Here is a 72,089-nt window from a genome sequence, read left to right as displayed (position 1 = left end):
CAGAATCCTGACATAATGCAGGGGATCGCATGGCAAGAGACAGGGAACACACCTGTGTGTCTGCATGTCTTCTCTCTCTCCTCATAGATCCCATTAGGGCTCCACACTATCTTCACCTCCAAGAGGCTTCAATTCTGAACACTATGGTCACTTCTGAACTCTGTGGGTTACTCTCTTAACTAAATTTTATCACATGAAGCCTTGGGAGACACCCTTGTTGTAGGGCCTGATCTTGGACCCTCGTGGAGGAATGCTTATGTTGCTTATTGTACAGCAGGGAAGTACTAACATAGAAAGCTATGTTTTGGGACAGAGTGCTGTCAGAACACTGGCAAGCACCATTTCCTTGCTCCTTTGACAGGAAGTTATTCCCCTGTTGGTACAAGGCTGTTCAACGTGGCAGTTTCTGAAATCTTGGTGTCCAGACTTCTGTAAGATGATGTTATATATCATCTCTGGCCTATCATGACAGTTATATGTAAATTGGCACATACCTGCTATAAAAGCTAATTTTTCTCTGCAATAAAGCAGATGCTGTTCTTTGAAACCGTCTCCTGAGGGGTTTCTCTGTACCCTCAAGCTCTGCACAGTCAATGCTGGAAGGGCAGGCCCCTGGGCACACTCTGAAACCATATCTGAACCATAGTATCTTTTTTTTTTTTGCTTGAATATCAATCTGATAGTTTATTAAATTTAAAATAGTATAGTTACCATGAATAATTTTTTTTTAATTTTTTATTGTTGGTTGTTCAAAACATTACAAATTTCTTGACATATCATATTGCACAATTTGATTCAAGTGGGTTATGAACTCCCACCTTCACCCCATACACAGATTGCAGAATCACATCTGTTACACATCCATTGATTTACATATTGCCATACTAGTGTCTTCAGGTCCTTGGCCCATTTGTTGATTGGGTTGTTTGATATCTTATTGTCTAATTTTTTGAGTTCTTTGTATACTCTGGATATTAGGGCTCTATCTGAAGTGTGAGGAGTAAAGATTTGTTCCCAGGGTGTAGGCTCCCTATTTACCTCTCTTATTGTTTCTTTTGATGAGAAAAAACTTTTTAGTTTGAGTAAATCCCATTTGTTGATTCTAGTTATTAACTTTTGTGCTATGGGTGTCCTGTTGAGGAATTTGGAGCCCGACCCCACCGAATGTAGATCGTAGCCAACTTTTTCTTCTATCAGACGGCATGTCTCTGATTTGATATCAAGCTCCTTGATCCATTTTGAATTCACTTTTGTGCATGGCGAGAGAAAGGGATTCAGATTCATTTTGTTGCATATGGATTTCCAGTTTTCCCAGCACCATTTGTTGAAGATGATATCCTTCCTCCATTGCATGCTTTTAGTCCCTTTATCAAATATAAGGTAGTTGTAGTTTTGTGGATTGGTTTCTGTGTCCTCTATTCTGTACCATTGGTCCACCCGCCTGTTTTGGTACCAGTACCATGCTGTTTTTGTTACTATTGCTCTGTAGTATAGTTTGAAGTCTGGTATCGCTATACCGCCTGATTCACACTTCCTGCTTAGCATTGTTTTTGCTATTCTGGGTCTTTTATTTTTCCATATGAATTTCATGATTGCTTTCTCTATTTCTACAAGAAATGCCGTTGGGATTTTGATTGGCATTGCATTAAACCTATAGAGAACTTTTGGTAATATCGCCATTTTGATGATGTTAGTTCTGCCTATCCATGAACAGGGTATATTTTTCCATCTTCTAAGATCTTCTTCTATTTCTCTCTTTAGGGTTCTGTAGTTTTCATTGTATAAGTCTTTCACCTCTTTTGTTAGGTTGATTCCCAAGTATTTTATTTCATTTTTTGAAGATATTGTGAATGGAGTGGTTGTCCTCATTTCCATTTCAGAGGATTTGTCGCTGATATACAGGAATGCCTTTGATTTATGCGTGTTGATTTTATATCCTGCCACTTTGCTGAATTCATTTATTAGCTCTAATAGTTTCTTTGTAGACCCTTTTGGGTCTGCTAGGTATAGAATCATATCATCTGCAAATAGTGATAATTTAAGTTCTTCTTTTCCTATTTTTATGCCTTTAATTTCTTTCGTCTGTCTAATTGCTCTGGCCAGTGTTTCGAGAACTATGTTGAACAGAAGTGGAGAGAGAGGGCCTCCCTGTCTTGTTCCAGATTTTAGAGGGAATGCCTTCAGTTTTTCTCCATTCAGAATGATGCTAGCCTGAGGCTTAGCATAGATTGCTTTTACAATATTGAGGTATGTTCCTGTTATCCCTAGTTTTTCTAGAGTTTTGAACATAAAGGGATCCTGTACTTTGTCGAATGCTTTTTCCACATCTATCGAGATGATCATATGGTTCTTATTTTTAAGTCTATTGATGTGGTGAATAACATTTATTGATTTCCGTATATTGAACCAGCCTTGCATCCCAGGGATGAATCCTACTTGATCATAGTGCACAATTTCTTTGATATGTTTTTGTATCCGATTCGCCAGAATTTTATTGAGGATTTTTGCATCTAGGTTCATTAGAGATATTGGTCTGTAGTTTTCTTTCTTTGAAGTGTCTTTGTCTGGTTTAGGTATCAGGGTGATGTTGGCCTCGTAGAATGAATTTGGAAGTTCTCCCTCTTTTTCTATTTCCTGAAGTAGCTTGAAAAGTATTGGTATTAGTTCCTCTTTAAAGGTTTTGTAAAACTCTGCTGTATACCCATCCGGTCCTGGGCTTTTCTTAGTTGGTAGTCTTTTTATGGTTTCTTCTATTTCCTCAATTGATATTGGTCTGTTTAGGTTGTCTATATCCTCCTGACTCAATCTGGGCAGATCATATGACTTAAGAAATTTATCAATGCCTTCACTATCTTCTAATTTATTGGAGTATAAGGATTCAAAATAGTTTTTGATTATCTTCTGTATTTCTGAAGTGTCTGTTGTGATATTGCCTTTTTCATCCCGTATGCTAGTAATTTGAGTTCTCTCTCTTCTTCTCTTCGCTAGCATGGCTAAGGGTCTGTCGATTTTGTTTATTTTTTCAAAGAACCAACTTTTAGTTTTGTCAATTTTTTCAATTGTTTCTTTTGTTTCGATTTCATTAATTTCAGCTCTGATTTTAATTATTTCTTGCCTTCTACTTCTTTTGCTGTTGTTTTGCTCTTCTTTTTCAAGGATTTTGAGATGAAGTATGAGATCATTTATTTGTTGTTTTTTTCTTTTTTTAAGGAATGAACTCCAAGCAATGAATTTTCCTCTTAGAACTGCTTTCAGTGTGTCCCATAGATTCTGATATGTTGTGTCTGTGTTTTCATTTATCTCTAAGAATTTTTTAATTTCCTCCTTGATGTCTTCTGTAACCCATTGATCATTCAGTAACCTATTGTTCATTCTCCAAGTGATGTATGCTTTTTCCTTCCTTCTTTTATCGTTGATTTTCAGTTTCATTCCATTATGATAAGATAAGATGCATGGTATTATCTCTACTCCTTTATATTGTCTAAGAGTTGCCCTGTGACATAATATATGATCTATTTTTGAGAAGGATCCATGTGCTGCTGAGAAAAAAGTGTAACTGCTTGATGTTGGGTGGTATATTCTATATATGACAATTAAGTCTAGGTTATTAATTGTGTTATTGAGTTCTATAGTTTCCTTATTCAACTGTTGTTTGGAAGATCTGTCCAGTGGCGAGAGAGGTGTGTTGAAGTCTCCCATGATTATTGTATGGTGGTCTATTAGACTCTTGAACTTGAGAAGAGTTTGTTTGACGAACATAGCTGCACCATTGTTTGGGGCATAAATATTTATGATTGTTATGTCTTGTTGGTGTATGGTTCCCTTAAGCAGTATGTAGTGTCCCTCTTTATCCCTTTTGATTAACTTTGGCTTGAAATCTATTTTATTTGATATGAGTATGGACACTCCTGCTTGTTTCCGAAGTCCATATGAGTGATATGATTTTTCCCAACCTTTCACCTTCAGCCTATGTATGTCCTTTCCTATCAAATGCGTCTCCTGTAGGCAGCATATTGTTGTGTCTTGTTTTGTGATCCATTCTACTAGCCTGTGTCTCTTAATTGGTGAGTTTAAGCCATTAACATTTAGGGTTATTATTGAGATATGGGTTGTTCTTCCAGCCATATTTGTTTATTTCTGTTACTAAACATGGTTTGTTTTCCTCTTTGATTATTTTCCCCCCCTTTACTGTCCTACCTCCCACTGTTGGTTTTCATTCTTATTTTCCATTTCCTCTTCCTGTAATGTTTTGCCAAGGATGTTTTGAAGAGATGGTTTTCTAACTGCAAATTCTTTAAACTTTTGTTTATCGTGGAAGGTTTTAATTTCATCTTCCATCCTGAAGCTTAATTTCGCTGGATACACAATTCTTGGTTGGAACCCATTTTCTTTCAGTGTTTGAAATATGTTATTCCAGGATCTTCTAGCTTTCAGAGTCTGTGTTGAAAGATCAGCTGTTATCCTGATTGGCTTACCCCTAAATGTAATCTGCTTCCTTTCTCTTGTAGCTTTTAAAATTCTCTCCTTATTCTGTATGTTGGGCATCTTCATTATAATGTGTCTAGGTGTGGATCTCTTATGATTTTGCACATTCGGCGTCCTGTAGGCGTCTAGGATTTGGGATTCTGTCTCATTCTTCAAGTCTGGGAAGTTTTCTCGTATTATTTCATTGAATAGACTGCTCATTCCTTTGGTTTGGAGCTCTGTACCTTCCTGTATCCCAGTGACTCTTAAGTTTGGTCTCTTAATGTTATCCCATATTTCTTGGATGTTCTGCTCATGGTTTCTTAACAGTCTTGCTGAGCTGTCTATGTTCTTTTCCAGTTGAAATACTTTGTCTTCATTGTCTGATGTTCTATCTTCTAAGTGTTCTACTCTGCTGGTAGTATTCTCCATTGAGTTTTTAAGTTGGTTTATTGCTTCCTGCGTTTCTAGGATTTCTGTTTGTTTGTTTTTTATAACCTCTATCTCCCTGTATAGTTGATCTTTTGCTTCCTGGATTTGTTTGCATAATTCATTGTTGAAGTGATCTTTCATTGTCTGATTTTGCTGTCTAATGTCTTCCTTGATACTCCAGATCATCTGAAGCATGTATATCCTGAATTCTTTATCTGACATTCCATCTGCTGCAGCTGTTACCTCTTCTAAAGTTGCGTTGACCTGCATTGCTTGTGGTCCTTTCTTTCCTTGTCTTTTCATACTGTTGCGTATCTTTCCTGCAGGCGCGGGCGGCGGCTCTGCTCTCTCCTTATTCCAATTGGGGTGTCGTGACTACCACGCCGGCAGGTCACTGGGCCTGTTCTGGGCGCTGGCGGCGGCTCTGTTCTGCCCCTACTCCAATTGGGGTGACGAGTGTACCACGCCGGCAGGCCACCGGGCCTGATCCGCCGGTCGGTTGCAGGTTTGCCTACCCTGCAGGCGCGGGCTGCGGCTCTACTCTGCCCCTACTCCAAATGGGGTGATGTGTCTGTCGTACCGGCAGGCCACTGGGCCTGTCCCGCTGGTCGGTCGCAGATCTGCCCACCTTTCGGGCACGGGTGGTGGCTCTGCTCTGCCCCTATTCCAATTGGGGTGTCATGACTACCCCGCCTGCAGGTCGCTGGGCCTGTTCCTGGCATGGGTGGTGACTCTGCTGTGCCCCTACTCCAATTAGGGTGGTGTGTGTACCACGCCGGCAGACTCCTGGGCCTGATCCGCCGGTCTGTCGCAGGTCTGCCTACCTTGCAGGCGCGGGCGGCGGATCTGCCCTGCCCCTCCTACCACGCCTGCGGACCGCTGGGCCTGATCTGCAGGTTGGTCACAGGTCTGCTCACCCTGCGGGCACGGGTGGCGGTTCCGCTCCACCCCCACTCCAATTGGGGTCACGTGACCACCACACTGGCAGGGCCTCATCCGGGCGTGGGCGAAGGATCTGCTCTGCCCCTACTCCAGGTGGGGTGACGTGTGTACCACGCTGGCAGGCCACTGGGCCTGACCCGCCAGTCTGTCACAGGTCTGCTTACCTTGCAAGCGCGGGTGGCGGCTCCGCTCCGCCCCCTCTCCAATTGAGGTCACGCGGTCACCACGCTGGCGAGCCGCTGGGCCTGCTCCGGGCGCTGGCGGCAGCCCGGCTCCTCCCCTCTGGCTCAACGACAAATCGAGGAGACTCGGGTGTCTGTGCCTCACCCCCCCACCAGGAAACCATCTGTTTCTGTTGCCGCTGGTATTGATGAAGTTCTCTCCTCTGCCGCTTTCTGATGACATCAGATCTCTGCCATGTTGGTATCCTATGCGAATGGCAGCATTTCGTTCCCCTTGCCGGGCAACCAAAGCAACGGGTGAGTCCTGACCGGCCCTCAGCAGGACCCGGACCGAGAAGCAGTTTCTGCGGGCTCCTAGCCCTGGGCCAGGGCAGTTCCGGGAGCCGGAACTCGGCCGCTCCGTGCTCGGTGTATGCTCCGATAAGAGTAGGCTCCAAGAAGCAGCCCCCGCGGGCTCAGTTCCGGGAGCCGGAACTCGGCCGCTTAGTGCTCGGTGTATGCTCTGATAAGAGCAGGGTCCAAGAAGCAGCCTCCGCAGGCTCCCCAGCCCTGGGCCAGGGCGGTTCCGGGAGCCAGAACTCGGCCGCCCCGCGCTCGGTGCTCGCTCCGATAAGAGCAGGTTCTAAGAAGCACCCAGGCACTGAGCCCGATCATTCTGTCTGCAAGCCGCAGGCGAATGGCAGCCTGAAATTACCTGTTCCATGGCTGAATGAGCTGCGGTCAGTCGAAAACAGGGATGGTGACGTCAGCTTTCCAACATGGTGGCCGCTGGCCTCCTCTGTGGTCTGACCGGTGTGGAGAACCAAGATGGACCACTTCCTTCCCCCGTCTCGAACCCAGAATTCAGCCCTGAGTACGGTGCTTGCACGGCTGGCAGAAACTGCAGCGCTGTATTCCTGGGTCGCTATCTCCTCGTTTCCCAGCGCGCGCTGCAGACTCTAGCCGCGGGGCGATTTGCTGAATAAGCAGTGTTACCCTCCGTGCGACAAACCTCTCGCGTTTGAGTCCCTGTAGCCGATCCTCGTGCGATGGAAATCCTTCCTCCAGGTTCCGGAGCACCCCACTATTGCTGGAAATTCCTAACAAGATAGCCTTTAGCCGTCCTGACTTGTCATACTCCCACACAGTGAAGCAGCACACGGGGGCAATGCACTCCCCTCGCTGCCATCTTCCTAATTTACCCTGAACCATAGTATCTTAAAAGACATAATCTACCAAAACTCACCCAAGGAAACAATATAATCGGAAAAGTTCACCAACTGTCCAGGGAATCTGATTGCCCCCCCCCACCATCTGTAGAAACCCATTCCTTGGTTGATACTTGTCTCACTTTCTGAATTCCTGTGGGGAAAGCAGGTCAGTTCATCTTGGGCTAATTCCCCCACACTGTCAGGCAATCTTGAGAAGGATTTTGGAATCATATAGATAGTAGAGGTACCACAAGGGGTCCTACCTGGAAAACAGACACCTGTAGCCCTGAAGTTCTTGTTTTCCCTCTGTCTCTTAACAAGGCAAGGAGATACCCAACTGGCAGGCTCAGAAAATTTAACTTAGTATCAGAATGGGTAAAAGAGCCTTCAGGAAGGAATGTAAGATTCCTTCCCAGGTACCCCCAATTTGAGAGAGAACGGGACTAACCAAAATCCCAGTCACCCAAGGCCAGGAACACCTGAGCTATAAGGAATAAGGATGTAATAACAGCCATAATCATTAAGGTATCTGTAACACTGTTTCATTTTCTGTATTTATAAATCTGGCTCCCCAGCAGTTCACTATAACAGCCTTATGCTGTCTTTCCTTTTTCCACCTAACTTGGAGATTCTCTATGGAGACCTCTCTTTCCTGTCCAGATTATCTGACTCTTATCTAAACTACTGGGAATAAGAAACCTGAAGGTGAACAAGTCTAAGGGAGATTGTAGGGGCCAAAAATGTGACTGTGAGTTTTACTTTTAGGGGTGAAATAATCTCTTCAGGAATCCCGGCCTCATAATCTGAGTTTAAAGGCAGGATAATTACGTTTCACTCCCAAACTGCCTATCATTCATCTGGTCTGGGTTGGGTTGGTCTTGAAGTGTGCTCTGGTTTAATTTATTTATTAATCGCTATATGTATTCTTGTACCTAATAGTCTGTTCATTCATCTGTGCCTTACTTATTAGTCTGTGTTTGAGATAATAGGCTTGATAGAGGCTAAGGGATTTGGTGGCTGCAGCAATATAGTCTTATTAAAAGTTTTTCTGCATGAGGAGTCTTTTTACTGCTAAGAAAAGAGATAAATGCTCACTCTAGTGCATTATTGGTGTTTCCAGGTGACTAAGGTCTTGACAGAGGTGCCAGGGTAACTTGCCACAATGTGAAGTGGTCTCATAAGGAACCACTTCAGAAGAACCTACCTTATTTCTGAGTTGGAAAAATTGCAAGATCTCATCAGGGAAGTGCACATAAGATCACTCCACACCTTGAGCAACACCTCACCTCTTGGTGCCTAGGGTTTTTCATTAGGCATAAAAGGGAATATTCAAATCATTAGTGACTCTCTGGGAAGGAATTCCTGTGTCACATGATTTATCTAAAACATTTCCTGAGCACTGACTCTTGGATCTGGACACCAGATTAGCCTCTCACAAAATGGGTCATACAGATAGTATTGGGCAGAATTTAATTCAAACTTATCAAGGTAAACTCCTGCCAGAACTCCCAGGAATAGTTTTAGTGGGAGTTCCCATGGCTGCTCTTTTTTGCAGGGGTTTTACCTGCACATTTTAATATAATTAAGCTCATGTTAACAACTTATGCCCTTTTCCTAGAGAATTCACTTTTGGTTTTGCATGCCTAGTTTAATGTTTTCTTTGATTGGCAAGCTAGTTTTAAATATTCTTGTAAACACCTTTAAATCAAGTCTTAAAACAGAAGTTGGAGTTAGCACATAAGGTCCTTTATCACTCTAATTTCATTCCTCTGCCTATTTTAAATCTGTTGATTATTTTTTTAGTTTTATTGATTTTATTTTTTTTTATATTTTAAAGAGAGAGAGAGAGAATTTTAATATTTATTTTTTCATTTTCGGCAGACACAACATCTTTGTTAGTATGTGGTGCTGAGGATCGAACCCGGGCTGCACGCATGCCAGGCGAGCGCGCTACTGCTTGAGCCACATCCCCAGCCCTTGATTTTATTTTTTTAAATACATGACAGCAGAATGCATTACAATTCTTATTACACATATAGAGTGCAATTTTCATATCTTTGTATATAGAGTATGTTCACGCCAATTCATTTCTTTATACATGTACTTTGGTGGGGGTTTTTTTGCATTATATTCTTATTACACATATATACCACGATTTTTCATATCTCTGATTGTATATAAAGTATGTTGACGCCCAATTCAAGTCTTCATACATATACTTTGGATAATGGTGTCTATCACATTCCACCATCCTTGCTAATCCCCTGCCCCCTCCCTTCCCCTCCCACCCCTCTTCCCTATCTAGAATTCATCTAATCCTCCCATGCTTCCCCTCCCTACCCCACTATGAGTCAGCCTCCTTATATCAGAGGAAACATTGGCATTTGTTTTTTGGGGATTGGGTAACTTCACTTAGCATTATCTTCTCCAGTGCTATCACCTGCAAATGCCATGATTTTATTCTTTTTATTTTATTTTTATCTTTTATTGATTTTATATATTTTTAAATACACGACAGCAGTGGAATGCATTACAATTTTTATTACACATCTAGAGCACAATTTTCATATCTGTTTATAAAGTATGTTCACGCCAATTTATGCCTTTATACATGTACTTTGTTTTTTTGCATTACAATTCTTAATACACATATATACCACAATTTTTCATATCTCTGTTTGTATATAAAGTATGTTGACTCCCAATTCAAGTCTTCATACATGTACTTTGGATAATGATGTCCATCACATTCTACCATCCTTGCTAATCCCCTGCCCACTCCCTATCCCTCCCACTCCTCTTCCCTATCTAGAATTCATCTAATCCTTCCATGCTCTCCCTCCCTACCCCACTATGAGTCAACCTCCTTATATCAGAGAAAACATTTGGCATTTGTTTTTTTGCGATTGGGTAACTTCACTTAGCATTATCTCCAGCCATCCATTTACCTGCAAATGCCATGATTTTGTTCTTTTTTAATGCTGAGTAAAATTCTATTGTGTGTATATGCCACATTTTTTTATCCATTCATCCACTGAAGGGCATCTAGGTTGGCTCCACAGTTTAGCTATTGTGAATTGTGCTGCTGTAAACACTGATGTGGCTGCGTTCCTGTAGTATGTTGTTAAGTCCTTTGGGTATAGTCTGAGGAGAGGGATAGCTGGGTTAAATGGTGGTTTCATTCCCAGATTTCCAAGGAATCTCCATACTGCGTTCCATATTAACTACAGCAATTTGCAGTCCCACCAGCAATGTATGAGTGTACCTTTTCCCCCCACATCCTCTCCAACATTTATTGTTGTTTGTCTTCATAACAGCTGTCATTCTGACTGGAGTGAGATGATATCTTAGAGTAGTTTTGATTTGCATTTCTCTGATTGCTAGAGATGATGAGCATTTTTTCATATATTTGTTGATTGATTGTATATCCTCTTCTGAGAAGTGTCTGTTCAGGTCCTTGGCCCATTTGTTGATTGGGTGATTTGTTTTTTCGGTGCTTAGCTTTTTGAATTCCTATCTGATGTGTGAGGGGTAAAATTTAGCTCCCAGGATGTAGGCTCTCTGTTCACCTCACAGATTGTTTATTTTGCCGAGAAGAAACTTTTTAATTTGATTCCATCCCATTTATTGATTCTTGGTTTTAATTCTTACGCTATAGGAGTCTTATTAAGGAAGTTGGGGCCTAATCCCACATGATGAAGATTAGGGCCTATTTTTTCCTTCTAATAGACACAGAGTCTCTAGTTTAGTTCCTAGGTCCTTGATCCATTTTGAGATATAGTTTGTCATTTCAACCATGTCTAGCTAAAATGCAAACATCTAAGTGTTAACTCCTAGACTCATTTGAAACTCAGAAAAAAAATGCTATGGGAATTGCTTTACCTGAAGAAATGTGGACCACAGCCTACATAAGACTGGCAAATGAAAATCATAAACTTTAACCATATGAAAAAATGACCTTAACTTATTTCATTTGGTCATGAATATAATTTGGATTCAGCTCACTTTTTTAAACTGGTAATTTTTTATTACTATAGAGCTCTGTTTCATGACTTAAATTGTAATGTGAAAGCAATGTGATATTCATTTGTGCATATATATGTTTCTGTGTGTTACCTTTGAACATCTGGTATATGATGCCTTTAGATGATAAAATCTCTCAAGGAATTCTATTTAAATTGGCTTACAGATCAATGAATGCTCACATCAATTAAAACTAGTAATTTAACTCAAATAACCTTAATTTAAATTGTTAATACATTTTGTACTGGGTTTGGTGACCAATCTGTTAGCTATCATAAAAGTGCAACTTTTGGGCTGGGGTTGTGGCTCAGAGGAAAGAGTGCTCGCCTAGCTTGCATGAGGCACTGTGTTCGATCCTTTGCATCACATAAAAATAAAATAAAAATATTGTGTCCACCTACAACTAAAAAATAAATGTTTTTAAAAAGTGTAACTTTTATTGAAGAAAAAGTATATAGATAAAAGTTCAAAGCAATGTCTATTGCTTCCTGTGTTTCAAGTACAACTTAACTCTTAAGAGTCTTTCTTTTGACAAGAAGATAACAAAATAATAACTACACTTGTCTAATAGCTCAGTTTTCATAAGCAATCTAGGAATAATTATTAAAAATAAATAAACTCAAGGGTATTGAGAAGTTAATCATGATATATAGGTGACTGAACATGATTGACAGTAACTAGGGTACCCATTTCATAGCACATGCTATCCATGGTTGGGCCCAAATACCTGATATATCAAGGCACTTTCATTTGCCAAATGACCCTTAGGAATCAAGGTTGATAGGAGGAAAGAATGGCTTAATGCAGCAATAGATATATTGTACAAACTCAAGGACTGAAAAGCTTTAATAAATATACATACTCATATGACTGGCCTGCTCCCTATGAGCATCTGGGGGCTCTGGACATTTCCCACAGATCATCTGTGTCTATGCTATACATCCAGATGCAATACTGCCAGAGTTGATACATGTATAGAGAGTGCTGCTGTTTTGCATGCTGCATGCATTAAACCAGGGTAGAGGATATCTCTTTTTCACAGTTTAAGAAGTCTCTAGCTCTCCTAACTTGGTTGATCCTATTGACCTCTAGACTTGTGGTCACAGCTTGTGCCCCAAGTGAGCTAAAGGAACCATGAACCATGCCCTGTTAGCCAAATGTGTGGTATGTTCCACCATACCAGCCCACTCCTCCCAGATACTGCTGTTATATTGTTTAAAAGACATGATGTCACTAGTATTAATTAGTAGATATAAAATATCTAAGTCATTTCTAAATAAGTTAAAATACTGAAATATCAATTACTAAATATGAATTAAGTACTTGGCTTCTCAAATTTTATTTAAAAGGGCAATATATTCATGCCTATAAATACATGTGTTTTCATAAATTATTGCTAAGTGGCAAACATGTGTAAATTACATGTATGAGTCTTCTCTAAAAATAAGGTTAGTAAGAGTTTAAAAAATCTAATTTATGCATATATTTGCATGTCTACAAAGAACATAAAAAGAAATTAAGATGTGTTTGAGGGCAAAAAATAAAGGCAAAAAGTATATTTTTATTGATTAAAAGAGAAGATAATTTTTTATGAAAAAGGATTTTGTGTGGTATAAAATTTTGTCCTAAAGTAAAATTATTGAATTGTTCCAGAATGGAAAGAAACAAAGGGAGAAACTAAAGGTTTAAGAAAATTTCAGAGGGTCTGAGCAGGTAACAGATTTGTAAAGGATGAGTCTTATGAAAGAAACTTTTTTCGTTTGATTGAGATAACTATAATTAGAAAAAGGGTATTTTTTCTAAAAATTGAACATTAATACATGGATTTAAATACAGAATATAATTCTCTATGCTCAAATTAACAAAGGTTTCTTGGAATTTTGACCTGTTCTTAGTAAAACTTATACAAGTTTGATGTTTCTGGTATATGCTGTCAGTTGTGATTGTTATTTTAAAATGCTGTACGCAGTAAAAATAACTTGTGTCAATTGCTGAACTTTCATCAGTTTAAATCAGGGCTATTCTCAAGTCTTGTAATTCACAGTTTTGCCTCTTCTCTAAAGCATTTGCAATCATATTTATGAAACACAAGTGCTATTAAACTAAACTCATTTTATAAACAAAAAAGCTAATTATTTGATTATCTTTGGTAAAAAGTGTTATGACTATAGAAAATGATGTTTCTTGATTCAAAACTATTTTTACAAACTGCATTTTTACTCTTTTTTTTGTTTGTTCTAATTAGTTATGCTTGACAGTAGAATGCATTTTGACATATTGTACACAAATGGAGCACGGCTTCTCATTTCTCTGGTGGTACAAGGTTCAGAGTCACTCCAGTAGTGTAATCATACATGTAATAATGTCTGTCTCATTCTACCGTCCTTCCCATCCCCATAGTCCCACCCCTCCCCTCTACACAAACCAAAGTCCCTTCATTCTTCTTTATCCCCTGCCCCACTATGGATCAGCATCCACTTTTCAGAGAAAACATTCAGCCTTTGGTTTGGGGGGATTGGCTTATTTACTTAGAATGATATTCTCTAGTTTCATCCATTTACCTGCAAATATCATAATTTCATTCTTCTTTAAGGCTGAGTAATATTCCATTGTGTGTATGTACCACATTTTCTTTATCCATTCATCTGTGGAAGGGCATCTAGGTTGGTTCCATAGTTTAGCTATTATGAATTGAGCTGCTATAAACATTGATGTGGCTGCATTACTGTAGTATGCTGATTTTAAATCCTTGAGGTAAAGACTAAGGAGTGGGATAGCTGGGTCAAATGGTGGTTCCATTCCAAGTTTTCTGAGACATTTCCATACTGCTTTCCATGGTGATTTCATCAATTTGCTGTCCCACTAGCAATGTATGAGTCATGTACCTTATCCCCCACATCCTTGCCAACACTTATTATTGCTTGTATTCTTGATAATTGCCATTCTCACTGGAGTGAGATGAAATCTTAGTTTTAAATTGCATTTCTATAATTGCTAGAGATGAGGAACATTTTTTTCATATGTTGATCAGTTATATTTTTTCTTCTGTGAAGTATCTGTTCAGTTCCTTAGCCCATTTATTGATTGGGTTATTTGTGGCCTTTTTTTTTTCTGGTGTTAAGTTTCATTTTTTACTCCTATTAGTTTTGTTTTGTATTTTCCTTTTTAAACTTTGTCCCTGTTGCCCATAAAAATTTTACAGAAGTAGAATTCCTAACAAGATAGTGCTGGCCCAGTGTTTTGAGATGATACCCATCAGAACTTACAGAGTTAAACAAAACATATAGAGTTAAACTTAACAATAGATTATAGGTAACCTTAGTCTGAGAACAACTCTCCTAAATCAATTTGTTGTTCAAAATTGGATAAAGTATTATGACATTGACTACTACTCATCATCCACTCTCTAACAACTGGAATGGCTCCATCCTGGAAATGAGGGATAATCAAAACCTAACTGTAAGATGGTTGATCAGCAGTGTTTTCAGAAAACAAAGTTGGGCCCTATAGAAGAAGTGTGAAAGTTGTCAGAATCAAAATGGAGTAACTTGTATCACTTGTGCCAAAAAGTAGGTAAAGCTAGGATATTATGAAACAAGGATCCTTATACATCCTTATTATCCTTTATAATAAATATCACAAAATATTCTACACAACCTTATGCAGAAAATACTTCCATTGAGACACCTGCCCAAACTGTCTATCACCTTTGGACTCATTATTAGTCATTGTGGCCAAGGATTATTATTCAGAATATCTGATGTAATCTTCCTCATTTTTGTCTCTAAAAACTTTCCCTTGCCCATGTAATTCTCAATAACAAGGTTAGCTATGGATTATCCACTGGAAGAACAAGGAGGGTTATGTGCAATTATTAATACCCCCTGCTATACCTGGGCCAATATCTTAGGAAAATTAGATGTAAGCATAAAAGTCATTTATGAGAAAATCAAATTGCCACATGGAATCTATCAAAGTGAAAACACTGCCTATGAAATTTGAGAGATGGTAAAGAAGGCTATCCCTAGTTTGACTTGGTTCCACCCCTTTGTGGGCCCTTTTATTTTCATCCTTCTCTTACTAATCTTTGGACCACCTACTCTTAATTGTCTTGTATCCTTTGTAAACAGAAGGCTAAAATTCATTAAACTTAAAATGGTTGTGGCTTGGGGATATGAATAACTGTGACTTTAACCTGGTGACAATCAGGCCTATCTTAAGCCAGTTGGGGAAAGATTCTAATCCCCTTCTGAGCCCTATGATGAAGCCTACCCTCAGAAGTCCACCATGCGACCAGCGCATTGGTTTCATTAATGAGGTTCTTGGCATAAAAGTTAACTAGTGAGATCGAAATAAACACACAGACTCAGTTACCTTTTTCTATGACCAGGTCCCAGACGGCTCCCCCCTCTGGTTCCCACCTCGAACTACCCGGTAGGGCAGCAAGGATTACTCAGGGCTAGCAGGAGAGAGAGAGAGTGAGCACGCCAGGGAGTAGCCTTTTATTGGGGAACAAGAAATTCAGGGGAGAATTCCATCCAATGAAGATTGAGGGGGGCCGCACTCCAAGCTCAGGGTCAGTGATTGGCCCCAGGGGTCAGTGGTCAGTCACACCCCCACACGGACGGGTTCTCTCATCAGGAGAGGGCCGGGAAAGCTCCGACACAGATTAGTCAGAGCGCCTCAGACCCAAACCGGGAGTCGCCCAGTCACGTGTGAGAATGGCTCTCCCCACAGAAGGAAGTAGCTACAGAAGCTTTTAGATCACTATCCCTCAGTACCCTTCAGGAATGAGGAATAGGACATATAGGAAGGAATTTTTCACTTAAAGAGTCCATCATAATTCTTTCTTTGTTTTAACCATGTCTGTCTGCTCTTCTAAGCTGTGCTTGCTCAACAGGAACCAAGGCAAAAGGCCTGATAAATATCTGAACCACAAAACTAGCCTGAAACATAAAAATCCAAGATGGCAATGGGGTAACGTGTACAAGGTTCCTATGACATCCACCCCATTCCCCCATAAAAGGAGCCACTCTTGTCCCATCTCAAGGAGGAGGTGCCTTTAGACAAGCTCTCCCTTGTCCATTCTTTAGCCAAAGAATAAAGTTTATTCTCTGCTTTGCTAAACCCCAAGTTTGTTCTATTGGAATGAGCAACACTTGCAGGGGAATTCTCCAGGGAGAATCAGCAACATATTCTTATGAAAAATCACTCTACAGTTTAGAGAACAATATTTATATATAATTCCTTTACCTTTGATATTTTAGTATTTGCTTGGTTCTAAATTTACTTAAGTAAACATTTTCTCCCCAATCCTCAAATGATTGATGAAGGTGCAAATTCATTTCTTGAAGAAAAAAATGGTGCTGGAACAATAATCTTCAAGTAAAATTTCACACTAAATATAAGGATTAATTTAAAATGGATCAAGAATATAAGTGTAAAACTACAAAATGTTTAGATGAAAAAATAGTAGAAAATATTTGGGAGTTATGGCTAAGAATTGTTAGATGACATCAAATGTGTGAAATCAATAAAAGGAAAGTTTTTTCTTCATCAATTTAACAAATTTCCTATTGTGAAAATATTAAGAGTGTGAAATTACTAGCTACATGCTGGAATAAAGTGTATACAGAGTACTAATTCAACAAATATCCTATTCCAAAAATATATAACAAATTCTCTAAAACCGAAGTAAAAACATAATCAAATTCTGAAATGGACAAAGGGCAAACAGCTATTTCACCAAAGAGATGGTTCAAGTGATATGATATTATGAAATATGTATATGGTCTTCCTTCTATTTCCTGGCATAGGACTCTCAAAATCCTTGGGACCTTGAAAACAACAGTGTCTTTTGTATGCTAATGAGTAGACCCAATGACTTGTAGTACCTAGGTAGCTTCAGGAAGGAGGCTAGTCACCAGAAATGCCAAGGCATATTTAGAGGGTTGGGACTTTCAGTCCCACCTCCCAACCTCCCAACCTTACAGAGGAGGAGGCTAAAGATAAAGTTGATCACCAATAGCCAGTGATGTAATCAATGATGCCTAAACAATAAAACCTCCATAAAGCCCTAAGAGACAGTGTTCAGAGAACTTTCAGTTTCCAGAGAGCCAGACATGTGGAGATTCCTGGAGGATGGCACAATCAGAGAGGGCATAGCACTGTACCCCCTTCCTACATGATTCATCACCTTATGCATCTTTTCAGCTGTATCCTTTCTAGTATGCTCTACAATAAATCAGTAAAAATGTTTCCCTGGCTTTTGTGAGCCTCTCAATCAAATTAAGCAAACTAGAAGCAGGGTTTGTGGGAACCCCAATTTATAGACAATCAGTTAGAAGCACAAGCTAAACAACCTGGGGCTTACAACTGGCTTCAAAAAGGGGATAGTCTTGGGAGCTGAGCCTTCAACCCATGGGATCTGACAGCATCTACAGGTAGACAGTATCAGAATTGAATTGTATTAGAGGGCACTCAGTGGGAGTCTGCCATATAATTGATTATTTGCTGGTGGGGAGATATCCCACAACTTTTGAAGTCACAGAAATCTTCTGTGTTAATTCTTGTGGCATGAAAGTACAGGAAAATGTGTTTTTAACCAAACAGAGATGGTATATAAGCATGCAAAAAAAGTTCGGCATCATTAGCCACACAGCATATAAATGTCATTTAAAGGTTTAATGAGATATAGCTAAACATTGGTAGAAAGCTAAATTCTAAATCATTATAACAAAGGATACATTTAAACTGGATTTTTCATAAATTGCTTGTTAGGCTATCAAATGATAGACCTTTCCAGTGTCCTTAAAACTAACCATGCAATTACCATACGAACCACTTATTTATGTAAACATGAAAACCTGTACATAAATGTTCATAGGTATTTTATTCACATTAAAATACTGAAAAAATCCAAATGATTTTATATGGGTAAATGATTGATAAACATTTAATGTACACTCATCCAGTGGAAGACTATCCAGCAATAAACTAAAATTAACTATTGATTTATGCAACAACCTGTGTGGATCTTAAGGTCATTTATACACAATTTTAAAAGTCAGTCTCAAAGTTCATATGCAGCATGTTATGAGGTGTTGCCCAAAAGCTCATTTATGAGACAATGTAAGAAGATTTAAGGGTGAAATGATTCAGTTATGAGAACCTTAACCTAATCAGTACATTAATCCCCTCATAGGGATTAATTCAATGGTAACTGTGGGCAGGTAGGATGTGGCTGGAGGAGGTGGGTCATTGGGGAGCATACTTTTTGTGTATATGTTCATGGTGAGGTGATCTCTTTCTCTCTCTCTCTCTCTCTCTCTCTCTCTCTCTATATATATATATATATATATATATATATATATATATATATATATGCTTCTTGAGGTGCTTTCCTCCACCACACTCTTATTCCATGATGTTCTGCCAAACCATTGGCCCCTAGCAATAGAACTGGCTGTCCATGGACTGAGACCTCTGAAACTATGAGCACCAAAAAAAGTTTTCTCCTCTAAAATGGTTCTTGTCAGGTCTTTTGGTCACAGAAGAAAAAAAACTGACCAAAACACTGTATGATTCTACTTATATAAGATCTTTAATGTGACAAAATGATAGAGATGGAGAATAGATTAGTAGTTGCCAGGAGAGAGGAATATGGAATGGAGGAACATGGGGTGCAAATACAAAGTTTTAGCACAAGGGAATTCTGCTGTGATGGAATAATTCTGTATATCTCTTGTGGTGGTGGTTACTTGAATCTATACATTAGATAAAATTTTATCAAAATGTATGTATATGCACACAAGAGAACACAGGTTAAAATGCTGAAAACTAAATAACATGGGTAGTCTAGTTAATAATAATGTACCAGTATCCATTTTCTAGCTTTGTTTTGTACACCACAGTGATAAAGAATGTCACCATTAGGGCAAACTGGATAATGTGTACATGTAATTCTTTGTACTACTTTTTAACTCCCCATTGGTTTAAAATAATTTTAAAATAAAAGTTTTACAAAACTAAAAAGTACAAAATAATGCAAATTTAAAAATCAATACACAGAGTTGGAGAAAGTATTCCTCATAATAATACATTTGGCAAAAGAGATGTTTTGTATGTATAAAGGACTTATAAAATCCAATAATAATAAACCAATAAAAATGAGCAAAAGAAACGTTTCAAAACTTACGTGATGCAATGAAGCAGTGCTAAGAGGGAAATTTATTGCTATAAATGCTTACATTAGAAAAGGATCTCAAATCAGCAACTTAACTTTATACCTAAAGGAACTAGAAAAATAAGAACAAACTGAACCTGAAAACAAGTATATGAAAGAAATAATAAATATTAGAGCAGAGGTGAATTGATAATAGAAAAATAATAGAGAAGACTAATAAAATTAAAAGTTGAACTTTGAAAAGATCAAAAAATTGACAACCTTCGGACATATTGAATACGAAAAAAAGAAAAGACTCAACTTACTAAAATCAAAAATGAAAATGATGACATTAGCACTGGATTATAAAAATGAAAATAATTATAAGAGTTCTGTGAACAATTTGTACACCAACAAATTGGATAACCTAGGTGAAGTGGAAAAATTCCTAGAAAGAAAACAAATTTCTCAAAGTGCACAACCTACTAAGATGGGATATTGAGGAAATAGAAAATCTGAAGACCTAGTTAATAAAGAAATTGAATCAATAATCAAAATACTTTCAATGAAAAAAGCCTAGGACCACATGTCTTCACTATGAGTACTATCAAGCTTTCAAAATAGACTCTTCAAAAAAATGAAGAAGAAAGAATGCTTTCTAATTTATTTTATAAGGACAGCATTACTCTAATACTAAAGCAACAACAACAAAAAAAGATACTAAAAGAGAAACACCACAGACCAGTGTCCCTTAGAGTACTGATGTAAAAATCTTCACCAAAGTATTAGTGACCTAAATGAAGCAGCCATGGAAAGGATTAGACATGACCCAGTGGGATTTATTCCTGGAATACAGGAATGGCTCATCATATGAATATCAATCACTGTAATGTATCACATTAATAATAAAGGACAAAGATCACATTATCATTTTAGTAGATGCAGAAAAAGTCTCTGGCAAAATTCAACACATTTTCATAACAAAAGCTCTCAATAAATCAAGTTAGAGCTATATATAGCCAAGCCCAGTGACACATGCCTGTAATCCTACAACTCAGGAGACTGAGTGTAGAGTGGGGCTCAGACCCAGTAAATAGATTCGGGTTCCTGGCAGGTGGAAGAAGATGCAAGACACAATTAGGATAGTAGATGTACTTTATTCAGAAGTGGCAATAGCCTTTAGCCAGCCCCCAACTCCAGTTTCAGCCCCCAGCCAGTTTCATTTCACTCCTCTGTGTCCTTTCCCTGGGCCTTTTTTATATCCAGGCCACACAAAGAAGGTCCACTGCCAACAGATTCCATCAGTGGAACCATGCTCACAAGCAAATGTTTATAACCTTGAGTTCATACACTGAATCAGAGTTTTTATGACCTTGACTACATACTGACCATAACATAGCCAATTCATGGCCATGGTCATACACTAAAAGTATAACATACGTTGCCAGAAGCTTCAGCAAGGGAGCCTAACTATAGTCATTTGGGGCCTGCCCCAACACTGAGACTATAGGATCACGAGTTTAAGGCCAGCCTCAGAAATTTAGTGAGGCCCTAAGAAACTTAGTGAGACCCTATCTCAAAATAAAAATATAAAAAGGGCTGGGAATGTGGCTCAGTGGTTAAGTGCCCCTGGTTTCAATCCCTAATTTATTACCTAAATAAATAAATAAACAAATGAATAGAATTGAAGGACTCACACTTCCTGATGTCAAAACTTAGTACAAAGTTATACTAAACAGAACAATGTGGGTCTGGCATAAAGACAGACTTACAGACCAGTGGGATAGAATAGAAAACCCAGAAATATATCTTCACATATAAGGCCAAGTTATCTTTTCAATGAATGGTGCCAGAAATTTTGATATTCGCATGCAAAAGGATGAATTTGTACCATCCCTATCCAGACTCACTATAGTGAGGACATGATGCTGAAATACTCTGCAAACACCATGTTAACTTACAGTAAGAATATGCCCTGGGCACAGTGGCACAGGCCTATAATTCCATCAATTTGAGAGGCTGAGAAAGGAGGATCACAAATTTGAGGTCAGCCTCAGCAATTTAGCAAGGCACTAAGCAACTTAGCAAGACCCTGTCTCAAAAAATTATAAAAGGTCTGGGGATGTGGCTCAGTCCAGGTTACCAAAAAAAAAAAAAAAAAAGAATATGCAAGTTTAGTGACTGAACATGAAATGTAAATATTTTGAATTGATACATAGTATCCAATATGTGTCTTGACAAGGAAAACCCTTTCAATTCCTCTAACATGTAAAATGAAAAGCACCTTGTCATATGGGAAAAGGAACTAACTCAATCACTAATCACTGACTCTTCTCTTATCCATAAGATTTCTGGCAAACTCTAGGTAATATTTTGGACAACAAAGATTATTGTCTAAATATTATTTCCACTTGTTATTAGTGTACTCTGCAATAAAACATGCATGTAAACATACAAATGTGAACATGTACACATCTACAAAATACCACTTTTTATTAATTCCATTTACCTTGAGAACTAATGGAGAAATGTTATATAATAAAGCACTCATCAATATTGGTTCCACCTCCTGGAAATCTGTGAATCTTTGAGCTTCCCTCTCATCCTGGATCATTCAGACTGTGTGTGTGTGTGTGTGTGTGTGTAAAAGTCAGGAAGCAAGTTAAATGTGAAATTTGTAAAAATTAATAGAAATGGAATTTCGTTTTACCATTTTCATGAAGTTGCCTTATGAAATTTTTATTTTGTAACAAATTTTACTAAATAAGACTGCTTGGAAATGATTTTTCCATGGTCAAGTGATACACTTGATGGGGATGTAGAGCCTTTGGTATAAGGTTTAAATTAACAAATGCCTTCTCTACTTTACAGAAGTAGTGAAATATAAGTAGATAATTAACATATTATATATTTCTTCTTCCAAATACACCTACATTAGGATTGACATGTAAGTCCTCAGTAGGTGTCAAAAACTAGTTAACATTCCCATTACATGCACCACTTCTTGTATACTTATACTTACCTATGCTTATGTACACCTGAGATCCAAATCTGTCCCAGGCCCATGGTGCCATTATATTTCATTAACCATAAGGATACTTATTCTTTAGGTACTTGAGATTTGAGTCCACCCAAAGCTGAACTCATCCAAAATCTTTTACATTGTCCATTTCTAGTATTCTTCTCTCACCATCCATTTGTTTGTTTCCCAGGATATCTGTCAGATGCTAATCAAGTTAGGAACCTCTTTGTACCCTGCTCTCTATCTTTCCATACACTTTGTGTAGTGTATAGTCACTTTGGCCCTTAGAGGAGACCACTTGGACTTCAGTGTGGGGGACTTGCACTTACTCCTGACCTCCTGAAAGCAACTTAAGGAACCTGACCCCTGTATGCTTCCACCAAAATTTCCTTTGTTCTCACCCTTACATACAGAACATGGCTGCATAAAGTACCTGGGCCAGAATGATGATTCACTCATTCCTTTTGGTTATTGCATGCATAAACCCACCTGCCCCCATATACTCACACCCTTGGGCTCTAAAGCCAAATATTTATTGGACTTACGCTAGGGCAAGTGGGCCTTGAGGAAGGATTCAACCTCTTCTCTGCTCACCTTTCATTCTCAGTACATAGGCACACAGAGAATTTTTAGAAGAGCTGGGATTGTGAGTGACCACCTGCCCTTTCTCATTCACTCCCTCTTCACAGTCCATCTCCCCACACGCACACACATAGACACACATGCAGAGAGCAGTGATAGTGTCGAGGTGTGTGAATGAGCAGGGTGAGGGGAACTCGGATCTACGTGACCTCAAGAGTTTTTACTATCTTTAAAATGCACTAAGAATAAATCAACAAATAGATCATTAGTGAGGGGTTTTAAATAGCAGAGGTTGTTTCATTTTGAATATTATTTTTTACATTAAAAAGCTATATTGGCAAATAAAGAAAATATATTTCAGAGGTGCTTTGTGTAAAGTTGCTCTCTATTTTTAAAAAAATATATATTTTTAGGTTGTAAATGGACACAATACCTTTAATTAATTAATTTATTTATTTGTTATGTGGTGCTGAGGATAGAACTCAGTGCCTCATACACCCAAGGCAAGTGCTCCACCACTGAGCTGCAGGCCCAGCCCTCTTAATTTTTAAGATTTTCTGCTTTAAAATAGGTTCATGTTGCATGTATCTGTGTGCTAAAAAAATCAAATCTGTCATATATCTGTGGATGACATGTAATTTTTATTTTCTATTTGTGTCACTCTTGGCTCCTAAACCCCAACATTGGGCTGTCTGGTATGTGGACTGAAGCTGGTGGCCTACCCTCAAGCTTTAAAGAACCCTTACATTAGTTTAAATCTAAATCAAATGAGCCTCCCTCCAATCTCAAGCTATTGGAGCAAAGAGAGCCTTAAATTTTTCCCCTGAGACAAAAGAGAAAGAAAAAAACAATCCTGACATCAGAAAGCTGGCCTGGCACTCAGAGCTAGGCCATGCTATTTTCCTATTGGATATAAACCCCTTCAAAGAACACTAAATTCAGGCAAGGTTACTCTGGGAATATAACAAAATGAGACAAAGCCACCTACTTTTGTCTAAGCACATAAAAACAAGCTCACTAAAGAGATACACCCATGTTCTAATTTTTTATGTACAATAACAGTAGCCACAGTTAAAAGTGGCCTCAACTTTGTGTGTGGGAGGAGTTTGGAAGGAGTCAGGAATTTCAGAGGTCAAGACTAATGATGGTGAAACGTGAGAATGTCAGTATTTACCAGGTTAACAATGGCAGTATCTCCTGTTTAGGTTCCTTTATAATAGTTGCCTATTTCCTATAATCTGTCAACTATTGCTACTCCCAAAGAAAAGCAAGTAAATATCTGCTATCATCCCTGGGAGAAGGATTTGACATTAGAGGAGTGTTTTGTCCAAACAGGAAGAGGAAAGAATAGGTTCATACTTTTCTCCTCAGCTAATAGTAGAGAGATGAGACAGAATGGGGAAAAAAAAGTGGCAGTATTATAAACCTAACCCTCTTGGCCAAAATCCAAAAAAGGAGGCATGTTCAATAGTGTAAGAATTAAGTCACAAGCAGAGGAGCTTTATTTCCACTTGCTTTATAATTCTGTGATATTACATCATACCCATCTGGGATGGAAGACTAGATAGGCAGTAATAACAAGACAGTTAGCATTCCCCAGACACTTTCTGCTCCTATGTGGTATGTTAGGGACCAAGAAATTTTCTCTTATTGTAGGGGGATAAATGTGACTTTCAATCTCATAGCCTGTGGAATACTCAGTTGCAGTTCCCCTATAAGGATGGGATCACAGTTTGCCAAAGAGAGAAACCAAGCCTCTGAGTTGCCATGTATGAAAAAGAGAAATTCAGCTCCGGGACAAGGTCTGACCAACCACATCCCATTGTCCACAGTCACTGCATCCCAGTGATACAATAATGTATGTTCTGCACATCCAGATGACTTTGTGGAAGGATAGATAAGAAATATGAAATATAGACTAACACAGGGGAGCCTGTTATTTATAAAGAATATTTAAATTATTAAATAATAATAAGTTTACTTGATTAAAATTGAGGTTTTTGTTTTTCTGCAAGCCTGTGGAGTGGAGATAGAATTAAAATTAAAATTAGATCAGTTATAAGTAACAAAAAGTCATACTTTCTTTGCACATTTTAGTATACTGTTAGTAAATGTACTGCATGCAGAAAATATATCAAAACATTAACTGTGCTTACCTTTGATGAAGTAGGTATATGACTTCTGGTTTTAATTGATGTATATTTTTAGTATTTTTCAAATGTCTTCTAATGAACATATTACTTTTATAATAAAAAATAAATTTCTAAACACCCTGAAATTTTTATTCATTTTATTTTGCAGTGAAGGAACATGAAATATATTTTTGAAATGGTAAAGTTATCACTTTGAGTGAATGATTCAATACACTATAGGAAAAAAGATTTATATACTGCAATCATGGTTTACACAATTACACAGAACAATACTGGCAAACTTCTGAAAATACTGTGACTAACACTTTACTGATAAACAGTAATACCAATACAACTAAGTTTCATTATTTATCACAGTCACATATTCAAGAGCCTATGCACAAGCTGCTACTAACAATAAATGTGGTTTTGCTTGAAATTCTTAACCATATGCAGGCCTCTTCTTAAGCATTCAAGTTTTAAATTCTACTTTATTTCTACTGCAAAATGAAGCAGTCACAACAAAATTAAATCCACTAGCTAGAGGACTAAGAAAACAAAAATACAAAACACAACAGCAGCAAAAACCCTTGGGTTTGTTCCCAAGATTTTCTTTCCAAACAAATATTGATCTTATTTAGCATCTCTGATAATATTCACAGTCTCATGGTTACATGACAAAAGGACTTCAGAAGGATTAAACTGCACAACACTGTTATTAATGTCTTAAATCATTTACCACAGTCTACATGTCTTGAAAACATTGTACTATTAAAATGCAATGTCAAATTAATTACTATTTGACCTTTTTTATATTTCTGAGACATATGTTTTAACTGACACTACAAGAAAAATACAGACCACAAAATTGTAATTTCTAATATCTTGAGTAAGTAGCTCTAGGGCATGTGATTTCATGGCCATATATACCCTGCTTTAACGATCAATGTCTTCTACTAATGCCTCAAGGTTTTTGCAACAGGCTTTAACCTCCTCAATTGCAGCCATCCAATTATCATAAATAATTTTGTCATAAATTGCATCATTAACTTCCCTAACTACCCCCTCTTGCTGAGATTCAAGTGCATCACCTGAGAAAAATAATACTGATCTTGGAATTATGTAAGTACGTAAATTGTGACCAAGTAAAAAATCATCATTCCTATCCCCTCCATTTAAGCTGATTCCATGAGGAGAGAAGAAATTGAAGAATGAATCCTTGGGAAAACTTTCAGTCACAGTTCGTATTGTTCCCCAGATCCGATGTTTCTGCTTCTTCTTGATGGTTCTCAAAGTGACATTCTTTCCTTCATTCCAATCAATCTCACAGCCTGTGGAATACTCAATTGCTGTTCCCCTATAAGGATGGGGATCATAATATGCTAGCCTTGACTTCAGCACATAGGTCTTTGTCAACAGTTCATTTTTGAAGTATTCATTGGGTTTGAAGTGAAATTCTAGTGTGAAACTGAGAGGCTCACCAGGATCAGAAAGCTTCACTTTAATATCTGTCAGGAGCTTCAGAATAGGCTCATCATATTTCTTAATCAAAGGAGTGAGTGCTTCCACGTTTTTTAGAACAGTCAGCCAAAAATCTGGAATTCCCTTAGGATCCTCTTCTTTATTCTCTTCTCCAGTGGCCTCAGTGTCATCATCTGCTTCCTCCTCCTCCTCTTCCTCAATGGCATAATCATAATAATAGTCATCATAACCATCATCCTCATCACCATACTCATGTACCATGCCTTCCTCATTATCATGCACATCTTCCTCATCCTCCATGTCTTCTTCATCATAGTCCTCACAGTCTGGTTTATATTCACATTCCTCTTCTGTAGGTTCATAGATAGCATTGATGATCTGTCGTCTTTTTTCCAATAAGGGTTGATACATTTCAGCAAACTTTCTTTCAATGTCATGAAATTCCCTCATGAATTTGGATTCCAAATTGGCCGCTCTAGTTTGGAGCTTTTTAAGAGCTAACACTCGGTACTTAACTTTCACAGGTAGACTTTCAACAAAGTCTGTATCTAAAAGATAACCGATGAGTCCTTTTGGACGATCTGGGTCTGAGTTCTCCTCAGTGTCTTTCTCCCCGTCTTTCCCGGATCCTGCAGCAGCCTCTTCACCTTTTCCCCCTTCTACGCCAAGCCCAGCAGCGGCTTTTTCACCGCGCTCCCCCTGATCTCCAGGCCCAGCGGCAGCATCTTCACCGCACTCCTGAGGTTCCCCAGGTGCCTCCATTATTATCTTACTGTCAGCCTCTTCTGGACTGGATCCTGACAGTTCCTTGTAGTCGGCGGACTCGGCCATTTTTCAAAGGACCGGACACACCTAAGGTGGCTATCAACGAGATTAGATCTCACTTCCTTGGGAAAAGACTCACCAAAATGTCAGAAGCGGCTGTGGCCTGGGCAGAGATGGAATGAGCTGTGGTGGCCGAACTGCAAGGAGCGACAGTGGGCGCTGGCTGGATAAAAGGCGGTGCTGAGGTTTGGAGAGCCGGACTGAAGCAGGGGCAGCCTGGGCTGGGTTGCTTAGGGTGGCGATGGCTGCTGTGACCGGTCCTGAAGGAGCGGGCCAGAGACTGCAGAGAGCCGCAGTGAGGAGACGTATGCCGCAAGCAGCTGCTGCAGCAAGAAAAAAAGAAATAAAAAACGGTGCCGCAATATGATTACGCAGCTGTCTCTTGGCTGAATTTTCTGGGTGCTTACAGCTTGCTGCGTCACCCTCTCCCCTCCCACAACTCTGCTCTAATCTTATTTGTCGGGATGTAGTGATTGACAAACCCTTAGCCAGTAAATTATTAGATCTATCATGTTTCCAACTCCTCTTACCTTCCCAGGTTCACTAATATGGCTGATTCATCCAATTTCCAGTCATCCTCAAACCCATTTCTCCACGGAGTTTTCTGGAAACCCAATGTTCATTAGTTTATTCATTCAGCTTTTGGCTATTATATTTTATAATTTCAAAAGCGCTTAGAGAAAACAGTAACAAAAATGTCAGAACTGGAGAAGGCAAGGCACACATTCCTCCTAAAGCCATCCCTTTGATTTTAGCCTGGAGCTCTGAGGACGGAAGAGGTGCGTGGTAGAGGAACTTACAAAGAGACCCTAGAAGGTTTAAAAATACCAAAAATTAACATTGTTGGACTTTGGATGCTGTAACTACCAGTGACTTAAATATTCAATATTCTTTATTTTCCAGAAGCTGTATGATTTTAACACGGAAAATTATTTTATATTTTCTGCAGGGTGGGGAGGGGGAGAAGGAGGAGGTGAGATACAGATGAAGGTTAAGATCCTTTGATAAAGAGTCAGTGTAGTGTATCCATCTACATGACTAGTGGACACACATGACTTAAGTTTACCATTGCCTGGTTTATCACTAATCCCAGTACTGAACTGACATTTTACTTCCTCTTTCTTGATCTTGCTTTAAAAGCCATTGAGAATTTTAAAAGGAAAAGCCAAAATGTGAAGTAATATTTTTTTTTAAAAATCACTTTTTTGACATTTTCAAGTTAGTGGAAAATAATCTTGGCATTAAAGAGATATAGATTATTCATTCATAAGATGGTATAATGCGCAGTAACTAAAAGTTTCCTCTACGTAGGAATCATTGGTGGTGTTCATTTTGTGAAAATTTTCCCTGCTGACTATTTATTATTTGAACATGTTTTAAATTTTTAAGTGTTTTATTATTTTTCAGATTTAAATAATACTTTGGGTTGTATTCCTATCAGAGATGAACACTGCTTATATATTTTATTTATTTCCAGATTCTGTCAGTTTATAATTACATTGTTTTTTACTTATTATATTTCTGTGTACTGCATACCATTACAGTATTTATAAAATTCAATTTTCAGGCTTATTGCTTAGTCTGCTAGTTCTGTGGTTATAGCCTCACCCATTAAAATATTCCCTTTTCTGGTTTTATAGTTGCAACATTCCCTGTAATTTTCTGATAATAAAGATATGCTCATTTTAGAAAATTTGCAAATTGAGGACATTTTTAGGGTACAACACTAGTAATCTCACAACCCTTAGAATACCAATGTGAACCTTTTCTTTTTAATTTGTTTATACATATGTTTGTGTTTAGGCTGAAGGTTTTAAAAAATAAAACTAGATAGACTAGTTTGTAAACTTTTTCTTGTTAGCATATCCCAGTGTCCTTAAATACTCTCCAAGAATGTGATTTTAAAATAAAATTCATTGTTACTTAAATATATTATGTAGTAAAACTAAACTACTATAAAGGACAAAGAGAAAGTATCTTCACTTACTTTTAAGACTGATGAAAAGTTTTAATCATCTATTAATGTTCTTATTAATAAAAAAAAAAGACTGATGAGCCCTCAGGGTCATACATGTAACCATAGAAACCACAAGGGGAATGATGTGTTTCATTACATAAAACAAAAAGATATGACACCAAAGCATAGGCAACAACAACAACAACAAAGATAATTTGAACTTCTTCAATTTTGTTGTCAAAGGACATTACTATCAACAGAAATCAAAGGACATTACTATCACAACTTTGCCTTTTCTGGGTATTTCATATAAATGCAATCACACAATGTGTAGTCTTGTACACAAGATGGGAGAAAATATTTGCAAATCATGTATGTAACAGAAGATCAATATCTAAAATATATAAAGAGCTACAAATCAATAACCAAGAAACTACAAAAGCAACTTAAAAGTGGATAAAGGTCCTAAATAGAGATTTTTCTAAAAAGAAACAAGTGGCCAATAAGGATTTGCAAGAATGATCAATATCACTAATGAGGAAACGAAAATAGAAACCACAATGAAATACTATTTCATATCCATTAGCATAGCTTTTAAAAATGCAGAAAGTGGAAGTGCTGTAACAATGTGAATAGTGGAAAGCAGTATGGAAGTTCTTTGAGATATTAAACATAGAATTACCATATAATTCAACATGAATTGGTACATATCCAAAAATTTGAAAGCAGGGTCTCAAACAGATATTTGTACACCCACATTCATAGCAGCATCATTCACAATAGCCAACAATTAGAAACAGCCCAAATGTACAGTGAGGGATGACTGGGCAAATTGTGTGTGTGTGTGTGTGTGTGTGTGTACATGCATTCACGTGCCCTGTGCAGTGGAATACTATTTATCCTTAAAAAGGAATTAAATTTTGACATATGGTATGACATAGAGGAACCTTGAAAACATCATGCTAAGTGAAATAAGCCAGATTCAGAAGAGCAAATATCATATGATTACACTTAGGTGAGTTTCCTAGGTTAGTCAGATTCACAGAGACAGAAAGTAGAATCATGGTTGCCAGAGTGTAGGGGCAGAGAATGAATGGAAGTTACTGTTTGATGGGTAGAGAATTTCAGTTCAAGAAAATGAAAACATTCTGGAGATAGATGATGATGATGGATCACAACATACTTCAATGTACATGAAATGCAAACCTAAAAATAGTTGAAATGGTAAATTTTATCTTATGTATAATTTACCATAATAAAAACATTGAGATAAAAACCAACACAGATATAAATAATAAATAAAATGAGAACTAAGCAAACTATATATATAGTAATATATATGCAAAACTGGTAAGTGATTAACATATAAAATCATTGTCAGTGGCTAAAATTTAAAAGTCTCTAACAGTTCCAAATTATGGCAAAGATGTAGAGAAATTAGGATGCATAGATATTGAACAAAAAATTGTTATTAAAACTTTGGATGCCCTTCAGTGGATGAATGGATTAAAAAATATGGCATATATACATAATGGAATTTTACTCAGCAATAAAAGAGAATAAAATCATGGCATTTACAGGTAAATGGATGGCGTTGGAGAAGATAATGCTAAGTGAAGTTAGCAAATCTCCCCAAAACAAATGCGGAATGTTTTCTCTGATATAAGGAGGCTGACTCATAGTGGAGTAGGGAGAGGGAGCATGGGGGGAATAGATGAATTCTAGATAGGGTAGAGGGAGGGAGGGAATGGGAAGGGGCAGGGTAGTAGCAAGATGATGGAATTTGATGGACATCATTATCCAAAGTACATGTATGAAGACACGAATTGGTGTCAATATACTTTATATATAACCAGAGATATGAAAAATTGTGCTGTATATGTGTAATAGGAATTGTAATGCATTCCGCTGTCATTTATTTTTTTAAAAAATCAATTTAAAAAAAACTTTGGAAACTGTTTGGCAGTATCTACTAAATCTAAACACAGGCCTCCCCTAGGACCTAGCAATTTCACATTTAGGCATACACTCAAAAGGCATGTACAATGTTATGTCACATTTATTTATTTTTAAAATAACTCTACTGAAACATATTTTGTGTCACATGTAATACACCCTTATCAAGTGTACGAATCTAGGATTTTTAATATTTAGCAAACTGTACATTCATGACCATAAATTAATCTTAGAATCTATCTATTGTCCCACTATCATCTTTCATGAACAGTTACTCTTAATTTCCATTGCAGCTCTTAACTCCTGCTGTGAACACCACTAATCTACTTTGTGTCTTCACAACTTTGCCTTTTCTAGGTATTTCATATAAATGCAATCACACAATGTACACCCAGTTTCTTTTATTTAGAGAATAAAGGTCTTTGAGATTTACCTATGTCACAGCATATCTCCATAGTGGGTTCCTTTTTAATTTTGATTAATATTTAACCATATGGATATAGCACATTATGTCTAATTTTTCATCAGTTGATATACATCTAGGCTATTGCCAAATTTAGTTAATATGAATTATATTGCAATAAACTTTTGTGTGCAAGTCTTTTTAATTTTAGCCATTCTAGTTTGTATGAAATGCTTTTCCATTGTGGTTTAATTTGCATTTCCTAATGACCATCTTTTCATATGCTTATTAGCTATTCATACATATTTTGGTATGGTGTCTTCACATCTTTTGTTTAGTTTTAAACTGGCTTATCTTTTCATGATTGAAGTGTGAGAATTCTAAGTATGTGCTTTTATGAAATATGTTTTGCAGTACTTTCCACCAGTTTGTTGCATGTCTTTTAACACCTACTAACATGGTGTTTCTGAAGTATAAAATCTTTGAAATTTGATAAGATACAATTTTCATTTTTAATGGATCATATTTAGTGTCATAATTAAGAACACTCCACCTAACCTAAGGCATTAAAGACTTTCTCATACATAGAGAAAGAACAGGAGAAGTGCTCCAAGAATGATGGCATAGCACTTCTCTTGTTCCTTCTCAAACTGCAGCATCAGTTTTCTAAGCAATGATAGTAGCTCTTCCTTTTCTCCATCAAGTTTTCATAGCTTTCCCTTTGAAAAAAGCAGCCCTTCTCCGACTGAATCCAAGACTTTGGTAGTTCCCTGAGACACAGTACTAATGGTTCCAACCACTGGTGTGTGATCACCATATCCATTAGAAATGTTGTCATTGAGGATTATAACTAACCCATGTTTCTCAATAACCTCCTCCCTTTACTGAAGTTCATCCCTCTTATATTGCAACAAACTGGACATGCTTCTGCCTTTAAATCCTTTGATTTTCCTTTCTCAATAGAATTCTATTGCCTGCTCCTCTTTTCTTCAGTAACATTCTTGAGGATGTCTACCTGGTTGGTCAAATTATTCTTCTTGATTTAAATGTTCACTGAAAACTATAGCTTTTTTGGATTTTTTCCTCTGCTTCAAACACTATGGTAATTCAGTTAATGAGGTGTCTGGATCTATGAAGCTGTTGGTGTCACCACTTCCTCATCTGGATGAGTTTCCACTTAGAGATTTGCTGCCAAAGCAGAATTTCAACTTGAAGGCCTTGTGTCATTTTCAGCCTACAGTTTGTCAGATTTTTTCATCCAGCTCATTTTTTGTCACATTTCTCTCATGCATATATCTCATGCTCCTGTCCAGGCAGCCTACTTTACTGCCAGCCTTCCCTCTCCAGCAATATTTCTCAGAGCTTCATCTTCCACAGAAAATTGACTTTTCACTTGTGTTCTATTCCTTGCAGAACCAGAATTTCCTTCATGTTTTCTTAATAGTCTAACTCAAAGTGCTTTCATTGATTTCCCCTTGTCTCTAGGAATGGGCTGTGGCTGTGGGGTATCCAAAAGAGAGCTGTAAGGCTTACCAGTGGTCAGTGAATAGAAAGGAGGAAAGCAAGAGGTATAACCAAGACTTTGTCTCAGGTACCCAGTCTATCTGGTTTGGCTGAACATAGCTTCTCTGGTACAGGAGGTCAATCAGTCAGTCATGCCAGTGTCTCTTTGGTTCCCCAGTGAGACAGCCGGGAAACTGGCTTCTGGGTGAAGCTGCAGCCAAAGCAGCAACAGTGGCAGGTGGAACAGGCAAAGGAGGAGCAGCAGGGGTAGGAGGGAGATCCAGTTTTCAATGGCTTTACAGATATACCTAGAAGTGAGATTGTTGGAGAATATTATAGTTGTAGTTTGCTAATTTTATATTTTTGTGTGTGTGTGGTACTGGGAATGAGGTGTCCCCCAAAAACTCATATGTGAGAGAATGCAAGAAGGATTAGAGGTGAAATGATTGGATTATGAGAGCCTTAACCCAATTGGTGTGTTAATCCCCTGATAAGGATTAACTGAGTGGTGATTTAGGCATGTAGGTTGTGCCTGGAGGAGGTGGGTCATTGGGGGAGTGCCATTGGGGCCTATATTTCATCCCTCATGAGTGAAAAGGGTGCTGTCTCTGCTTCTTGATTGTTATGTCCTGAGCTGCTTTTATCCATCATACTCTTCTGAGATGATGCCCTGCCTCACTTTGGGCACAGAGCAATGGAGTTAGCCATTTAAGACCTATAAAACACTAAGTACCAAGTAAACTTTTCATCCGCTAAAATTGTTCTTGTCAGATCTTTTCATCACAACAGCAAAACAGCTGATTAAAATAAAATGCCTAACACATGCTAGGCAAGCACTCTATTTCTGAGCTATGCTGTCAGCTCTGGTTTTGGAGTTTTATGGACTCTCCATGCTGTTTTCCATAATGTCTGCACTAATTTAAATTCACACCAACAGTGTACAAGGGTTCCTTCTTACATTTGCCAACATTTGTTATCTTTTTAAAATAAAAATTATCTTAGCATCTTTTGATTTGCATTTCCCTGATTATTATGCATGTTGGGCACTTTTATGTCTATTAACTATTTGTATATATTCTGTGGAGTAATGTCTATTTAATTCCTTTGCCCATTTTTAATAGAGGATTTTTTTGCGTATAGGCATGGTTGTGTTATAGGAGCTCTGGCTTGCAAATATTTTCTCCAATTCTATTGGTTTCCCTTTAATTTTCTTGGTTGTTTTGCTTTGCAAAAGCTTTCTTAGTTTGACATAATCCCACTCACCTATTCTTGTTTTTGCTTCTTGTGCCTTTGGTGTATGTCCAGGAAGTCATTGCCAAGTTCAAAGATTTTTCTCTATAAGGAGTTTTAAGTTTTTGGTTCTTTAAGCCTTTAATACATTTTGAGCTTTTTTTTTTTTTTTTTTTTTTTTTGGTGGTGTGAGATAATGGTCCAATTTCACTCTTTTACATGTGGATATTCAGTTTTCCCAACATCATTTATAGAAGAGACCATCTTTTTTCCATTGTATGTTTTTGTTTCCTTGTCAAAGATCAGTTGACTGTATGTGAATGTGTTTATTTCTGTGATTCTTTTAATTTTCTTTTTTTCTCTTCTTTTTTATTTATTTTTTCCAGTATCATTGTGTTTCGAATACTGTATCTTTGTAACATATTTTGAAATGAAGGCATGTAATGACTCCAGTTTTGTTCTTGCTGAAGATTGCTTTGGCTATTTGGGATATTTTATAGTTCCATATGAATTTAAGAATTTGTTTGTTTATGCAAAAACATTATTGTGATTTTAATATGATTGCATTGAACCTGCAGATTACTTTTAGTATTGACATCTTAACAATATTAAATTTTACCATCAAGAATTTGTGACATGTGGTTTGTCTTTTTAAGTTTCAGCAGTATTTTGAAGTTTACATTGTACATTTCTTTCACCTTGGTTAATTTAACCCCAATTTTATTATATGTGATGCTATTATACATAGAATGCTCTTCTTAATTTCCCTTTAGTATTTCTCACTGTTAGTATATAGAAATGTAGCTGATTTTTGTTTGCTAATTTTATTTTTCACTACTGTACTGAATTCATTTATTAGTTCTAAGAGTTTTTTTGTGAAATATTTCTTCTACATCTAAAAGCATATCATCTGTGAATATAAGTTAATTTTACTTCTTTCCAGTGTGGATGACTTTTATTCATGTTTCTTGCCTAAGTGTTCCAGGTAGAACTGCCTGTAACTATGTTGAATTGAAGTGGAAAGTGAACATCACTGCTTTATCTCTGATCTTCGAGGAAAATTTTCAATCTTTCACCATTGGGCATGGTGTTAACTGTGGATTTTCTGCTTGTGTTTTTATTATGTTGAGGTAATTTCCTTCTATTCTTAGTTTGTTAAGTTTTTTTTTTGTATCATGAATAAATATTGGATTTTGTCAAATATCTCTTCTGCATTAATTAAGATAAACATGTGAGGATTTTCTCTATATTCTGTTAATATGGTATATTACATTGATTGATTTCCTTATGTTGACCATCTTTTAATTTCAGAAATAAATCTCACTTGGTCATGAATCATATACCTTTGAATATGTTGCTGGATTATGTTTGCTGATATTTTGCTAAGGCTTTTATATCATTGTTCATAAATAATACTAGGCTATAGCTTTCTATTTTTGCGTTGTCTTTACTGGCTTTGGTATCAGGGCTGTCCTGGCCTCATAAAATGAGTTAGGAAATGTTCTTTCATCTTACATTTTTCAGCAGAATTTGAGAAGGGGTATTGTTAATTCTTTTTTTTTTTTAAATACTTGATAAGAATCTGGGATGGGGATGTGGCTGAGTGGTTTAGCATGTACAAGGCTCTGGGTTTGATCCCCAGTATTGCAAACAAAACAAAATATGAATGTTGGGTAGAATTCATCAGTGAAACCATCAGTTTCAAGGGTTTTTATTCATCACAAAATTTTTGATTGCCAATTCAATCTCATTATGAGCTGTAGACCTATTCAGCTTTTTTATTTCTTCATGTGCCAGTAATGGCATGTTTTTTGTTCCTTGTGCTTAGTCCATTTCATCAAAGTTATCATATGTTGATGTACATTAGTTCATGGCACATTCTTATAATCATGCTCATTTCTGCAGAATTGGTATTAATGTCTCCATTTTTAAATGATTTTACTAATTTTGAGTCTTTTCTTTTTTTCTTTGTAAATTTGGTTAAAGGTTTAACAATTTTGTTGATCTTTTCTAAGAACTAAGTTTTGGCTTTGTTAATGTTCTCTATTTTTTTAAAAAAGCTATTTTGATTATATCTGGCTTACTTTGTTATTTCAATCTAGTGGCTTTGAGTTTAGTTATTCTTTTTCTAGTTTCTTGAGTTGTAAAGTTAGGTTGATGATTTGAGATCTTTTCTTTCGTACTGTGTTTATTGCCATAAATTTTCTGTCATTGCTGCTGTCAGAGCTTCTCATAATTGGTAAAGGATTTTTGTCTCAAAATTTATAGGCAACACTGATCTTTAAGTTTGGTTTTGTTATTTTCCAGTTTTAGTATAGTGGTAATGCTGGACTCCTCTAATGAGTTAAGAAGTACCTTTATCTTCAATGTTTTAGTACAATTTTTTGCAGGATTGGTGTTAATTCTTTAAATATTTTGTAGAATTCACCAGTGAAGTCATCTGATAATTGGAATTTTCTGTTCTAGAAGGTTTTTATTATTTATTCATTCTCCCTTTGAGTTATAGTTATCTTCATATTTTATATTTCTACATGATTCAGTTTGGTGGGTCTAGGAATTTTCCCCATTTCATTCAAGTTATACATTTTGTTAGCATGCAGATATTCATAATTTTATCTATAATCCTTTTTATTTCTGTAAAATTGTTAACAACATCACCCTTTTCATTTGTAATTTTAGTAGAGTCTTCTCTTTTTCATTGGTCAATATATCTAAATATGTCAGTTTTGTTGATCATCTTCAAATTTTGGTTTCAAGGATTATTTCTCTATTGTTATTCTAACCTCTATTTTATCTCTTCTAATCTTTATTATTTCCTTTTTCTATTTCAGATAGGAAAAGTATTACAAAAATACATTCATACTGTCTTTTATATTTACCTATGTAGTTATTTTTCCTGGTAATCTTTATTTGTTCTTGAGGATTTGAATTAGCCTCTAGTGACTTTTCTTTTCAGGCTGAATGTCTCCTTTTTAGTGTTTATCAGTTTTTGTTTACCTGGCAGTGTCTTAGTTTCTCCTTTGTTTTTTTGTTTTTGTTTTTGTTTTTAATTTTTTGTAGTTGTACATGGACAGCATGCCTTTATTATATTTATTTTTTTAAAAAATATGTTTATTGGGCTGGGATTGTGGCTCAGCGGTAGAGTGCTCACCTAGCATGGGCACGACCCGGGTTCGATTCTCAGCACCACATAAAAATAAAGGCATTGTGTTGTGTTCATCTACAAAAAAAATATTCTCTCTCTCTCTCTCTCTCTCAAAAAAAAAAATATATATATATATATATGTTTATTTTTATGTGGTGCTGTGTGCTGGGCAATCACTGTACCATTTGAGCCACAACCCCAGGCCTTATTTATTTTTATGTGGTGCTGAAGATCAAACCCAGTGCCTCATACATGTAAGGCAAGCGCCACTGAGCCACAGCCACAGCCCTCTCCTTTGTTTTTGTAGAAAAAATTTTCTGAACATAAAATTCTTAGTGGATAGTCTTTTTTCTTTTAGTACTTAAATATATTATTTCATTGCCTCATGGCCCACAAGTATTCGCATGAGAAATAAGTTGTCAATGCTGTTGTTAATTCCTTTTATATAATGAATCTTTTTCATTTTTCCATATTTTTATTGGTACATTATAATTGTATATAATGGTGTGATTTCTGTTATGTATATAATACATCCACACAATAAACAATTTAATTTGGCCAGTATCCCTCCTCAGTTTTTCCCCTTTTTCTCCTCTTCTTCCTCCACTTAGTCCCTTTCCTCTACTAATCTCCCTTGATTTTCATCAGACACACCCCATTCTTTTCCTTTTTTCTTCTCTAGCCTCCAATGAGTTCTTTTTCACTTGCTGCCCTCAAGATTCTCCTCTGTCACTGCCTTTTGCAGTTTGACTCTGATAAATGTATGGATCGTTTGGACTCTTTTGAGATTGTTCAAGTCAGAATTTGTTAACCACATGAATTTGTGGATTAATGGATTCTCTCACTAAATTGAAGAACTTTTCAGCCATTATTTCTTCAAATACTTTTCTGTGTTATTTTCTTCCTCCAACTTTTATGAACATTTTGGAACATTTTATGATATGCCATGGAAGCTTTGTTAATTTTTCTTTATGCCTTTTTTTCTGTTCCTCAGGCTAGATAACTCAATTGATCTATCCCCCAGTTCACTGATGATTTTTTTCTTCTGCCAGTTCATATCTATTAAAACTCCTGTAGTAAATCTTTCATTTTGCTTGTTGAAATTCCCAACTCCAGAATTTCTTCTTTGTTCTTTTAAAGTGGTATCAGGACATTTATTGGTATATTATAATTAGTGAGATATTTTTCCTTTAATTATTTAAACATAGTTTTTTAGTACTTTGACCACATTTATATAGCTGATCTGAAATAATTGTTATTATATCCAACATCTGAATCCCCTCAGGGACATTTTCTGTTAAATGAATATTTTTCTGTATATGTGGCATACTTCCAGGTTTCTTTGCATGTTTCTTAATTTTTTGTTAAAGACTGGACATGTTAAAATTGATTGATATTATCTAACATAGGACTTCTTGTCATTGTTTTATTTTTACTCTTGTTATTTTTTCTTTTCTTTTTTATTCTTTTTGTGGTGCTGGGGATTGTACCTAGTGTCTCACACAAGTCAAGCAAGCACTCTACCACTGAGCCACACCTCCAGCCCTTATTGTTTTTTTTTTTCTTGATGTTACTTATTTTCTTAGTAATTTTTCCTGAACTAATTCTGTAGATTATAGATTCTCTGCAGGATATAGCCATTGAGTCTCTTTTAGCTGGTTAAGTCACTGACTTACGTGTAATTATGGTTTCCTAGGGGTCATCTCTACTTGGTACTGTTTATTGGTCAACTGATAATGGTAAAACATAAATTCGTTGAGATATGTCTTCCATCCTTTACCGAACTGATCTGCATGCAAATACTTGCCTTCAAATTTCAGGTGGCATACATGTTAGTCTCAGCTTTCACTTCCTATACATGCAGAGCCTCAAGTTCAATCAAGGAGGGTTACTAAAACCTTCTTTCCCAGGTCTCCCTGGGCATACACTCAGCCCTTTGCATGTGTGCAGGTTTCTGAGTCCCGCAGGATTATGTCAGAACTTTTCACAGTTCTCAGTGTTTGTCTACCTTTCCAGATAATTAAAAATTTTGTCCAGACTATTGTTTGCCTCAACTGAAATCATTATCTTGGGCATCCGTGATTTTACCACCAGATTTCTACTGCTCTTGATAATACTTTGTGTAAAAGTCTCTTTTTTCATAGGATTGAGCTCTGAGTCATATCAAACAGCAATAGTGCCTGGGAAAGGAGATTTTCCAGAGGAGGTGCTCATTTAGACATAATATTGACTTTTCTCTGATTAGGCATTTTTAATGGAACTCAAAAGATTAGTCTCCTAATCTTTGAAACTTGTTCTGAACCTTGTCTGAAAACTTGTTCACTTTTCATTCTACCATTGAGCTGGGAAGGAGAATGGGGTAAGAACAGCTCCAACTTAAAATGCCACAAACCCTACTTTCTTATGATAGTTCACTAATTTTTCTTGAATAAACATGTTTTAGTTTCTCTGTGCCTTTGGATAATTTGGGTTTTTTTAATGTTAATTTTCATATTTCTTAAATGCTTGCTTTTAATTATTTTGAAAGTATTTTGTCAATTTTATGTAAAAGTGTATTCATCCCATTCTCCATTTTACTGGCATCTTTATAAATAATGTCTAAAAGCTGAAGCTTTACTTCAAATGAACATCAGTTGGAGAATGGATGAATAAATTATGACAGTTATATACAACAACATAAATGAGTCTTTTTATTTTTTTAGTGTACAAATGTGTATTTTAATTTACTGTATGCAGTATGATAAAAGTTGGTCATAATTTGCTATATATGCACACATGATTTAAGTAATAAAAGAAAGTTCAAGAGAATAAATTCATATCTTGAGGAAAAGTAAAGGTACACTAAGAATGTAAAGCCAAATCCAGTTTCTATTCAATAAATGAACTATAGTCTAATAAAGAAGATTTGGATGATTATTTTAAATATATGTCTTTGCTCTTTAATATATATTTATATACAGATCTACCAGTTTTAAACTATGGTTTATTTTAAAGGACATGGATAAAAGGGATGAAAAAATCTTTTTAATATACTTACTTATTTACAAAGTAGAACATTTTATGCTTAAAACACTTTTTTCATTCATAATATTTTTGCCCAACTAATTTCTACTTTTAGATCTTTGTCATTCTTTAGGTTATTAATGTTAAGTTTGGTGGTCAATTTTCCATTCTAATATTACTTAACCTGTGAGTCTAGAAGACTCATGATGGTGTTAAATTCTGATAAAACTATAAAAAACTAAAATACCATAAGTGAAAAATGAATTAAATACATACAATCTGCTAAACATCATAGCTTAGCCCTAGCCTACCTTAAATATGTTGAGAATACTTACATTACCCTACAATTAGGCAAAACTATCTCATATAAGGCATAATTATAATAAAGTGTTGAATATCATATTATTTATTGAATACTGAAAGTGAAAACAAAATGATTGTATGTTTTTACACCTTTGTGAAGTTTAAAAATTCTAAATCAAACCATCATAAATCAGGGGCCATCTGTACCTACATATATACTGGGGACTTCTAAATTCATACATCCAGATGAGACCATTCTTCTAAACTTCATATTCCTGTACGTCTATTCTCTACTTAGGTGTGCAGTAGGCATCTCAAAATAGCATGTTTAAAACTGCCCCCTAATTTCTATGTTCAAACCTGCTCCATTCTTTGTCTTGTTCATCCTAGTTAATGATAATACTGTTCCTCCAATTGTCTCGATCAAAACTCCTTTGCATGCATCACATATATAATTGTCAGTCTATTCTGTCTTCAAAATATATCTTTAAAAATTTATCTAGAACTAGATTCCTTCTCACATCCCCATTTTCGGCACCCTTGTCAGAATCATCTCTCACATAGGTTATTTTAATAATTTCTCATTCCCTACTTCCGTCCTGACTCCTTGAAAAACTTTTCTAAACACAGATGTTTGGGTGTTAAAAGTAGTCTTGTTAAAATATAAGTCAGGTAATATCATTGTTCTTTATATTTCTAACAACTTCCACAAAACCAATCTCAGTAAAGTCATGGTCCAACTCAATCTGCCATTGCCTTGCCTCATTTTAAACACTTTATTGAGATACAATACACATACTATAAAATTTAGCCACATAAAATTTATAATTCCATGGTTTGTAATGTACTCACAGAGTTATGCCAACAATTACCAAAATCAATATTAAAAATTTTCATTATTATGAAAAGAAAGTCCACAATCATTTGTAGTCACTCCCTGTCCCACCCCAAACTTTTATCAATCTACTTTCTTTGTCTATAGATTTTCCATTCTGGACATTTTGTATAAACAAAATCATAAAATATGTGCTTTTGTGTGTCTGACCTCTCAAACTTAGTATGATATTTTCAAAGTTCATCCATAAAGTATCAGTAATTTATTCCTTTTTAAATTTTTAAATTATAAGTCACATAACATAAAAATTAATCTTTTTAGATGCACAGTTCATTTTTAGTATATTCATTATGCTGTGTTAACAATTATTAATATCTAATTGTGGAACACTTCTATTATCCCCAAAAGAAGCAATGACCTATTCATGTTCATCCCAATTTCCCCCTTTGTGGTCCCCTGGCAAGTATTAATATACTTTCTTTTATGAATTTGCTTATTCTGAACATTTAAAAACGATGGAATCACACAATAGGTGGCTTTTGTGTGTATTTTTTCACTTACCTATGCTTTCAAAATTTATCCATATTGAAGTACAAATCAATACTTCATATATTTTATGGTTTAATAATATCCCATTATATAGATATATCACATTTTTCTTATCCATTTATCAACTGATGAACACATGGATCATTCCTACTTCTTGACTTCTATAAATAATTCTGTTGTGAACATTTAATCACAAAATTTATATTTTCAATTTTCAAAGGTATGTGTCTAGGAGTGGAAATTTTTGGATATATTTAACTCTTTGAGGATCTGACAAAGTGGTTTTGCACAGTGGCTATACATTTTACAACCTCACAACAATGTACAGTGATTTCCATTTCTTTCCATACTCTCAACAAAACTTTTTATTTTTCTCCTTTTTCATTCATTATAGCCATCCTAGAAATTTTTAAGTGCTATTATATTTTGTTTTTTTCTTTTCTTTAATGACCATTCCTGTTGAGCATCTTTCCAATTGGTGATTGATTCTTTGCAGTTGCCCACACATTTCCCACTACCCCTTCCTCAGTGCTGTGTATAGGTGCCTGTCACTAACGAAGTGGAGAATGAACTCTGTGGAACCACTGCTCCCTTGCACACAGAATCATGCTGTGGAGGTCTCAAGCAATGCCACCATGGCTCTGGCTGTCACTCTACCCCTGGAGCACACAACTTAAGAAGGTCCAGAAAGAAAATTTGCTTGGCATTGGACATGTTCTGCTCTTGCTTGCTCCTGCAAGTGTCTCAGCTGAAAATAATTTTTCCTGACCCCAGCTGCAACCCACTTCCACTTGATCCCTGTAGGCTCTACAATTGATCTCATCAGTTGCCCCATCCCCATGCATGCACAAATAGGAGAGCCTGAGATCCTGCTCCTGGATGGGCATGCCACAGTAGCAACAGAGAGGTATAACAATTTTGCCCACATTACATCCATTCATGTCCCCTGAATAAGTTACTGATACATTATGGATGAACCTTGAAAATATCATACTATGTTTGAAAGGTCAGACATACAAAACCACATCTTGTCTGATTATGCACTGCTCACAAGACTGGGTCTGAGTGTCACAGAATGCTTTCCTGCTCCCTCCCCTCTCTGTCAAGAACCTGGACTTACACCTTATCTAATCAGGATAAATTCTTCAGGATCCTCTGGAACAGCCAATACCAGAGACTCTTTCAAGTAACAGAGCGGATTTCAACTGTGCCTCAGGAAACCCCCATTGTAGGAGGAACCACATAAGATGCATCTCACCCACTCTGCTGTCTATTCCACACCTGTCTAAACTACTGGAATGTCCCTACATTTGTATGATCCACAGAAACAGTGAATCTGTATAATACAGTATGCATTGTGCCCAAATTCAATAATCACAGGCAAAAAGTTACAGGGAGATTTCACTACAGTGCCCAGATGGAAAGAAACTCAACATTGCATAAAAAACAATACCCCAAGACACAACTTGAGGAGAAAGCCACTTACTAAGAAAGCCAACCCATAGAAGTGGTATAGACCCATATTTGCAGTTGATGGGAATATAAATTAGTACAGCTAATATAGAAAACAGTATTGAAATTCTTCAAAAAACTGAAAATAGAACTACCATATAATCCAGTTATGTCACTTCTGGTTATATATTTGAAACAATCAAAGACAGCATACTATAGAGATTCCTGTATATCCACGTTTGTTGCAGCACCATTCACAATAGCCAAGTATAAAATCAGCCTAGATGTCCACCAGTTGGTAAATGGATAAAGAAAATGTGGTTTATATATACATAATTGAGCATTATTCAGCTATAAATATGAAATCATGTCATTTGCAGGAAAATTGATGGAAATGGAGACTAACATGTTAAGTAAAATAACGAGACTCAGAAAGACAAGTGCTATATGTTTTCTCTCATATGTGGAATCTAGAAAAAAGGACAATATGATAGTAGAAGGGGAACTATTAGGGAAGGAGAAGTGGAAGAAGACCAGGGAAATGAGAAGGAGGAAAAGGAAAATAGGGAGGGTGGATATGATTGAAGTATGTTATACACATGTATAAAATTGTCACACTAAATCTTACTATTTTGTATGACTAATATGCATTAATTATTATAATTTTGAAAAGATAATGAAAAATGGTAGTAATATTCATTCCACCAAATACACAAATCTCAACATAGGGACACAAGAAATATGAAAAAACAAGGTGATCGGACATGTCCTAAGAATCACCTCTAGTAATAGATTCCAGAGGTAGCAAAGTGAATGAAATACCTGATAAGGATTTCAAAAGATTTTTTAAAAGCTCAGTGAGATCTAAGAAAATACAGATAAATGGTTAAATGAAATTAGGAAGACAACACAGGATAGGAATGCAAAATTCAGCAAAGAGGTAGAAATTTTGAAAAAGAACCAATCAGAACTCTTGGACATGAAGAGCTCAATAAGTCAGGTTTAAAAAAAAAAAACTCACTTGAAAGTCTCAACAACAGACTAGATCAAGCATAAGAAAGAATGTTGGAGTTTAAAGAAAGGTGTTTTGAAATATCACATTGAGACAGTGATTTAAAAAAAGAGAGAAAGAAAGAAAGAAAGAAGACAGCATTCAAGACCTTTAGGTTATCATTGAAGTTCTGACATGTTAGAGATTTTCTATTTCTCTATGTCATTTTTTTATTTCACATATATGAATTCTTTTTTCTTTGTAGACAGGCAGTTTCTTATAAAATTAAACTTATAATTATCATGTGAACCGAGAAATTGCATGCACTCTTGGACATTTTTACAAGAAAAATTAAGACTTATGTATATAATGGGGAAAGGTTAGAACTTCAAACAAATGGTGTTGAGAAAACTGTATATCCATATGCAAAAGAATGAAGTTGGATCTCTGTCTTACACCATACACAAAAATCACCTCAAATGGAGTAAAAATGTAGACATAAAATCTAAAATAGTAAAATTCCATAGAAGAAAACTAAGAAGGAAGCTTTCATGACATTGATCTTGGCAGTGATTTAATGGAAATGTCATCAAAAGCACAGGTAACAAATGCAAAAATTGTAAGAATGTGACTATCAAACTTAAAAGGTGTTGCACAGGAAATAAAACAATAAAAGTACACAGGAAATAAAACAATTAATAAAAGTGAAAAGGCCATGCACATAGTAGAAGAAAACACAGGCAAACTATATACATGAAAAGGGTTAATTTACAAAAATGTAAAGAACCCTTTCCACTCAATAGCAAACAATCTGAACAAAAATTGGGCAAGGGACTTGAATAGATGTTTACTTGTTGACTAAACACCTGTTGTTTACTTGTTGACAACAGGTGTTCAACATCACTAATCATGAGGTAAATGCAAATCAAAACCATACTGAGATATATTATCTCACACCTAATATAAAGACTATTAACAAAAAGCAGGTGTTGTCAAAGATGTTGATAAATTGGAACCCTTATTGCCATTGTTGGTGATGATGTAAAATGATACAGCAGCTAAGGAAAATATTATGGAGGGTTCTCAAAAAGTAATTATAGAATTACCATATGAGACAGCAATCTCACTAGAGGATATATATCCAAAAGAATTGCTAGCATGATTTTGAAGAGATATAACCATGTTCATTGTTATTATTAACAATAGTCAAGATATGGAAACAACCTAAATGTCTAATGATGGAAGAATGGATACGCAGAATGTGATATATACAGACAATAAAATAGTATTCAGCCTTCAAAATGAATAATACCTTTTATATGCTACAATATGAATGATCCTTGAAGATGTTATGTAACACAAAATTAACCAGTCTCAAGATGACAAATACTGTACAATTTCACTTATAAAAAAGTAACCAGGGACTGGGGTTGTGGCTCAGTGGTAGAGCACTTGCCTAGCATATGCAAGGCACTGGGTTCAATCCTCAGCACCACATAAAAGTAAATAAATAAAATAAAAAGGTATTGTGTCCAATTACAACTAAAAAAAATTTTTTTTAAATAAAGTAACCAAAATAATCAAATAGGACAAGGAATGGTCAATTCCAGGGGATGGGTAGGGAAGATGGGGAATTGGGTGATGGGTATAAAGTTTCAGTTTTGCAAGATGAAACATTACAGAGATCTGTTACACAACAACAGGCGTATGGTTAACACTAATGAAGTACACATTTAAATGGATACATGTTAATTTTTTTCATTATGTATTTTACCATAAAATTAAATTACATGTTAATTTTACGATATGTATTCTAAAGTTTTTCATTTAAAAAGTTGATAATTGTTGTTAATGTGACACAAGTGATTTCCTTATATTAGAGAAGCTGTGTTAACTTTCCACCACTGAGACAAAATACCCGAGGTAAACAACTTATAAATAGGAAAGATTTGGGCCCATAGTTTCAGAGGTTTCTGTACATGGTCACTTGGCCTAGTTGCTTTGGGACTGTAGCAGTACAATATAATGGATTGGGGAACATGTGGAGAAAAAAGACTATTTACCTCATGGTGGCCGGAAAGGAAAGAGAGAGATACGAAGGGGTTAGGGTCCCAATATCCCCTTCACGGACATACCCTCAATGACCTAACTTTCTTCCATCAGGCCCTATCCCTTAAAGGTTCTACTGCCTCCAAATAGCACCACAGGCTGGGGACTGGACCTTCAACATACATGGATACTTGGGGAGCATTTAGGATGTGAACCATAGCAGAAGCATACAATAGATGCTCCAGAAAGCTAACAACTTAATAGGATTCCTAAACTATTCCTAAAAGTGATTTTAGACCTGCCTTACCAAACTTAAAAATAGACCTTTAAACATCCCAACCAAGATGCAGTAGACTTGCTATTGCTTAACTAAGTAAAACTACAAGCCCTGTAATCAATGCAAGTGAGGCAACAAAAGGAGAACTCTGAAAGAAGAGGAAGACATTTGCCGAGGATCCCAGAATTGAAGGAATAACAGCATTAGTCAGTGCTTATGACTCTACATTTATCAGAAGAGACTGAGTGTTTCTGATCCCCAACCTAGCAACAAATACCAAAAGTAGGGTTACTTTTTGTCTAGAAGAAACTTTAGTTTTTCAATAATACCCTTTGAAAATAAAAGAATTTTTTTTTAATTTAGAAGGCCACCAATTTATGTTTCTTAAGCTTATTTTGCTTTTCATTGCATAAAAACCTATTGCCTATTCAGAAAGATTTGCATCCATGTTGTCTTCTAAAATATTAGAACTTCTAAAAGAACATTCAGCCTTTGGTTTTTGTAAAAAAGAAAAGAGCTAACATTAGGTGCACATTTAAGTCTTCAAGCCAGTTGAGTTAATTCTTATATGTCACATATGGTAGCAATACAAATTCTTTTGCATATAGACATTCATTTGTCCTACACTCTGTTGAAGACTCCCCCCACCTTGGCACCCTTGTTGAAAATATATCAACCATAGATATATGAGTTTATTCCTGGATTCACAATTCTCTTCCGTTGTGTATGTATACCAGTACCACTCTGTCTTATGGTAAATTTATGGCAAGTGGTGAAATCCAGAATTGTAAATACTCTAATTTTATTCTTTTTCAAGGGCATTTTCTTTTTATTTCTTTTTTTTTTTTTGCATTTTCACATATATTTTGGTATCTAATTTTCCATTTCCTTTTTAAAATTTGTTCTAATTAGTTATACATGACAGCAGAATGCATTTTGATCCATTATACACAAATGGAGCACAACGTTTCATTTCTCTTGGAGAGATGTAGAGTCACACCATTTGTGCAATCATACATGCACCTAGGGTAAGGATGTCCATCTCATTTCATCATCTTTCCTACCCCCTTACCCCCTCCACATCCCCCCCTTTGCCCAATCCAGAGTTCCTCCATTCTTCCCATCCCCCTCCCCCCCATTATAGATCAGCATCCACTTATCAGAGAGGACATTCAGCCTTTGGTTTTTTGTAAAAAAGAAAAGAGCTAACATTAGGTGCATAATTGCTATATCTTACTGATGGATTGCTCATCATTATAAAATCTCTATTAACAGTGTTTTCTCTTAAAGTCTTCTCTGTGTGGTATTAGTATAAACACTCCACTTCTGTTTTGGTTTTCATGTGCTATATCATTTTCTGATTCTTTTTCTTTCAACCTATTTGTAACTTTCAAATTCTATAGATAGCATATAATGTTCTTTCTTTTCTTTTTAACAGTTCTTCCAATCCATAACTTTTAATTGGATAATTTAATTCATTCACATGTAATATATTACTTATAAGTAGGAACTTCTACAATTTGTCATTCTTTTTTAGTTCTTCATTTTTAAAATATATATATTTTTTATTGTTGGATTTTTATTTTATTTATTGATATGTGGTGCTAAGAATCGAACCCAGTGCCTCACACATGCTAGGCAAGTGCTCTACCACTGAGTCATGACCCCAGCCCTAGTTCTTCATTGTCTATGTTACTGCCTTCTTTTGTGTTAGATATTTTCTACTTTACCAATATGTCTGTCATTTCTTCACTACGTGTTTTTAGACATTTTTCTTAGTAGTTAAGACATTTCTTCTAAAACCAAAGTTATAATTACCATATGACCCAGGAACTGCATTCTTGGGCATTTTCCCCAGAATAATTAATGCTTATATTTACACAAAATCCTATGAATGAATTTTCAACTGCTTTAATTGTATAAAGCCAAAAACTGTACACAACACTGGTATCTGATCAATAACTGAATGATTAAACACACCGTGGTACATCATGTAGTATTCCTAATTTAAAATAAAAAATAAAAATCCTCTTGTTGGACATATCATCTTGATTGAATCTTCAGAGGATTATTTTTGCTTAGTGGGAAAAAACTAAAGCCATTCCCAAAAATTTATATAATGAAGGTTATTTCTATGGCATTTAAATGATCAAATGTTAGAAAATTTGTAGGGCAGGTTAGAGGCCCCAGGAGTCTGGAGAGGCTTAATGGGAAGGAGGTTGGTGTAGTCATAAAAGGACAACATGTAGGATCCTTGTGGAAATGGAAGTATTCACAGTCTTGACTATGATGTTTGATAAAATAGCCTAAAAAAGTGATAAAATTTTCGGAACTTAAGACATACACATGAATAAGTACAAGTAAAACTGGAAAATCTGAAAGTTTGGTGGATTTGATCAGTCTCCATACCCTAGTTGTGATATTGTACTTTAGTTTTGCAAAACATTACTATTGAGAAAATTATTCATGGGATATCTCTGTATAACTTCTGACAATTAGATGCAAATCTACAATTAAGTCAATAAGAATTTAAATAATATATTAAACATACAATTACCATGTGATCAGTAATTGCATTCTTGGACCCTAGAAAAATCAAAATCTTTGTTCACACACAAGCCTGTATACTAACATCCAATGCAAATATTATTTGTAATAGTAAAAAACTAGAATTAATTCAGATATCATTCAATGTGTGAATAGATAAACTATGATACATCCACATCTTATAATATAACTGAGCAATATAAGGTAATTATTGATATATGTGGTAACTTAGATTAATCTCAAGGGAATTATGCTGAGTGAAAAAAAATGAGTCCAAAAAGGTTATGTACCATATGATTCCATTCATAATATTCTCAAAATGATCAAATTATTGAGATGGAAAATAGCTTAATGGTTGCCAGAGGTTAAGGACAAGATTTTGTTGGGAAAGCAGTGAATGTGATTGTAAAATAGTAACATGAGGGATCTTTGTGGTAATGGAATTATTTCTGCATCTTGACTATGGAAGCATATACATTAACTTTTATGCATAATGAAATTGAATTAAAAATACACATATACACATGAGTACAAATAAAATGTTATAAATGTGAATCAGATGGGCAAATAGTATCTACATTAATACTTTGATTATGATGTTACACTATAGTTTTTCAAGATTTCCCAATTTGAGAAAGTATATAAATGGCACACAAACTTCTCTGTATTATTTTTAACTGCATTTGGCTCTATAATTATCCCAGAATAAAATTTCAAACCACAAATCTTCAAAAGATTAGGCTGATCCACATGTAACTTATTTGCCTACCAAAAAAAAGATCAATCCTCTTAGAGATGACAAACTGTAGCACAAAACAATATCTGATTCAAAAAAACACATCTTTTTTTAGTTGATTATCATTTTAATTTTGTGAAAGACTCACAAATTTTACATAGTTTCCCATTAGAACAAATAATATTTTAAATAGGGTAAGCCCAGAAATGGTTCCCCAGAAGTAAAGGTAACTGTCTGAGTGCACTTCAGTCCAGACAAGAATTCCCACTATGGCTGTATCACATTAACTAGTACTGTAGGATAAAATTGTGCTTGAATGGAAAAATATACCCTGTTCATGGATAGGCAGAACCAACATCATCAAAATGGCGATATTACCAAAAGTTCTCTATAGGTTTAATGCAATGCCAATCAAAATCCCAACGGCATTTCTTGTAGAAATAGAGAAAGCAATCATGAAATTCATATGGAAAAAAAAAAAGACCCAGAATAGCAAAAACAATGCTAAGCAGGAAGTGTGAATCAGGCGGTATAGCGATACCAGACTTCAAACTATACTACAGAGCAATAGTAACAAAAACAGCATGGTACTGGTACCAAAACAGGCGGGTGGACCAATGGTACAGAATAGAGGACACAGAAACCAATCCACAAAACTACAACTACCTTATATTTGATAAAGGGGCTAAAAGCATGCAATGGAGGAAGGATAGCATCTTCAACAAATGGTGCTGGGAAAACTGGAAATCCATATGCAACAAAATGAAACTGAATCCCTTTCTCTCGCCATGCACAAAAGTTAATTCAAAATGGATCAAGGAGCTTGATATCAAATCAGAGACACGCCGTCTGATAGAAGAAAAAGTTGGCTACGATCTACATACTGTGGGTTCGGGCTCCAAATTCCTCAATAGGACACCCATAGCACAAAAGTTAATAACTAGAATCAACAAATGGGACTTACTCAAACTAAAAAGTTTTTTCTCAGCAAAAGAAACAATAAGAGAGGTAAATAGAGAGCCTACATCCTGGGAACAAATCTTTACTCCTCACACTTCAGATAGAGCCCTAATATCCAGAGTATACAAAGAACTCAAAAAATTAGACAATAAGAGAACAAACAACCCAATCAACAAATGGGCCAAGGACCTGAACAGACACTTCTCAGAGGAGGACATACAATCAATCAACAAGTACATGAAAAAATGCTCACCATCTCTAGCAGTCAGAGAAATGCAAATCAAAACCACCCTAAGATACCATCTCACTCCAGTTAGATTGGCAGCCATTATGAAGTCAAACAACAACAAGTTCTGGCGAGGATGTGGGGAAAAGGGTACACTTGTACATTGCTGGTGGGACTGCAAATTGGTGCAGCCAATTTGGAAAGCAGTATGGAGATTTCTTGGAAAGCTGGGAATGGAGCCACCATTTGACCCAGCTATTCCCCTTCTCGGTCTATTCCCTAAAGACCTAAAAAGAGCATGCTACAGGGACACTGCTACATCGATGTTCATAGCAGCACAATTCACAATAGCAAGACTGTGGAACCAACCTAGATGCCCTTCAATAGATGAATGGATAAAAAAAATGTGGCATTTATACACAATGGAGTATTACTCTGCATTAAAAAATGACAAAATCATAGAATTTACAGGGAAATGGATGGCATTAGAGCAGATTATGCTAAGTGAAGCTAGCCAATCCCTAAAAAACAAATGCCAAATGTCTTCTTTGATATAAGGAGAGTAACTAAGAACAGAGTAGGGTCGAAGAGCATGAGAAGAAGATTAACATTAAACAGGGATGAGAGGTGGGAGGGAAAGGGAGAGAGAAGGGAAATTGCATGGAAATGGAAGGAGACCCTCAGAGTTATACAAAAGTACATACAAGAGGAAGTGAGGGGAAAGGGAATAATAATACAAGGGGGACAAATGAATGTCAGTAGAGGGGGCAGAGAGAGAAGAGGGGAGGGGAGGGCAGGGGAGGGGGGATAGTAGAGGATAGGAAAGGCAGCAGAACACAACAGACACTAGTATGGCAATATGTAAATCAATGGATGTGTAACTGATGTGATTCTGCAATCTGTATATGGGGTAAAAATGGGAGTTCATAACCCACTTGAATCAAAGTGTGAAATATGATATATCAAGAACTATGTAATGTTTTGAACAACCAACAATAAAAAATTTAAAAAAAAAACTTACATTTTCATCTAGAAAAAAAAAATTGAGCTTGAAGTTCAGCTATCTCAATATCAGATTCTTTTAAGGGTTCAATGCTAGCTACATGCTGTATCCTGTCCCTAAATGAAGAGTTTGTACTATATTGGTATGGGATAACATCTGCACCCATGTTAGGGTGAGTTGAGGACCCACTCATGTCAGCTATTGATAGAAGCTGGAATCTATTCATATCAGCTAGAGGATGATTCTGAGAATTTACAGAATCAACTACAGATAGATCCTGGGCCTTCACTGTATGATATTCAGAAGGGGAACTCCAGGGATCAATTGTACCAGTTGGTGGAGGAATCCATGTGCTTTCAATAAGGTATCGATCTATAGGTTCACCTTTATTGATTATTAGAGAATCCTGGGACTCAGCTTTTGCCTTAGTGTTTTCACCTGAAGTAATGGAGCCCCAGGGTCCCTCTTTATCATATGAATGAAAAGTCCGTGATGTGCTAGACAGAGTAGTAGTTGTGGGTTGATCCCAAATTTCATCCGTATAGGGCCTAAAGGATTCCAAGTGTCCATCTGCATTAGCAGTGGCTTTTGTCCAAGATCCATTTGTAGAATCAGTAGATTGAACCCAGGATCTAGTGTCATGGGAGTTCCAAGGTTCAACTGCACCATCTACAGATGGACTCCATTGTTTGACTATGCCAGCCACAACCTGATTCCAGGATTCATCTGTATCAGTTAATGGAAAATCCCAAGATTTAGGTGGATTAAACGACATAGTTGTATCAGAAATAAGTTGAGGTAAAAAAGGTTTAGGTGTAGAAACTACTGAGGAATCCCATGAATCACCTGTATCAAGTATAGGGGTATCCTGGTGATTCTGAGCTGAGTTATTTCTAGGATTTTCTTGTAGTCTGTCATCAGAGGAAGTGCCCAATTGCTCTACTAGAAAATTGTCATCTTGGGGGATCTGGCTTTTTTCAGGGGGAAACTTATGACTAGTAGTGAAGGACTCCGCTCCATTAAAATTATAGATTGCTGGAGAAATTTTTAGATGTTTAGTTTCTGGAGAAACGCTTACAATTTCCTCCAAAGACTGTGCAGAGGGCTGATATGAGGTAAGGGCTGGGCATAGTTATAGACCTGCCTGATTTGGGAAATCTGCACATTCTCAAAAAATGTTTTGCAATGTAAGAAGGATGTAGGACTCAAGAACTTCTTGGATGCCTTAATTAACTGCTTGATCCAGGAAAGGTAAGGAGCTGTCCTAATGATGACTGTAGGATGTCGACATATTCTTGAGGTTTTACGTACCAGGCCCACCAGTTCCCAGTGGTTATTTAGGAGACATAGGACAGGACTGGCTTGCTGTACCTGAAAAAATAAATAAATCAAGAAATTGTGTGTGTATACACACACACACACACACACACTAATGTATTGCATCCTTCCACTCAAAATCTTTCAATGCCTTCCAACCTCAACAAGACTATTCTTATAATGATGTACAGAGCCCTCATATCTAACCTCTAGTTACCTCCTTGACCTCACCTACTGCTATTGCCTTGTCCAATATGCAACAGCCACCTGGCTTCCTTCCTGTTACTTAAATATACCAAAATACATACCTCAAAAACTTTGAATGACTTTTCCTGTACTTTTAACACTATTCTCCTGATATCCACATGACTGGACTCACTACTTCCTCTACAACTCTATTCAAATGTTACTTCTTTAAAAATGACTCTCCTGATCACCTAATCCTATTGAATGGATTTAAAGCCATATAGAACCCCTATCTGATATTACAAGTACTTTAGACTAAGATTGAGTGTGGAGTCTGGTTTTTTCAACTTCAGGTTGCACACAGAATTCAAGGTCATAGTAAACCCTGCCCTGTGCTTGTAATATGGATGTATTCTGTTCAAAGTCATTATCAACACTTTCATTAATATTATATGCTTATTTTTGGTCATTCTATAAAAAACACACAAACTCCATGGGAATATGAACTGCTCTGTCCTCATTGACATTACACTAGTTCAGATTAGATCATATGTCAGCATGGAGACTATATAATGGCTCACTATACTAAATTATGGCACCAGATTCCTTCAGTGGGTCTTCTCTTTTAGGCCATTTTTCATATTAGCCATCAGAGTGATCCATAAAATGTGAAGTTTGCCATGTCAATTCTTTTCTCAAAATCTTTTCAGGATTTCTCATTCCCTAAATAATAAATCCTGTATATATTAATAAGATGAATAAAACTTTTAACATCTCCCTTATCCCACACTCAAATTAGTACTTCTTCCATACTCCAATGTATTTTTAGGCCTCAGACCTGTCTTATTCTGCTCCCTTTAACCTAAATGCCATCACCTAATTTATACTCTTTATCTCATTCATTAAATGGCTACTCATCTTTTAGTACTAGTTCAAATATTAATTTCAACACCTTATAAATTAACTCAGTCTTCCTTTTACCCTCCATGCCAACAGCAATTATCCATCATGTAATTATCCATCCTTTGCAATTATCTACCACAAGCCCTAGATACTACATCTTTAACTTGCATTTGCAGTTTCCTCTACCTCTATTTGAAATATTGTACCGTCTTTGCTTGATTAATTGAGTCCTTCTCATCTCTTAAGACTTAGCTCTCAAGGCTTATCACATCTTCCAATAATTCAGTCCACAACCTCCACAGTTCTAGTTAAGGCTTCCTTTGAAGTCTTTAAATATGATTTGTGTTCATGCTTTCTAGTTATCTAATACATAACAGTTTTCCTGTACAAGTATTTATTTTCTATAATCTTGTAGTATGTTGATGGTAAACTGTGTTGTATTTGTATATTGAACCTTCCCACACCTAAGTTCAAGCCATACTCTATTCATTATAATGACTACAAAGAGGCTATAATAAAATTGGAAGTAGGAAGCTCCAATTTCTTTTCATGCCCATTGATTCTTTTTCTGTAGGTCTCGTTTGGTTTCAAAGGCCTTCTCTGTTGATATAATCTATACCTCTCAAATACCCAGTGAAAATCCCAAATTCATTATTCGCCTGGAAACAAAAGAACAAACCCATATGGCCTATTATATAGATTACTTGCACACATATGGAATTCTACATTTTCACATTGCCCTCCCATTCTTGATATTGCCCAGATGCATAATTACCCAGCAGTCTTGATCTGGCTGACGCAGAATACACAAGAAATCAGACTTCTCATGGTGGGAATATTGAGGGTGGCATACTGAGAGCTCCAGCAGCTGCACTAATATCTTTTTCACTCCTGTGACTCCAAACTCCGGGTCACCTGAGGGGAGGGATGATGAGTGACACAGAGGCCCAGACCACCCAATATCTGGGCTTGATTTGACATCACTCTCTTGATTCAATCATGTGGACTTCCCAAGACATTCTCCCCTTTTTTTCCCTTTTCTTCTCCATTCAGATCATATATATTTCCCCTGTGTTTTCTGAAACTAACACATTAATCTTTACCTGGGGATATAAAGAGTTCTATAACACTGATTCAGACCTAGGCATATCCCTTTCCTTTCTTATGTTTCAGTTTATCCTCCTATAAGTTGGGGTGGTATGGACTTAAGGATTTCCAATATTTCCTCCACATTTTTTCCCACCTTCACAGAGGCTTAATTTCTTTGAAAAACTAATTATTGAAACTAAACTCACAAGGCAGTGTAGCTTGGTTCATTTTACTTACTATGATGTTGGTACACTTGGCAGCTTCTATAATGGCATTTAGAACAGCTCTTCAAGGATACATTGGGCACATGAGATAGTGGCACATCATCCCCATAGATTGGCTTTGAAAGAAGGACCATGCCAATATCTGCTTTCATCGTGTCTTCTTCATCTTGGGGATCAAACCTGGGATGGATGCAAATTCTTTGGCCATGTAGGGGGCTCTTCTGGTCATCTTCTTCTAAGATGTTTAGGTTTGAGAGTTTCCTAAGGAAATATAATGATGCAATTAACAATACAATTGTTAACAATACAACAGACAATAATAAAAGTAGAAATTTTGCATTATATGTCCTTATGTATTAACAGTATATGTCAAAATCAAAGTTATAAAATGACTAAGTTCTTACACTTATTTGGCAACATAAGATTATCTTAATTCCAGAAACTATTATTAAATAGTCTGTGATACATACCATACATGCCTGTGCAAGACTTTGTACTGGAATTTGGCTCTTCAACATATCCGCTGATCCCCCACCAACTAATTGATCCTCAGAAAGTTTCTTTGCATGCTGGGATTTTAGTGACCTCCTCTATAAAAGGACTATTTTTCAAACTCCATTTGAGCTTTAACATTCTCCCAGTTGAAAAATAATTCCCTCACCTATGTCACTGGATTTTGTTATTGCTTAGGTTTGTTTTTGTTTGTTTTGGGTGGTGCTGGGGATTGAACCCATGGGCAAATTTTGGTTTAAATCTCAGTGTTGGGCAGTGTTTGCCACTACAAACACAGAAAGCTTGTACTTTTGCTTATTTGTGATAAAATATAATCTCTTCAGATGACAGAAAAGAACTCTGTTTGACTTTGATATACTATATCCTCCACTAGGACTAAAAAGTCTTCAAAGATAAAGATTCTATCTTTAATCCATGACTCCCGGAAACTTAGTTTTGAGGCTGTCAAAGGTGGACACTCAATATGTTTTTCAAGATAATGAAGGAGAGAGTAGGAAAGGATAAGAAAAATGTGGGAAAAAGGAAACAAAGTCAACTAAGGAATAGTAACAAAGCCATTACCTGATTTCAGTAGCAGAAAGGGGTCCATATCAACATTTCCCTCATTTCATTTCTCTGGAAGGATCAACCAGAAGGAATCCTAAAAGGAAAACTCACCCAAGCCCCCCAAACACTGGTTCTTCCCCTACTCACGTTTTATGCAGGCAGTTAGCTGTAGAGAGGATCCACCATGGACTTAGGATAATGCCCTGGCAACTTCCAGACAAAGGCACCAGCCATGGTATATCAGGGGAGATAGCCAATGATGGTATTCTTGTGATCAATGAATTTGAGATTAACCCCTTTCTCTCAATTTGGGGCACTGCAAAGAGTATGATATGAATAAGGAGGTGTTAAAATAACATGAAAACCCATCTCTTCTTTCAATGTTGATGAAATTTCTTATTTTTGAGTTCACCTATTCAATTTGAACTATAAAGTTTCTGATACTCTCTCAACATGACCTACCTTCCATCATGACTGATTATGTGTCAGTGGATATGAATGTGGTATTTATACCATGATCACAACTTAATGCTACTGTTCCTCCTGTCTTCCCTGAACATTTATTGAAGGAAACCTAGAATTAGCTTAAGGGATAGTACCAAAAGATGTTTCCATCTAATGTAGGGAGATAAAAAGAGAGGAAGAGGTATAGGCAGGGACAGAGTCAAGGAAGAAAGTAAAGGTAGTGAAAAGAGGGAAAAGGAAGTGTAAAAACTGAAGGGGGAATAGAATAGGAGGAGGAACTTGGATAATGGGGACAAAATATTTCTGAAATGAATAGTAAGTAAAATATGGAGAAGAGGAATCAGAGGTAGGTCTTTGGAAAGTCAAAGAAAAGAAAAAGAGATAAGGATGCCCAAATATCTATGACTTACTCGCATAGCAGTAAGGAACCAAACACAAAACATGGTAGAGCCAAAGTAGAGGCTTCATGTTGACTCAAGTGGGAAGAAATGTGATGTGGAGCTCCTAGGGCAACAGCAGCTCTAGTAGTCTAGAAGCAGAGTTCATAGGTTTCAGAATGTCTGACATCATAAAATCTATTGTGAGATCACGCCATCCCTGTGGTCATCTTAAAGCGGCTTAAGCTGGGGAATTGGGAGCAGTAATATAGTTTAAATATTATTTTTGAGCTTTAACATTTTCTTTTTTAACCTCACTACAACACTTTATTATATGAATCCCACAGTTAAGAGGGTCCTGGATCAATCTGTTTGTTGTGTGTCCTTTGTTTATAGGCAGAGGAGGACAGGTGTTTGTCCCAATCTGTTGCAAGACACTCTCTTCTCCATTATATGGACTGAGTGTTTACCATGATTTTAGTGTCTTTTGTGTCCCTAACATCATTGTATAACCAAGCACTTTCCATAAATGCGTCTTACTTCTCCATTTCATATTTTTGTAATGGTTTGCATATCACTTACATCAAAGAACTTGACCATATACACTCTGTTTCAATATCTGGTTAGTGTTGAGAACAGGTTATTGATTTTTATTCTCACTAGTTCTGGAAGACTTCCTCAATAAGATCCAATTTTGACAATCCTTATATCATGGAATATTACTCAGCAATAAAAAACGATGGATATAATCAACAAATTTAATAAGTCACAAGAGATTTATACTAAGTTGCATGGGCTCTCTCTCTCGTCCAGCAAGGAGGTCCACGGAACAGCACAGAGGAGAGTGTGGCTGCAGAGTTGCGAATCAAGACCTCCAGAGACCAAGGTGGAAGCAGGTCTAATTTTATTGTGTAGTTACTATCTATATATTCTCGGGCAGTAGCTAAGCAGATTATAGGCAGCCACCAATACAATTTCTTGCCAACTTTCCTTGCAGCAACCAATCAAGGAGTGAGCCATGGAGCAAGTGCTGTGACTGCAACACATAATCTTATGCCCAGGGCGGTTTGCAGCTTACATGCCTAGCATGAGGGGAGTAGTTTGCCACTCAGGTGCCCCTAACATGTCATGTATGCAGTACTCCATGCACTTGTCCCCATATCTCCTCCTTCTGACTGTGCCACGAGGACTTCAGCTAGCATTGCTGTTTTTCATTTGGCAGCCTTCACACAGTTGCATAAGCACCTTACAACACAAGAAAAAAGTATTATTATCACAAATAATAGGGCTATGGTAATAGAATTATAATGATTAATTATTTTGGCTATCAGGTTTTCCAATGTTCAGTTAATCCCTAGAAGAAAGAGGAGGCCATTAAGATAGACATCTTAGCCTCATTGATTCTGACAATTGCCTTAGTAAAGTTATGCATAGTCATAACATAGTTAGTATCCCAAGTGCCCTTAATATACCAAGAAAAATCAAAGAAGTGTAAGGTTACATTTTCAGACAGAATATTGAGTGACACAAATACTACGAAATTCAGGGTCACAAGTGAGCCTTTGTAACATACAGTATATCTAGTTGTTCCTGGTGGAGGTCTAGTTCTTGCTGAATGACTAAAATAGCAGCTCAGGACAGTTTATTTAAGTCATTTTGAATGGTAAAGGCTTCTGCTGTGGCAGTAGACAAATTGTTCACAGTCTGAGTGGTCTGGATACTCTGAGTGAGCAAAGCAGCAGCAGTGGCTGTGGCAGTGATGGCAGTCACCAGGGCATTAACCCCAAGATGATGTGGCTAATTGCACACCTTGTCTGGTGCAGGATCTCATTTAGAAGATTCTTCATTTCCATTTCCCATGGACTTCTCCACTCTCTGGACAGGTTCACTGGAAGCCAGATTGCTGGGAGCACTCTGAGGATAAATGTATGTTTAGCTTTCATAGCAGGAGTTAGACAACTTGTGAGCCAGCAGGATGTATTGACTGCACAAGGGACCTCTGTGTGAGTGTTATTTATGACATCAGTGTCATTGATTATTAGCATAGCAAATGATGGCATAATACAAGTCTGTGCATAGTGGTTATGGGTATAATTTGGGACAAAGGTAAATCCATGGTTAGGGCCTTGTTTCAATATAGACCCATTCATCCAGCCAGCTGCTGCCCATTTGATGGGTCTAGCAGCCAGAAATATTGGCATGATATCCATCATGCCATATTGATTTCCTGACTAATGGTTGGTAACTGATTGTCCTGTATCGCAGTTACTGCAGTAGCCCATATGGGTGGGCACATCAGAGAGATTCCAGGGAGCTGCACCTGCCCAGGTGCATAAATATTGTTCTTCCCCAGAGATATTCTTCTTATTAAGGAGATAAGGCCAGAAGTAATGCATTGATTCCAGGGAATGGTATCATTATCTGAGGGGGGCTTACCAAAAAGCATCTTAGGGCATGCCGGCAGCAAGGGTTTTTTGCATTTACTGTGGGGGGGGGGGTCTATGGCTATTGGTAGCATTAACTACAAATCTAAGGTCAGTGAGAGACAGCCCAATGTATGACTTGTTATATTTATCTACAATAGTTTCATTGGCAAGAGCAAAGCAAAGAGGGTTGCCTTGATTATAGGTCTCATTATCAACCACAGAGACAAAAATGGACAGAGTAGGCATGGAAATACTGGTGTTCCAGGATATGGTCACCTCTTGGATGGATAACTCAGGATCAGTAAGGTTGGAATTACTGGAAAGAGCTTAGGTAGGGCTCCTTCCCAATTAGCCACTGCTAAAGGTGGTGGCCTAGTGACCAAAGCTCAATTTACATGATGAGAGGCTTCACTATTAGCAGTGAGCACCACACACAATAGGACTACTACCATTGGCCCAGGGATGAGGTTGCCACCAGGCAAAGGGGCCAGTCTGGTGGTTTGGTCAACAAGACCTTTAATATCACCCCAGGTTACTTTATGGGAGGTCTGTTTGCGTTGTTGAGTCCTTTGTGAGTTTTCTCCTCCAAGGTTAGTTCCTTCATCTTCTTGGTTGATGGTTCTGGGGGTCCATGGCTTGACTTTCTGGCAAGCATCCAGATGGGGTGAGGCTCCTGTTAACATATGCAAACCCTCAACCCAGTGTTAGGAGGGGCCCTAGACTATCCCATGCATTTGTTAAGGGATCCTTCCATGAGACCATAGGTAGATGGGAGGCCCCTGAGGGGGCCCCAATGCTTATGGGCTGCTATTTCTGTAGAAAATTTTGAAATTGAAAGAAAATTTAAAGTCAATAAAGTTTTGTTCAAGGCATTGCGAGGGGACTTGGTATAGTCCCCCCCCCCTCTATTTTTGTAGCATGGTCTGTAATTACTTGTGTTTTCTTTCTATGATGCCTTGAGTATAGGGGATCCCAGTTAAGTGCTGTATATCCCAATCATTGAAAACTGCTTGAAATGTCTTGCTAGTATAGGCTGGCCCATTGTCAGTTTTGATAGACATGGGAACATCCATAATTCCAAAATATTTAAATAGATGGGAGATGACCTTTTTGTGGTTTCTCCTGTGGAGGCTGTGGCCATTATACAGCCTGGATAGGTATCAGTGACTACATGAATATATTTTAAATTTCCAAAAGGTACATAATAAGTGACATCCATTTGCCATAAAGCATTATATTTTAACCCTTAGGGATTCACTCCAGCAGATTGTAAAGGGCCAATGGAAACAAAGGGTGCACATTTTTTGAAGTCTCTTACTAGCTGTTTGAAAGCCTCTTTAGTCCTGCTTTTATGCAATTGCCATGGCTGAGGCCAGCAGAGAGGCTTGAGCTTCTTGTATTCCTATATCCTGGGTGGCCAAAGTTTAGTCATCTAGGGTGCCATTGTGCCTGTGCACAATGGCAGCCCTATGCTCCTTGTTTAATCCTTGCCAGATTAATTCCTTGGCTAGGGCTTCCCTAGCTCCTACATGAAACATTTCCCTTTTCACTGCCTTGTTTACTCTATCAATAAACTGCAGCAAGTCATCAGTGGCTTTCTGCCTTAGACCCTGTTTAGAAACTGTACCTCCCCCAGCTGGCAATTTCCTCCAGGCTCTCAAAGCACAGAGTTGCACCTGATCGAAATAATTTGGCGCACCTATAACTTGTACCACAGGGAAACTAAATTCCCTCTCCCTGCAAGCACTCAGTTGGGAGGTTAACATTTGCAGTGTGGTTGCAATTCCCCTGCTATTCACATTCATCATAGAAAAATGCCTTCCACTTCAAGAATGTTGCAGGCTCAAGAGCCGCTCTGGCTAGGTCTTTCCAGTCTTGAGGGCAATTAAGTTCAAGACTGATTCAAGCATTTGCTCTACAAATGGCCCCTGAGGCCCATCCTCTTTTACTGCCTTCTTTAACTCTTTCAGCATGTAGATACCAAGCATCTGGGCACTGTGGCATGGGGGTCAGGTTGACTGGGAAGGCTTATATTCCCTTATACCAACTTTCATCTCTTATCTTAGATCTTCAAAAGGATCTTTGGCCTCTTGGAATGGGTTTCTGGGAGACCATGGCTTGGGCCTGTCTGGCAACCTGGTTATTTCTAAGCTGTCATAGTCCCTTGCTGGCTTTGGCATTGCCTCATAAGGAGGCAGTTGCCATTGACTTAGGGGAGGATATAATCTTTGCCAGTCAGTAGGAGGTGCATTTGCACCATTTGTGGTCACCTCTTCCTGTACCATACTAGCTAGTGGTACCGTTTCCTATTTTTCTCCCTCCTGCACCTGTTACATTTGCTTACTTTGAAGTAGATTTTCACCCTGGATTTCCTCCACTTGTTTTTCTTCCATTGTCTAGTCCCCTGACAAGGGTCTGTCACGGGCCCCCCTAAGCTTTTTGAATGGTAGTCACAATAGGGAAAAGGTGTAGGGGTTCAGTATACCCCTGTCTCACTTCAGTTTACCACATGTTTGCCATTATCTTGACCCATACAGTAGGATCAAAAACATCAGAAGTACTGATCCATGGGCTACTGTCTGCCACTAGGTTCCAAAATTTGTGTGCTTCTCTCTTATTCAGGGTTAAACCTCTAGTTTCCAGAAAAGTACGTAGTAATTGCAACTGCAAGTCTTTGGTGGAACTATGTAGGTTCCCCATCTTTCCCTTCCTCACACTCTGTGAGGGGCCACACTCTGTCTTATAAGCTTACCTCAAGTCCCTGTTCAGGTGCTGCTGCAAGGGCTCTCTCTTGTCCATCAAGAAGGTCCACAGAACAGCATAGAGGAGAGTGTGGCTGCAGAGTTGCAAATCAAGACCTCCAGAGACCAAGGTGGAAGCAGGTCTAATTTCATTGCATAGTTACCATCTATATATACTCGGGCAGTAGCTAAGCAGATTATACATAGTCATTAATACAATTTCTTGCCAACTGTCCTTGTGTCAACCAATCAAAGAGTGAGCCATGGAACAGTGCTGTGAATATAACATGTAGTCTTATGCCCAGGGCTGTGTCTACATGTTGAGCAGTTTGCCACTAATACACCTAGCACAAGGGGAGTCATCTGCCACTTGGGCACCCCTAACATATGCCATGTATGCAGTACTCCATGCACTTGTCCCCACACTATGTGGAAAAAAAAATTCTCAAATGATTACAAACTGTATGATTCCATTTATATAATTTTCTTGAAAAACTTTAGAGATGGAGAAAATAGTGGTTTAGGAAAGGGATGGTAATGAGGGAAATAAGTAGTGCACTATGAACAGTTCTGTACCTTATCATATAGTTATAATAATCTACATATGTGATAAAATTCATAGAAATACATACATAACACAGAAACAAACGAGTGCATTTAAAACTGATGGTACCTAAATAAATTGTGGAGTTTGCCAATATCAATTGGTGGCTTTGATATTGTACTGTAGTTAGGCAAGAGCTATCATTGAAGGAAGCTGGACAAAGTTTATATAAAACTTTTCTATTAGGATATTTTCCACTTCCCATGAAAGCATAATTATTTCAAGATTTAAAAATCATTTTGTCTTAGTTAATTTGTGCTATTATAATGAAATACCATAAACTGTGCAATTTATAAAGAACAAAAATTTATTTCTCACAGTTCTGGAGTCTGGGAAGTCCAAGGTAAAAGTGCTGGTAAGTTCAGTGTCTGGTGAAGGCCCTTTGCTCATAGAAGGCACTGCTTTCTATTGCTGTGACAAAATATCTGTGAAAGTCAACTTGAAAGAGGAAATATTTATTTTGGCTCAAGGTTTCAGAGATTTCAGTCCATGATTACTTGGCCCTATCATTTTCATGAGGAGTACATGGCAGAGCAGAGATGCTCCCCTCGTGGTATTAAGGAAGCAGAGAGAGAGAGAATGAGAGAGAGGAAGTCACTGGAGACAAAATATACCCTTCAAAGGTACAACCCCCACTGGCCTACTTCCTCCAACTAGGCTCCATCTCTTAAAGATTGCACCAATTCCCAATAGCACCAAAGGCTGGCAATCATACCTTTAGCACATGGCCTTTCAGAGACATTTCAGATAACAAAAAGAGAGTCAATGCTGTGTCCTCACATGGCAGAAGAGTGAAGAGAGTATCTGCTTCAATCTCAGCCCCTATTAAAAGGTGTTAATTCCATTTTTTTAGGTCAGAGCCCTTATGCCTTAATTACTTCCCAAAGGCCACACTTCTTTTTTTAAAAATATCTTTTTAGTTGTTAATGAACCTTTATTTTATTCAGTTTTTATATGTGGTGCTGAGAATCGAACCCAGTGTTTCACACATGTGAAGCAAGTGCTTTACCACTGAGCCACAACTCCAGCCCAAGGCCACACTTCTTAATACTGTTACATTGGGGATTACGTCTTAATATTAATGTTGAAGGGACACTATCATTCAAACCATAGCATTCCACCCTTGACTCCCTAAAATTCATGTCCTTCACACATCGAAAATACATTCATTCTATCCCAATAGCTCCAAAAATACCTTAACTTGTTTAAGCATCAACTTTAACATCTAAGTCCAAAATCATATCTAAATATAAAAGTCAGAGATGAAACTTAAGGTCCAGTTTGTCCTGAGACAAATTCTTCAGCTGAGAACCTGTGAAATCAAATAAATTATATACTTCCAAAATATTCCAAAATACTTCCAACAGTGTTACAGGTATTGGATAAACATCCCCATTATAAAAAAGAAACAAAAGAAAGAATAAAGGAACAGGTCCCTAACAAGTCCAAAACTCAACAGTGCAAAATAAATCTTAAGTCTTGAATAATCTTTGTTTCTGTTTCCCACCTTCTGAACACACTGGGGTGGGGGTTACATCTTTAAAGCTTCAAGGGTCTTCACCTCCACAGTTTTGCTGGGAAGAGCCCACACCAAAGCTCTCCCAGGTGGGAGTCTTATGCCTATAACTTTCTCAGGCTGCAGTTGCACATAGGTGGTTGTAGAGTTCTGGGATACAACAACTCCCCTAGGCATTGCCTTTGTGTGATCTCTTTCTGGGGATAATGATCCAGTGTCTCCTCTAGGAATTGACCTTTTAGGGGATTTCTGGAGTAACCCCACCTCTACAGCATTCTCTGTCTGGGCCCCAGAAGTTTCTAAGGCATCCTTTGAAATCTCAGTGAAGGTAGCTAGGCCTCCATGGCTCATGTACTCTGTGTGCCTGCAGAGTTAGCAGAATGTGAATGCCATGAAGGTCTATGGCTTGGGCCCTCTGGTGTAATAGCTGAAACTACCTGGGCCTACTTGAACTACAGCTATGGTAGCCAAAGAGCACCACCACAGAATGTGGGTAACAGAGACATGAGGCAACACTGAGCAGTGAGTAAAAAGGTCACATAATAACCTTGAACTCCTCCAGTGCTCTGGGCCTCTCCCTTTGAATCATTCTGCCCTCAGGACTCTGTACTCTGGGCCTGTGTTGGTCAAGGCAACAACAAAAGATCTCCAAAATGCCTTTGTGGTCCTTTTTCCATTGTCTTGTGTAGCATCTCTCTTCCTTCTATTCTTTTTAATATTCTTATTAAAAGGTCACTTGGCCACACCCTAGGTTTTCCCTCCTAAACACTTTTTTAAAATTCTTTACATAGTCAGGCTAAGTATTTTCCATATCTTTACATCCTGCTTCCCTTTTGATTGTAACTTTTATCCAAAATATTTTTTTCATATTTTACTATAAGCAGTTAAGAGAAGCCATGCAGCACCTTGTGTGCTTTCCTTAGGTATTTGTTCTGCTAAATATCTTAGATCATCACTCTTAAATCTTGTCTTCCACAAAGCAGTAGGACTCAGATGGACACTACCATAGTTTATATTTGGAATGCCACCCAAGACCCATGTTTTAAAGACTTAGCCCTCAGCCCACAGTGCTATTGGGAGTTGGTGGAGCGTAATTTAAGAAGTAGAGTCTAAACTGAGTGCAATGGAGCATGCCTGTAATCCCATCAGCTCAGGAGGCTGAAACAGAAGGACTTTGAGTTCAAAGCCAGCCTCAGCAACTTAGTGAGGCCCGTATCAACTTGGTGAGATCCTGTCTTTAAATAAAATTTAAAAAGGCCAGGGCTCAGTGGTTAAGCACCCTGGGTTCAATCTCTGGGTTCAAAAAAGTGAGGTCTAACATCATTGGAGCTTGTCTTTCAAGGGGATAGTGGGATACCAGCCCCTTCCTCTTTTTTCTTTTTTTGCTCACCAGCTATGAGGTGAACAACTTTGCTCTACCACACATTCCCAGGCATAATGTGATGCCATGCCACAGTCCCAAAAGCAACTGGGCCCAATTCAAGAGACTGGAACTACCAAAGCAGTGAGCCATAATAAACCTTTTCTCTTTGTAAGTTTATTATAACATGCAATTTGTTGCCATAATGGAAACATGGATACAACTCAGCTAACATGGATACAACTCAGCCAAGTTCTTTGCTGCTTTGTAACAAGGAAGGCCAGTCCTCCAGTTTCTAAGATATTCCTTTTCATTTCTGTCTAATGTCATTTCAAAATGCCTTTACTGTACATACATCTACCAAATTTTTGTTCATAACTACTTAGGTATTCTGTAAGACAAGTTTTCTTTACAATTCTCCTCTCCCAAACCCTCACAAGAATTGTTCTTAATTCTCCATTCATAGCAATTCAGGCTTTTTTCCAGCATTCACTTCAAAACTATTCCAGCTTCTTCTACCCATTAGTCATTTTGAAAGCTGCTTCCATATTTTTACATATTTGTTATAGCAACACCCATCTTCTCTGGTAACAATTTCTAAAAGTCTCTTTGGAATTCTATAACAAAATATCATTTACTGGGTAATCCGTAAACAGTAAAAATTTATTTCTCACAGTTCTCAATGATGGGAAGTCCAAGATCAAGTTGCTGGTAGGTTCATTGTCTAGTGAAGTCCTGTTCCTCAGAGACAGCACTATCCACGTGTCTTCCCATGGAAGAAGAGATGGAAGGGCCCAAAGAGTTGTGTTCTCACATGGAAAAATAATAAAGAGCATGAGATATCTCCATTCAAACTTGACCCCCTTTATAAAGATACTAATCCCATATTTTGAGTGGAATGCTGATGACTTAATTATCTCCCAAAGACCCCACTTCTTAATAGCTTTGCACTAGGGGTTAGGTTTTCAACACAAATGGATAGAATACCACTGAGACTAAGGGAAAAGCTGAACAAACCCCATAAACTTACCTTGCTGAACTTTCTTTCAGTTGACTTGAGAGGTCATGTCACTAAGTGATATGTTTTTAGTCTCCTGCTAGCTTTGCTTTAGATAACAACTCTGACATATGGGTCATGATGCTAATATTTGCCTAAGTTGTTTTTCAGTAATTTGGAGACTACTTTTGCCTATCTCAAACTAGTTCAAACCACTGACCCTTTATGTGGCCCTGCACAAGTGTCTGATGGGTAACTTTTTGATATCAAAGGACTGAAAACTCTGTCCTCAGATTATGCAGATATTGCCATTTAAAAAAATATGTGTCATATGAAGAACTATAAGCATGCAACAGACAACCAATTACTTCATTTTTCCTTTCCTCCAATCACCTTTCCCCACGTATGAGACTACCCTTTTACTTTATCCCATATCTCCAAAACCTATCCTTAGGAAGTGTACTTGAAACTTGCTCTCACATCTTCTCATTTGACTGCCTCATGAATAAACCCTTTCTCTTTTATAAAATTCATCATTTTAGTGATAAGCATACTGCACAATAGGCAAAACAGGCATATATTGGTGACACCATGCTTCAAACCATAGGAGGTGTATCTTTATGAATATTTGGGGGATTTTTTTTTGTATTACATTAACCTATGTAATTATCCATGTGTCAGTTCTACATGATATTTTAATTAAAGTAGGAATACAGTAAGCCTTACAGGAGGTAAAATGATTCCTCCAACTTTTTTCTTCTTAAAAAATGTTTAAGCTATCCTAGGGCTGCTAAATTTCTGTATAAAGTTTGGAATATACTAATGTATTTCTACAAGATATTCTCGGGAGCTTTGATAGTAATTTTATTAAATTATAGATTATTCTGATATAATTACATCTTTACAATTTTGATTCTTCCAGTATATAAACAAGTATGTCTTCATTTATTTAATCATTTTATAACTTTCATCAGAATTTTTAAATTTTATAGAGATCCTATACATCTGTTATTACATATAAACTTAAGTGTTTTTTCAAGATATTTAAAAATTATATTGTTTTAAATTTTGACTTCCATGTATTTGTTTTTCATGTATTGAAATACAATTAATTTTAATCATATTGATAATTTTTGTGAGGTGATATTTTATCCTGCAACATCAATGAACTCATTTGTCATTTCTAAGGATGTTTTTTGGATTACTTGAAACTTTTACATAGATGTCATCTTCAAATATAGAGAGATTTACTTCTTCTTTTTCAAATATATATGCCTTCATTTTATTTTCTTTATTTTGTTGTTACCTTACTAGAGGGCACTTCCAGCAAAATATTGAATAAAATCAGTAGAGATTGGGCTGGGGATGTGGCTCAAGCAGTAGCGCGCTTGCCTGGCATGCGTGTGGCCCGGGTTCGATCCTCAGCACCACATACAAACAAAGGTGTTGTGTCCGCCGAAAACTAAAAAATAAATATTAAAAAAATCTCTCTCTCTCTCTCTCTCTCTCTTTTTAAAAAAATCAGTAGAAATGATATCCTTTTCTTTCTCCTGATCTTAAGACCAAAAGGATTTGGTCTTTCATCATTTAGTATGTATTTTAGTCAGGTTTGCATTGCTGTGACCAAAAATCCTGACAAGAAAAACTTAGGAGAGGAAAAACTTATTTTGGGCTCATGGTTTTAGAGATTCAGTCCATGATCAGCTGACTTCATTGTTCCAGGCCCAAGATGAGGCAGAACATTAGAGCGGAAGAGCATGGCAAAGGATAGCAGCTCAGAACGTGAAATATGAGAACTCCACTAACCAGACCCAAAATATAAATCCCAAACACATACCCCCACCCCCCAGCCATGACATACTTCCTCCAGCCATATCCTACCTGCCTCCAGTCACCATCCAGTGATCCATTCAAATTATTAATCCACTGATTAGGTTACACCTCTCATAATCTAATCATTTCAGCTCTGAACATTTTTGCATTGTCTCAAATATGAGCTTTTGGGGGATTCCACATTTTCAAACCATAACAGTGTGATAGTACATGTAGGGTATTTGTAAATGTTCTTCATCAAGTTGAGGGGATTATCCTATAATATTAATGAGCTGAGCTACTTTATAATGAATGTGTATTGAATTCATCAAGAAATTTTCTTCATCTTTATGTTATTGATTTTTGTTTGAATATATTATCAGAATGTATGCTGTATAATTTCAGTTCTTTTGAATTTGTTGAAACTTGTTCTGTGAACCAACATATGGTCTATTTTGATAAAGGTTTTATGTGTGCTTGAAAGATTTTTTTCTGTTGGTAGGTGGAATGCTTTTATAAATGTGTGTTAGATCCTGCTGATCAATGGTATAGTCTAGTTCTTCTAAACCTTGCTGATTTTGTGTAAGTTGTTGATAGAGGAGTTTTTAAATTTCCAATCATAATTGTGGATTTCTTTCTTCCAGTTTTATCAATTTTGGCTTCATGTATTTGAAATTCCATTGCTGGATAAACACATATTTACCATTGTCATGTTTCTTAGGTTTTACACATTTATAACAACATATTGTGCTTTTCTGTGTCCCTGCTAGTTTCATTTTCCCTTATGCTATTTTATATGGTATTAATTTTCTCACTCCTGTACTCATCAGGAATATTAGCCTGAAGCTTTCTTTTGGGATATGTCTGGTTTTAGTATCAGGATAATGTTGACCTTATTAAAAGAGTTTGGAAGTATTTCCTTCTTTTCAGTTTTTTTATATATTGACAAGGACTGGTAATAATTCGTTGCCGCAGTCTGGCTGGGCACAATCAGGAGCCACTTGTCAAAAGAAACTAACTTTATTTTTAGAACCACACACGCCAAACAAAACAGCCTCTCAGGAAAAACCCTCAGAGCCTCAATTGCCACCACCGGCTTTCCACAAGCCTCTCTCTCCCACACAAGCTTCTCTCCCCCTCCCACAATCCTCCTGCTCTTGAGGCCGATTGGCTGGGTCACGTGGGCGGAGCCAAAAAAGTCCCCCAATGAGCAGCTCCGTGGTCTGAAAGGGCAGGGAAACAGCCCAATGAGCATCACCGCAGAGGAGCCAATCAGCTAGATGTTGCTGGGGCCGCTGTGAGCCAATCATCAGCCGGCAGCTGGAAGTTTGCTGGCAGCTGGAAGTTTGCTGGGGCCCCTTCGGCTGTGGCTCTCAACATCTCCCCCTCTCTGTTTAAACAACAAGCATGTGGCTTAGGGACCGTGCCTGCCTTAGGTTGTCCAGTAGTACATATGGTCCTTAGGTTGGTACCATTGCAATTGGATCTTACCCGTCACTGACTACCGGTCCAGTATACAGCCACATCTGAGGAGAGGTCTTTGTACCAGCGGGGGGGGGTGAGGTTCTTTGCCTCACCTCTGTTGGCCCCCAAATTTTAGCTGGACGATCATGACAAGCAGAAGGGAGGAAGATACACCAAGCCAATTGACGGCTCCTTTTGGAAAAATTGTACCACCAAAGACATCATCAGCAAAAATACCCCAACACTACCACAAGTCGCTGCACCAACAGATAGTTCACAATGCATACAGGTGAGCTCACAATGTGTCCAGGCAAGTTCTGCAAGCAGTTCAGTGATGGCTATTGTAGAAGCTGTAGATTGGTTTTATCTTTGACTTCACCAGCACTGGGATGAAAATAGGAATTCTGGCAATAATGGCTAAAGAAAAAATTATGTAACATTACAGAAGGCACTAAAAGAAAACAATTTTCTTAACAATTTACATTGTCTTCACCGGCACTGGGATGAAGATAGGAATTCTGGCAATAATGGCTAAAGAAAAAATTATGTAACATTACAGAAGGCACTAAAAGAAAACAATTTTCTTAACAATTTACATTATCTTTAAGAGAATTATTAAATATAATGAAAAGGAAAGGTGAAAGTAAACAAACAGCTGTTTCATCTGTGAGGATTCTAATGGCACTGATCTCAAAGGCTTTTTGTCGTGATGTGGGACTATATCTAAAAGAGATTTGCAAGTTGAAGAGCCCTATTCACATGTGAATTCTGGTAGTGATAATTACTCTGATTCTTTGGTGGGTGGTTCATGTATTAAGCCATGTTTCATGTGGTTTCTTGTCTTATATTTATATAGTATTATGCAATTTGTTTATTTATTTTTATTTCATTAAACTATTTTCTAATATTTCCAGGATAGTCATAGATTAGTTCTCAAGTGCAATCCTGACCTTACCAAAAAAGCAAATAATTTAATTTTATGAT

General features: G+C 37.1%; 2 protein-coding genes and 1 pseudogene across 2 annotated transcripts; all 3 read right to left on the bottom strand.

Annotated features, from left to right (window-relative positions):
* Positions 1-26,069: 26,069 nt before the first annotated feature.
* LOC114081505 (nucleosome assembly protein 1-like 2) lies at positions 26,070-27,707 on the bottom strand. The gene has a single exon (XM_027922974.2). It carries the CDS (start codon positions 27,444-27,446, stop codon positions 26,070-26,072), a length of 1,377 nt encoding a protein of 458 aa, XP_027778775.1. The 5' UTR covers positions 27,447-27,707.
* A 4,627-nt stretch (positions 27,708-32,334) lies between these two features.
* Positions 32,335-34,572, bottom strand: LOC114081497 (leucine-rich repeat flightless-interacting protein 2 pseudogene; annotated as a pseudogene).
* Positions 34,573-53,507: 18,935 nt separating this feature from the next.
* LOC114081496 (trypsin-4-like) lies at positions 53,508-58,276 on the bottom strand. The gene is made up of 6 exons (XM_027922967.3): positions 58,219-58,276; positions 57,491-57,659; positions 56,298-56,545; positions 55,747-55,886; positions 53,790-53,936; positions 53,508-53,600 (listed from the first exon to the last, which is right to left on the bottom strand). The coding sequence occupies exons 1-6, from the start codon at positions 58,274-58,276 to the stop codon at positions 53,508-53,510; spliced, it is 855 nt and encodes a 284-aa protein (XP_027778768.3).
* Positions 58,277-72,089: the final 13,813 nt, after the last annotated feature.

The sequence above is a fragment of the Marmota flaviventris genome, chromosome X (genome assembly GCF_047511675.1).
Source record: "Marmota flaviventris isolate mMarFla1 chromosome X, mMarFla1.hap1, whole genome shotgun sequence".
Taxonomy (NCBI): domain Eukaryota; kingdom Metazoa; phylum Chordata; class Mammalia; order Rodentia; family Sciuridae; genus Marmota; species Marmota flaviventris.
This window is presented reverse-complemented; position numbering and strand designations above follow the sequence as displayed.

Bases quoted from the DNA above. Each gene is read 5' to 3' on its own strand.
- LOC114081496 (XM_027922967.3), bottom strand. From the start codon at position 58,276: ATGAAGCCTCTACTTTGGCTCTACCATGTTTTGTGTTTGGTTCCTTAC. The intron at 57,660-58,218 runs GTAAGTCATAGA...TACTCTTTGCAG, and splicing joins GGTTCCTTACTGCTATGCGA to TGCCCCAAATTGAGAGAAAG. The intron at 56,546-57,490 runs GTGAGTAGGGGA...ATATTTCCTTAG, and splicing joins GCTAACTGCCTGCATAAAAC to GAAACTCTCAAACCTAAACA.
- LOC114081505 (XM_027922974.2), bottom strand. From the start codon at position 27,446: ATGGCCGAGTCCGCCGACTACAAGGAACTGTCAGGATCCAGTCCAGAA.